The sequence below is a fragment of the Lacerta agilis genome, chromosome 9 (assembly GCF_009819535.1).
Source record: "Lacerta agilis isolate rLacAgi1 chromosome 9, rLacAgi1.pri, whole genome shotgun sequence".
NCBI lineage: Eukaryota > Metazoa > Chordata > Lepidosauria > Squamata > Lacertidae > Lacerta > Lacerta agilis.
In genome coordinates, this window is record NC_046320.1 from 65,130,565 (window position 1) to 65,202,653 (window position 72,089).

Genomic DNA, 72,089 nt, shown 5'->3' on the forward strand with positions numbered 1-72,089 from the left:
AAATATGGCATCGTATTTGTTTAAGAGCCCGCCAATTGATGTTGTGGCCCAAACATTTGTGGACCTCTCTTGTTTGCTCCATGTGGGGGGGGGTTGCTGCTTTTGGGGAGGGCTGGCTCTGCTTACACGGCCGCCCCCCTCCCCAGCTGTGCATGACAAATTGTCCTACTCACCTTCAGGGTTACAGGAGATAACAATGGATCAACATATGGCAAAGTGCACCCTAATGCGAGCAATTTATTTTTCTGTTTGTAGAAAGCTGCAGCCTAGATATGTACCTGATAATTAATTTGTGATGAAAATGAAAGCCTGGCTATTCAAGATGCAGCATACAAATGCCAGCGGCCTGGAATAGTGCTGTGCTGAAATTTTCTTCCCTAGCCACCCTTTTAATTAATGATAAAAGAAACCGCTTTTAAGAATTATCAAAGGTCTGTGTTGCACTTACCTTACTTTCAAGATAGCTAAGGGATTTTGTGAGTGGTTCCCCCCCCCCGTCATTCTGCAGATCAACTCTCTGGTGGCTTGCATTCTGCATGTCTATGCTGCCTGAAAACCACACAATGTCCTCTGTTGGTACAGTGGGGGGGGGAGTGTTTGATCCCCTGCTAAATTTGCCCGTTTGCACTCTGACAAAGAAATGACCAGTCCATAATTTTAATGGTAGGTTTACTGTAGCTGTGAGAGACAGAATAACAACAGGAAAACCCCCCAAAAGGAGGTCAGGTGATTGGCAGCTGTGGCAAGTGGACGGGTGGGCTGGTGTTGGTGCTGGCTGCGGTGAGGTGTGCAATTGGCAGTGGCTGTGGCAAGCGATTGGCAGTGGTGGGCAGGTGGGTGAGCGATTGGCATAAGTGACCCCCCCAAAAGCTAAACAACTTAATTTCTTAATTTTGCGTTTAAAAAATTAGAGGTCGTCTTATACATGGAAAAATACAATAATTTAAAGATGTTGTTGTTGTTCAGTCGTTTAGTCGTGTCCGACTCTCCGTGACCCCATGGACCAGAGCACGCCAGGCACTCCTGTCTTCCACTGCCTCCCGCAGTTTGGTCAGACTCATGTTGGTAACTTCGAGAACACTGTCCAACCATCTCATCCTCTGTCAACACTTCCGGTTTGGTGCCGGTCAATGGCGGACGGGAGTCTGACGGCTCCGTCCTCCGGTAGGCTATAGGGATTACCGTGCCTGCGCCACGGGTCCCTTAAAGCCACGGGAAGAGCGTCCCGTGGACTGCCAGCTTCGTGGGTCCCAGACGTGTCGTCTCCGCTCCTGATCGACCCTCGTAAGGGGGGAAATCAGGCGAGCGAAGCTCCGGCACGGGACTGAAGAAGCGACTGCCTTCGGAGGATCAAAGCAGCGATCCCGCCAGACTCGAGCACCCAGCACTTCCGACATAGAAACTTCCAAAGAAACTCTGTAAGTAAAAGTTTTGGACTGTTTGACAAATTTGGAGAACACTGCTTGCAGAGGAAACTTTAAAAGGAAGCCTGTTCCCTTTGAACTGTTTGCGCGAGCTTGGTAGCGCTAAAAGATCAAAGCCGCGACTAACGGGAAAGTTTTGCGAACTCTGCCAAACTTTTAAAAAGTTGATTAAAAGTTGTTTAAAGGATGTTTAAAGACTTAAAAACAGTTGGTATGGCAAAAGAAGACGCCCCTCACCCTCTGGATTAGGATTCCGGGTCAGTAGCGGGCTGCAATACATTGTTGCCATTTTTTCTTTGTTGGTGTTTCAGTGACTGTTTACCAGTGGAGACATTTTGACTCTTTTGCAACCAGATACAAGCTATTTTATGGACTTGGTGGTAACACTGCAAGCTAGAAACTGTTACTGGCTTGGGCTATTTAAAATAAACCCTTCTTGGCTTTAAGGAATTTACTACCTTGGAAAATCTGAACTCTTTGCCTAAAAGTTGGATTTTGGGACTGGTGTGGGCTCCTGGCTCAGCAGGCTCTTTGTTCTTAGAATTGAGCTGCTGGCCACCTGGTGTTTACTTTTGGGACTGTTGGTCTTCTGCTGTGAATGTCTGAGATTGTTACCACAGCAACTGGAGTGACCTTGAGATTACAATTGCAGAGCCCACAGGAGATGGACACTAGATCTAAAACAGCTGGCTCTAGCTCTGCACAAAAAAGAGGCTCTGTCTCCCTAACTCTTCAGGAACAAATGGAGAAATTGGTTGCTAGTGTGGCAGAAATTGCAGCAGGATTAAAAAGTGTTACTGAAGGGTTGAAGCAAACACAAGATTCAGTTGCATCAGGAAATACAGCAGTGAACTCTGCAATAGAAAAACTCCAAGTTGATATAAAAGCTGATATTAAAAATTCTACGCAGACTCTGGAAAAATCAATTGGGCAAATTGAGGAGAACGTAAGGAAGAACAGAGAAGAAATTAATAGAATTGGGCAGGAGGTGACTACTTTGAAAAAGGATTCTGAGGAAATTAAAGTGGTCAGAGAAAAAATAAAAAAGGTGGAGGAAAAATTGGACAATTTAGATTTGGAGCAGATAGAGAACATTGGAACACGACAGAGAACTGTTGAAGAGTCTCTTGCTTTTCTGCAACTACATCAGAGAGAGGGAAACATCCGTCTAAGGGGTCTTCCAGAACTGGAAGGGGAAGATCTAAAAGCGTATATTGTGGAGCAATTTTCAACATATTGGGAGCTAGAAGAGGTAAACGTCTCAGCGCGCATAGTGAAGGCCTTCAGATTCGGACCAAGAGGTTCCAGAGGAAAGAAAAGCAACAAAACAGTCAGTGACTGTTTGATTGTGTTACACGATCGACACGATAGGGACTTTTTTCTGGACTTGCATTATAGAAACAACCTGGTGGTACAGCAGAATAAAGTAATTTTTTATAAGGACATCCCCAGATTTTTCCTGGATAAAAGAGTTCCCTACAACGATTTGGTGACTGAGCTAAGAAGAAGAAAAATCCCCTTCAGTTGGGAATTTCCAGAAGGTCTTGCATTTACGTTTGAAGGGAAAAAGATAAGAATAAGGTCCTTGGCGGAAAAGCAAAAGTTTTTGGATAAGCATCTGGAACAATTTAAAGGTACCCCACTTGATCCAGCACAACTCTACAGGTTTCCAGAAGCACTTCCACCACCGCCAGGACTACCAGGACCAAGCCAAGATCCAGAGAAAGATAAGAAAGGAGAAGCAACTGGAGGAGAAGAATAAAGAAAGGAAAATGGCGCTCAAGTTAATGACTTGGAATGTCCGGGGATTGAATCAAAGACCAAAGAGACGCAGAGTGTTTTACAGCATAGAAAAGAAGAATTTGGATATAATATGTTTACAGGAAACCCACATAGCCCGACGTCATAGAAGATTATTACAGAACAGAAAACTAGGCCAAGAGTTTGTATCATCGGACAAGGTCAAGAAGAGAGGAGTAGTGATATATGCAAAGGAGAAATATAGCCCAAGACAGCTTTTTAAAGATGAAGAAGGGAGATACATCGCAATTGAAATTAATGTACAAGGCGAAAAATTTTTAATTCTGGGACTTTATGCACCAAATGATGGAAAGTCGATTTTCTACAAAAAAATACATGACTTGCTGCTGGATTATTTGGACTTTAAGGTAGTTTGCCTTGGAGATTTTAATGGTGCAGTTTCCACATTAATGGATAGATCTCAAAGAACTAAGTTAACGAATGATGGGAAACTCCCAAAGACTTTTTTTGAAATGGTGGACAATTTGAATTTGGTGGACTCCTGGAGATTAAAAAACCCTACAGATACAGAGGCAACTTATTTCAGTGAATCTCAGCAGTCATGGTCGAGGATAGATTACATCTGGATCTCGAATGAATTGGCTCCAAAAATACAAAAGGCAGAAATTGGCCCCAAAACGCTTTCAGACCACAATCCGGTACAGTTAAATTTAAAAATGATTTCCAAGGACTCTTTTAGATGGAGAATGGATGACGCTCTGATGAGAGATACCAAGCTAGTAGAAAGAGCGGCGAAAAAGATGAAAGAATATTTTCAAATAAATTGGAGTTCCGAAGTGGAGAAAAGAATTGCCTGGGATGCAAGTAAAGCGGTAATGAGAGGATTCCTCATTAGTGAAAAAGCAAAAAAGAAGAAACAACAAAATGCAGAGATGGAGAGATTGTTGAAATTAATCAAAGAAAAGGAAAAAGAACTAAGAGGACACCCCAGATGTGTTAAAATTCAAAAAGAAATTAAATACCTGCAATCCCAATATGCGAATATAATGAATCAGGATATTGAATGGAAAGTGAAAATGATGAAACAAAGAACATTCGAATCTGCTAATAAGTGTGGAAAACTACTAGCTTGGCAATTAAAGAAAAGACAAAAGGCAAATGTCATCAACAATTTGGTAGTAAATGGAAAAAATGTGGAGAAACCGGAGGAAATCAGATGGTGTTTTCAAAGATTCTATAAGCAACTGTACAAGGAGGAGAAGACAAATGAAGCAGAGATAGACCGATTTCTGGAAAAGAACGGATTGCAAAAAGTCCCAGAGGAAAAACTAGTTACTCTCAACCACCCAATATCGACACAAGAGATAGAAGATGCAATAAATAATATGCAATTAGGGAAGGCCCCAGGACCGGATGGACTAACAGCAAAATATTATAAGTCATTGAAAGATTGGCTATCGCAGCCGTTAAGAGAAATTTGCAATAAAATACTAGAAGGAGATAGGGCACCAGAGACGTGGAAAGAAGCCTTTATCACACTGATTCCAAAACCAGATACTGATAAGACTCAAATGAAAAACTATCGTCCAATATCCCTTTTGAATGTGGATTATAAAATTTTTGCAAATGTTTTGGCTACAAGGTTGAAAAGAGTGCTGAAAGATTATATACATAGAGACCAAGCAGGTTTCTTGCCAGGAAGACAAATTAGCAATAATACGAGAATTATTGTGGACATTTTAGAAAAACTGGAGAGAGATATAAACACAGATGCGGCATTACTATTTGTTGACGCAGAGAAAGCATTTGACAAAGTATCTTGGACATTTATGAAAAAGAATTTGGAAAAGATGGGAGTTGGAGAAATTTTTTTGAATGGCATCAAGGCCATTTATACAGAACAAAGAGCAAAAGTAATAGTAAACAGTGTGATATCGGAGGAGTTTGAAGTTGAGAAGGGAACAAGACAAGGGTGCCCTATCTCCCCTTTACTTTTTATTACGGTCCTGGAAGTCCTCCTAAATATGATACGAAAGGACAAACAGATAAAAGGAATTAGAGTGGGAGAGAAAGAATATAAACTCCGCGCCTTCGCAGACGATCTGATGTTATCCCTGCAGGAACCGGAAAGCAGTGTCCCCAGAGCCTTGGAATTAATTGAACAATTTGGACTTGTAGCTGGTTTCAAATTAAATAAGCAGAAAACCAAAGTTTTAGGTAAAAATTTGAGTGCAGAACAAATTCAAAGAATACAAGAAGGCACTGGTCTCAATTTTGTTAAAACAGTAAAATATCTAGGTATCAATCTCACAACCAAGAATTTGAACCTATACAAGGACAATTACGAAAAACTGTGGATGGAGATAAAGAAAGACATGGAAATATGGACAAGATTAAAACTGTCGTTAATGGGTAGAATAGCTGTGATAAAAATGAATGTCCTACCAAGGATGCTGTTCTTATTCCAAGCCATACCAATTTTGGACAAACTGGACTGCTTCAAGAAATGGCAAAAGGACTTATCAAAGTTTATATGGCAGGGCAAAAAGCCTAGAATCAAGTTTAAGATCCTAACAGACTCTAAAGAAAGAGGAGGCTTTGCCCTGCCGGATCTAAGACTTTACTTTGAAGCAGCGGCCTTTTGCTGGCTAAAGGATTGGTTCAAATTAGAGAATGTTGATGTGTTGGACTTGGAAGGACATGACAATATGTTTGGCTGGCATGCATACCTTTGGTATGACAAGGTTAAGATCCACAGAGCTTTTAAGACTCACATAGTTAGAAAATCCTTGTATCAGGTCTGGATTAGATATAAAGACTTGTTAGAGAGAAAGACTCCTAGATGGATATCTCCAGTGGAGGCCAAGGCCTATAAGAGACCGAATATGTCTGCAAACTGGTTAAGATATATGGACATTCTGCAGCAGGAAGGGGACTCTTTTAAGCTAAAAAGCTATGATCAGGTGAAAAGTCAGGTCCCCGATTGGCTGCACTACTACCAGGTGTATGAAACATTTAAAATGGACAAAAAGGTTGGTTTTCAAGTAGAAAAATCAAAACTGGAAACAGAGCTGATAGAATCGAACTTTAAGAACCTTTCCAAAATGTATAATCTTCTGCTAGAGTGGCATACGAAAGATGAATTGGTTAAATCGTCAATGATAGATTGGGCGAAGGATGTAGGACACAATATTATGATGGATGACTGGGAGAGATTGTGGCAGAAAGGTATCAAATTTACTGCTTGCCATAGTTTAAGAGAAAACATAATGAAAATGGTATATAGATGGTATTTGACACCAGTTAAGATAGCTAAGATGAATACCAAAATGTCAGATGTATGTTGGAAATGCAAACATGCGAAAGGTACCTTTTTTCATATGTGGTGGTTGTGCCCAGCGGTAAACGCTTTCTGGGATAAGATTTACAATGAACTTAAGAAGGTAATGAAAGTTACCTTTTGTAAGAAACCAGAGGCATTTCTTCTGAGCATAACCAATGAAGAGATACCCAGTCAGGATAGAGTGTTTTTTATGTATGCCACAACAGCAGCTAGAATCTTATTGGCAAGAACATGGAAAGGGGAAGAGATACCAACGGTGGAAGAATGGCAGATGAAGATGATGGAATATATGGAACTCGCAGAACTGACCGCCAGAATCCGGGACCAGAGGGAGGAGAAGGTGTCACAGGATTGGAAAAAATTTAAAGACTATTTAGTTAAATCAGTTAAATTGAATATTTGAGCAGATGCAAATAGAAGAACGGCTTTAGTAAGTTTATGTTAGATAATACTGTTAAGATAGAATTTCTGTGTAAATGATTTACTTGTTAGAAATGTTTTAAGATTTGATGTTAAGATAAGATTTATAGCTGATTAGGTAACTGACTAAGTAAAGTTAAGTATATTAAAATTTGGGCAAATGTTAATGGAATATGATACAAAGCTACCTAGAAGATATATATGATTTTGAAGACAGTGGAGGGAATGGGGGAAGTCCCCAAATAGTGAAGATAGAAATAAGGAAAGTACGAAGATAAGAGTTAGTTTAAGGTTTGTATAAGTTTCTTTTTCTTTTTATTGTCATTGTTTGAATGTGTTTATGTATTGTGTTTTTATTGTGTTAATGTTGGTGTTTATGTTATGTTATGTTTTTCTCTTGTTCTAATGGAAAATAATAAAAATCTTATAAAAAAAAAAACCATCTCATCCTCTGTCGTCCCCTTCTCCTCCTTGTGCCCTCCATCTTTCCCGACATCAGGGTCTTTTCTAGGGAGTCTTCTCTTCTCATGAGGTGGCCAAAGTACTGGAGCCTCAGCTTCAGGATCTGTCCTTCCAGTGAGCACTCAGGGCTGATTTCTTAAAGGATGGATAAGTTTGATCTTTTTGCATTCCATGGGACTCTCAAGAGTTTCCTCCAGCACCATAATTCACAAGCATCAATTCTTCGGCGATCAGCCTTCTTTATGGTCCAGCTCTCACTTCCATACATCACTACTGGGAAAACCATAATTTAACTATACGGACCTTTGTCGGCAAGGTGATGTATCTGCTTTTTAAGATGTTGTCTAGGTTTGTCATTGCTTTCTCCCAAGAAGCAGGCGTTTTTTAATTCCGTGACTGCTGCCACCATCTGCAGTGATCATGGAGCCCAAGACAGTAAAATATCTCACTGAATTTAAAGATAGGCCCACAAAAAGTTTCTTGAAGGAGTGCTGTCTGGATGTTACGAGAGCATGGTCACAAGCACATCATACGTTCAAGCCACTGTAAAGCACAAAGCTATAGCTACCTTTCTTTTCAGTGGTTTGTTGGTTACTATATAAATCTGTCTCACATGTATTTTATGTAATGTGGTTGTTATTCATTTCCCATGTGCTTTTATGTACTATTGGTACTAACTATCACATTGCTTTTTCCATTAAACATTCCCACTCTTTCTTATGCTGTCCAACTATTCCATTGAATTTGGGAATTGGGGGGGGCTCTCCTTTGTGCTTGTGCAAAATTTGGAAATGCACATGGAACACTGTAATAATAATAATAATAATAATAATAATAATAATAATAATAATAATTTTATTTATACCCCGCCCATCTGGCTGGGTTTCCCCAGCCACTCCCCTAGCATTGATTTCACAAGAGGGGATTTGGAATTTGGAATCCAGAAGGAGAGGGAAATCATTTATATAGGGAGAATTTTGGAAGCATCTTTATGAGCTACTACTGTAATTCACTGTTGGCTTTGGCTTTCTTCTGTGCCCACAGTAATGGTTGACATTCAAAGACAAGTAATTATCAGCAAAGCACACACAGCCATGTCAACAGTCAGTAACTGTCACAAGCTGCAGGATTCAGCTGTTCCATTCAACTAATCTCACCGCAGAGTTTCTTTCCTCGTTTTCCAGCTGCTTCCCTAAGCCCTGAATGCAACAGAGGCCTGTCATTATGCCAAATCATTATTTGAACAGAGGAATGGAATGTGAACCATTTCTTTGAGGGTTTGCACTTAAAAAAAAAATCTAGCTATTCCACTGACAACCTCAACTTCTTTCACACTGGAGTCCAAAACTGCTCGACAGATGCCCTGTCACAAAGGTTGGCAAATTACTGCCATTTCAAGCTAGATCTTTTGACTACAGAGACCATTCTTCTTACTGTACAGTGAAACAGAAAATTGTTATATAAAGCCACTGATAGGATACATTCACGTCCATACAACCAGGAGTGAAGTGCAGAGATGCACAGGCCTTTGATATTTTCCAAAGACGGATCTGATCTTTTGGAAAAGGGATAGCTCCCTTTGTGGACAACATTTTGGTGGCAGCCCTGTAAGGCAGATTTTTAACCCCTGCCCACCCACCCCCCATCTCCCGCTGCCCTCAAAGGCTGTGTGTTCTGAATATTTAGTATAGCATTGTGCCACGTTCTGCCCTTCAGTCTGTGGAAAGTTTTCTTCACCTGCGGAAGGGGCTTCCAATTTCGTGCACCATTCCCAGGGGCCTTCAGAATTCCTGCAAGGGTGGTGGGTTACTGAGCTGCCCTTATCGTTGCAAGGTGAGGCAAGGTGGTGTGTGCATTTTTTCTTCCCTGCAAACCTTTCTCCAGCTCTCTGCAATCTGGAAAGGCCACAAGGAGGCACTGTCTCGTGATGCCTTCCCTGGGACTTTGAGCTGAAGTGTGAGCACCCAGGAAGGCTGCAGAGTGCAGGACCGCTGGTGAGTTAATGAGAAAAAATGAATGGGGGGGGGGAGGAAGACACTCACAAACACCCCATGGCCACCCCAAAGGTAAACTAAGTACAACAAAACTCCGGCACCCCACCTATAAGAATTTCACTGAAAATTACTTTCCAAGTTGATCGTTTTCAAATGCAATTTCTTTTCTCATTAACTGATGGGGAATTGTAAAATGAATATGGGAGAAAATGTGTGGTGCAGCAATTATTTAGAATACCATGTTTATTACTGTTGTTTTTGTCCATGGAGTTTCATGGAGGATTGGCTTGTGGTTCCTGTTCCCGGTGGATAACATTTAGTCAAAACTCTCCACTAGCTCATAGCTTCTCGGAGCTATTCAAGCCCCTTCGCCACAACAAGGCAGTGATCCATGAAGAAATTTATTACTGTGTCGGAATACGTTGCACGGATCCGCCATAGGATCCACATTTATCTATTTGTTTAATGAGGTTTTCGGGAACTACTTTTGGTATTACTACGCACAAAAGCAAAAGTGAAAGTAAGAATGAATAGTTTGGTTCACCAATGAGATTAATCCGCCTTTATTTTGTAGTTCCGGTCATGTTCAAAGTTATTAATGAGCGTTAAACTTGCTTCCCGCCTTTTTGGAGGGCAGCAACAGTGATTTTATTGGTTGAGGCATTGATCATGATGTCATGTTTGTTCCTAAATAAAAGGCTGAGGCTCCCCGCTTGGGCATCGTTTTTTGCTTTAGTTGGGTTTTAGTTGAAGTCAAGTTTAGTTTAAGGGTATTGGGAGCGGGCTGGATGGGTTGGATGGGTTTTTCCTTTAGTTAGAGTTAGATCGCGGAAGATCATTCGGTTTAGCTTTAGTTAGATTTCTTTTAGGTTTAGCCTAGGGCTAGGCTTGCGGAAGATATTTCGGTTTTAGTATTATTTAGCTAGCCTCGCGGAAGATTGGGCGCGCAGGGACTTTGAGCTTAGGAGAACTTAGCTTAGGGGACGAGCCTACGCGGGTTCTGCCAAAGCCACTAAAGTTATAACCGGTGTCTGTCTTTCTTTGGGGTAAAAGGGGGAGTAAAAGGTTTAAGGTAAATTTTTTAATTTCCTTGAGTTGATCTATCTATTCAGATTCAGGGTATCCTCTATTTCTCGAGGCAATATTTTAGTTAGAAGGCAATTAAGAACTCATGCACCTTCGGAGTCATCACCCGGCTTACTCAGCTTCCTTCGGATTGTGAGACTTGGCCGGCGCCCGTGCTCAGAAGCACGCGGAACGCTGGCCGCTTTCCCCGCTACTGGTACCTTGTGCATGAGCAGTCCAAGTTTGTGCACGAGGAGCTCCAGCACCCAAACCCCGACATTACTGCTTTTAGCTCTCTCTGCTTTGACAATCTCTTTTAAAATATCTTCTTGTCCTGACTGTACTGTGCTGTGCTGTGCTGTTTTAAGACTTTTTCCTATTTCCTATTTAGCATAGCGTTTTCATTATTTCAAGCTGATTTGCTCCGAAAGATGCCTTGCTGGTTTTCAAAGTCAGTGCCTTGGATGATTGGCAACTTTTCTACTGCCCTCTGTGACTGCTCTTTTAAACTTCATTAAGGACAAAGGCCATGGATTCTGAGACTTGGTGTGTGCCTACAGCAGTGTCTGTCTGTCTCTCTGTGTGTGTCTGGTAAATTCTGGTTTATGGCAAAGATTGCTGTATGATTACCGCAATCTCAGTTCACATGCAGACCCTCAATCCCTGGATGCTCCTGTGGTGGCGGGGGAATCATTGTCAGTGTGCTAGAAGAGAAAGTACAGGTCAGGTCACATTTGTGTAAATGGGAATTGATTGCATTGGGCTGGATAAGTGCTGATTAAACACAAAGTACTGGGCAGATCCATGATCACTGCAGATGGTGACAGCAGTCACGAAATTAGAAGACGCCTGCTTCTTGGGAGAAAAGCAATGACAAACCTAGACAGCATCTTAAAAAGCAAAGACATCACCTTGCCAACAAAGGTCCGTATAATTAAAGCTATGGTTTTCCCAGTAGTAATGTATGGAAGTGAGAGCTGGGCCATAAAGAAGGCTGATCGCTGAAGAATTGATGCTTTTGAATTATGGTGCTGGATGAGACTCTTGAGAGTCCCATGGACTGCAAGAAGATCAAACCTATCCATTCTCAAGGAAATCGGCCCTGAGTGCTCACTAGAAGGACAGATCCTGAAGTTGAGGCTCCAGTACTTTGGCCACCTCATGAGAAGAGAAGACTCCCTGGAAAAGGCCCTGATGTTGGGAAAGATGGAGGGCACAAGGAGAAGGGGACGACAGAGGATGAGATGGTTGGACAGTGTTCTCAAAGCTACTAACATGAGTTTGGCCAAACTGCGGGAGGCAGTGAAGGATAGCCATGCCTGGTGTGCTCTGGTCCATGGGGTCATGAAGAGTCGGACACGACTGAATGACTGAACAAAAACAACAACAACAACTGGGCAGAGGAGAGAGAGAGAGAACTTTAAACTTTAAACTCCCCAAATGGCAGCACTGGAAATTCATTGAAGTCTATAGAATGGGAGGATGTGATTGAGACAAGCATTCATAATCAAGTTATGGAGCATTAAGGGATAGTCCTGGTTCCCTTTAAATGAGCCTTTTTAGTTTGGAGGAAAAACAAGAAAGAGACAGCATGGAGGAAATGGGGGGAAATCTGCATGGCATGGAAGAAGTGGATAGAGAAAAGTTTGTCTCCCTCTCCCGCACGACCACCCAGCTTTGGTAGCAGCTCTTTTCCTGGCTGGCCGGAGACTGGCAGCGCCCCTGAAAAGTCTGTGCCTCATGGCCAAGAGCACAGGGAGACACGCAGGAGCCTCAGCCCAGGCCTGAGAAGAGGCAACAGTGTTTCTAGGGTTGCCATGTTTCAAAAAGTACAATTCCTGACACCTGCAAAGTTGTTCAGCTTTTTTTTTTAGGAAGACCCCAACAGGCGCTGTGGGTTAAAACACAGAGCCTAGGGCTTGCTGATCAGAAGGTTGGTGGTTTGAATCCCCGTGACGGGGTGAGCTCCTGTTGCTCGGTCCCTGCTCCTGCCAACCTAGCAGTTTGAAAGCACGTCAAAGTGCAAGTAGATAAATAGGGACCGCTCCGGCGGGAAGGTAAACGGCGTTTCCGTGCGCTGCTCTGGTTCACCAGAAGTGGCTTTGTCATGCTGGCCACATGACCCAGAAGCTGTACACCGGCTCCCTTGGCCATTAACGCGAGATGAGCGCCGCAACCCGAAAGTCAGACACAACTGGACCTAATGGTCAGGGGTCCCTTTACCTTTACCTTACCAAAATTTTTGAGCTTGGGGAAACCTCCCCCCCCCAAAAAAAATAGTGTTTTCTGGCGCTTTTCCCATCACGTTGCCACTTATCCGGGTTTTCATGGCATCCTGCCAATTCAGCATAATCCCCCCACACCGTTTTTGTTTTTTTTTGATATTTTTATTTTATTTATCAAATTTATATACTGCCCTAAACCTGGGGGTTTCAGGGCAGTTCACCCCAAAACCAGGGCATGTCAGGAATTTGAAGGCAACCCTGTTCAGGGAAGTTTTCAAAGTTGGATGTTTTATCATGTTTTTAATATTCTGTTGGGAGCAGCCCAGAGTGGCTGGGGAAACCCAGCCAGATGGGCGGGGTAGAAATAAAATTATTATTATTATTATTATTATTATTATTATTATTATTATTATTCTCTCGTAACTCCAGAACTCCCAAGCAACAGAGTTTGGCCAAACTGCGGGAGGCAGTGAAGGATAGGCATGCCTGGCGTGCTCTGGTCCATGGGGTCACGAAGAGTCGGACACGACTCTTCGACTGAACAACAACAACAACTCCAGAACTCGTGGACATCCAATGAGGCTGAATGATGGAAGAATCAGGACAGGCAAAGAAGGGACTTCTCCACACAGTGCACAGTTAAACTATGCCACTCACTCCCAAAGTGAAAGTCACCAATCTGGGTGGATTTAAATGAGCTTGCCATGATGGTTAAGCTCTGACTCCACAGTTGGAGGCAGAAATGCTTCTGAATATCAGTTGCTGGAAACCAGAGGAAGGGAGAGGGCAGGGCCGTCTCGTCATAGGGGCTGGGTGATGCGGCGCACCAGGGCGCCGGCCCCCAGGGGTGCCCCCATGAGCCCGCCGCCGGCTGCTGGAATCTGATTTTCACCATGGCTGAGCAGGAGCAGCAGCGTCCGAGGCGAAACCCGACGCCTCGTCTGCACTCGACGTGGCTCTCTGGACCATCCGCCGAGCCCACCCCGCCACCGGGAGGAAGCGCCGGAAGTGCCGCCTTGGCTCTTCCCCCCCCTCCCGTGTCTCTCCCCCCCTGCCTTCGCGGGAGCGGCAAGGGTTAACGAGGCTACACGGACGCGCGTCTTGCGCCGGCGAGCGAGTAGGTGGCCGTGAGAGTCCCAGCTCAGGATGCGTTCCAAAGAGGCTCAGGGAAAGCGAAAGAGGTGGTATGTCCGGGTTGCCGGAGGGATTGCTGCACCACGGCGGCCGGTCTCCTTAAGACAGCCCTGGGAGAGGGCTTTTGTGCTCAGGGCTTGCTCTGAGGGTTCCGCACAGGAATCTGGTTGATCACTGTGAGAACAGAATGCTGGACTAGATGGGCCATTGGCCTGATCCAGCAACTTCTTCTTATTTTCTGACGAAAGCCATTTGGTCCTCTCTTTTTTTTCTGGCGCAAACTTGCTCACATCAATAGCTGAGCTTGCCCAGAGCTGGATTCAGCAAAGCTATTTCCCTTCCGGCCATGCAATATTTACTTATGCATAGCATTAATGAATCGCTTCCCGCAACGTATCTCAAAGCGATGTAGAGCACGACGACTTGTATAAACTAGTTAGGTATAAATATAAAAGCAATTTAAAACAACTGCATATGAAACAATTTAAAACAACGACAGCAAAGATATGTAAAGACAAGCAGTTTAAAGCAACGATGCATGCATAAAAGAAATTCAGATCAGGGGCAGAAAGCAACCAGGACGAAGGTTTTAGAAGGCTTGCTAAACTGAGGCAGTATGAATTGTTTTGGACCCTGTCACACCCTCAACAAGGGATGTAATGGGCTCCCTCTTACACCATGTGAGAGCCTCCATATTGCACCCCCCAAGCAACAATCCTCTAAATTAGGGGTCAGCAACCTTTTTCAGCAGGGGGCTGGTCCACCGTCCCTCAGACCATGTGGTCAGCCATACTATTAATTTTTTTGGGGGGGGGAGGGGGTGGAATGAACGAATTCATTTGCCCCACAAATAACCCAGAGATGCATTTTAAGTAAAAGCACACATTCTACTCATGTAAAAACACCAGGCAGGCCCCATAAATAACCCAGAGATGAATTTTAAATAAAAGGACACATTCTACTCATGTAAAAACACGCTGATTCCCGGACCGTCCGCAGGCCGGATTGAGGTGAATGGGCTGCATCCGGCTCCCGGGCCTTAGTTTGCCTACCCCTGCTCTAAAATCTACTCCCCTCTTCTTTACCACCCACTTGCCTGGTGGGAATACCACCAGCAGCCGCCTTGGAAAGCAGCCTCCTTGGGGAAAAGTACATCTCTCAGGCCACTGCAGCACCAGACAGGTAAGTGGTTGGGCTTGGAGTATCATTGAGACAGAAGGACGGTGTTTGGGAGTCGGCAGCAAGACTGAAGGGTCCTCTGGGCAGAGCAAGTGATGGGGAAAATAAATTATATGTGACTTGCTGGAGGCCTTCTAGTGTAACCTTCGAGTGAGAACCAGTGTGGGGTAGTGCTTAGAGTGCTGGGCTAGGATCTAGGAGACCCTGGTTCAAATACCTACTTGGACATGAAGCTCACTGGGTGGCCCTGGGCCAGTCACTGCCTCTCAGCCTAACCTACCTCACAGGGTTGTTGTGTGATTTAATTGAGGAGGGCAAGACACTTGTATGTCACCTTGCACACCTTGGAGTAAAAAGTGGGATCTAAATGCAAAGAAGAAACAAACAACACCCAGATCAGTGCAGGATAGCCCAAGCTACAGCATCTCCCAACAAATGACCGTCCAGCCTTTGTTTGCAGACCTTCAGTGAGGGGGCATTCTCTGGCTCACATTAAAATATGTTCCAGAGAAGAATTTGAGAGTCTTAAGGCTCAAGTTTTAAACTATGTCTCAGAGGGGCAGGTTGCTTTTGCCAGAGGTTTGAATTGTCTGCTTCCAGAGAAGGCTTTAGAAACCTTGTCAATTACTGCATTGGATAAATCCGAGGGTTACAGGTTGCCCTGCCCTGATATATATACTGATGGTGTTGGTGATAAATATAGGAATTCAACAGGTGAAGGTTCCTATAGTGCCGTATGAAAAATCCACACCTGCAGAGACACAAGATTAATCTTGGATCCAGAAAATACACAATCCTCTGTGTTTCTTAAGGCTGCAGCCATAAACACACATTGAAAAGAGTCTCCCTTTCCATGGGATTTACTTCTGAGTAAAATGGTTAGGATGGGACTGTGTGATGTTATGCAGGATTACGCCAAAGCAAATCCCACTAGGTTCCATAGGGCTCATCCCTTATTCACAGTGTATAGAATTGCACCAACCAGCAACCCACCTATCCTACTGAATTTTGTAGGGCCTACTTCTGAGTAAACACAGGCAGGGTTTCATGTCTTTCCTCATAACCAAGGCGGCTGTCTACTCTTTTCAAGTAGGCTCGACGGTCTCTCGCTTTTGGATCAAGAACGCGCGCGTCTCCATTCCGTTCCGATCTGATGTAAGCCAGGCGCGCATTTGGAGAGGCGGCAGCGGACCCGGGCGCTCAGATCAAGATGCCTCAGGCTCCGCCTCTCTTCTCCTTCTCCTTCCCCGACGATCAGGATAATAGGAGGGCGGGGCATGGCTTCTCCTCCTGGCTTCCTTTTTCGGCTGGGGGAGGCTCCGGACTCCACCCAGACCCGCCCCCCTCACAGGATGCTAAAAAATGCCACCGAGAGTGGGCAGAACGCAGAGCGCACAGCCGTCGCGTGGCTCGCTCCGTCGCCGCCGCTTGGTCGCTTGCAGCAGGAGTAGCCGCGGGGAGCGCAGAGAGAGACGCGCCTTCGACTAAACCGCGCTCCTTTGGCCAGGGGCAAGGCGGCCACGAGAGGCTCCGAGGTCCGGACATGGGACACGTGGAACCTGAACCGCCGGAGGGCGGCGGATCTTGGCGGAACTGCGCGTCCGCGAGGGGGAACTTGGAGGAGGACCTCTGCCTACACGGTGTCCCGCTTCCGTGGGGAGCTTTGCCTTAACCCGGTGAGTGGATCTAAAGAAGGGTGGGAAGTTGAGCGGTTCCCCTTTTCCGGGCTGGTGCTGGGAGAACAAACCGTTTGGAGTTGTCGTCGGATTTGGATTGGGAATTCGGGGTTCTGGGTTGGGTGGAGAGAGAAGACCAGGAACCAATTTAGACGCTATTTTCTCACGCCGTTCTTGAGTTTTAAAAACGGAGAGGTTCCGGGGCTGAAGGTTCCCTGTAACGCTTATCTAAACGTTTCCTCTTGTCCCGGCTCCCGCATCATAGAATTGCAGAGTTGGACGGCACCACGGGGGTCATGTTGTCCAACTCCGTGAAATGCAGGAATCTTTTGCCCAGCTTGGGGTGCATGCACCAAACCATTACTGTTGGGTTTGTTTGTTTTTAAAAAAAAATATTCCAGAGACTCTGTGCTGAGAGGTCGGGCATTGAGGATGAGGTTGTTCTATTTCATTTCAAGCATTCACACTTCCCCAAATACCCTACCCCTCTCAAGCGCTCACAAAAAATAAAATAAAATCTCAATGGGGATCGTCAAAACATGATAAAACAACAATGAAATTAGATAAAATAACAGCCTTTCCCCCTCTAACATACTAGATAAGCCCTGGCTTGATTTGACAGCCTTACCTTCTGTTTACTTGGGAGTAGGCCACACCCAGTACTCTAGGAGTTATAAACTTTCAAATCAAGATGGATGAGATTATATTCCCCCTATGTTTTGAGGGCATACATGGAATCCCCTTTTGAAGTACATGGAGGATACAATGGCAGTACAACGGTCAATAAAATTGTGTGCTCAAAAGAACACAGAGGAAATAAACCTGACTCTGTGGAGGGAGGTCTTACAGGAGGCAAGAAGGTGTCAGATCCTGATTGGGGTATTGAACACTTCCAATACAGCCTCCAACAGTGGTTCCCAATTAGCTAAGTACAGCAGACGTCATGTTTTGCAAAACCCAAGCCATGGGCCCCTCTGTTGAAAATTCTGGTAGCTATATGATAGTTTTTGTTATGTGAATGGTGCTGCGGATCCCTAGGGGTCTGCGGACCACCAATTGGGAACTGCTGGGATAGAGGATGAATGAGACCCTTTGCAAGGCTAGGATTCATGAGTTGGTGAAACCTCATAGTTCATCAGGTTTAACCTGTTGTGTTCAATGGGACAAAACTGCTTCCAACAAAAAAGGGCTCCTGCTTAAGTAGCATGAGGACCAGGAGGTGAAGATATTTCCATACTCTGCATGGATGAGCACTTTTCTCCAGCCACCCCATTTTACTTGGATGAAAGTCCCACCGGTGTTTGATGGGACCTGTTTGCATCTTTGGGAACATTTGGCCCTCCAGATTATGAACTACAACTCCCATCATTCCTGCCCATTGGTCATGCTAGGTAGGGCTGATGGGAGTTGCAGTTCAGCAACACCTGGAGGGCCAAAGCCTTCCCACTCCTGTGTTGCAGTGCAAGAGACTTTCTTAGGGAAGGAGGTACTGAATAACCACATTTGCATTGATCGTAGACTGATGATATTCCTGATGCATCTGAAAATCCACTTACCGTATTTTCCAGTGTATAAGACGACTGGGCATATAAAACGACCCCCAACTTTTCCAGTTAAAATATAGAGTTTGAGATATACTCGACCGCAGATTCTCCACCCGGCGTATAAGATGACCCCTGACTTTTGAGAAGATTTTCCTGGATTAAAAAGTAGTCTTATACGCCAGAATATACAGTAACTCTGGCTCCAAATCTCCCTAGCCATTGCCAGTTACCACTGCATAGCTGTCAACTTTTCCCCCTTTTTAAGGGAAATTCCCTTATTCCGAATAGGATTCCTCGCAAGAAAAGGGAAAATTTGACAGCTATGCATATGATTATGGCACCATCATTTTGAGGTTCTTTAAAAAGCAACGTAAGAAAGAAGGTGGGTCTATGCCCCAAGGAGCCTACAAGCTGAATTTCAGGTGTGGAGAAAACAAAGAGGCTGAGGAGGAAGGGAAAGGCAGGGGTGAGAAGAAGTGAGCCTGAAAAACAGAATGAATCAGAATCGATGTACACAGTCAACTCACACCATAAGGGTGTGAAATAGCCTTCCCTTTCAAAGATGCCTCTCTTTCAGTAACAGGACCTGTTTTTCTGGGGACGTTTGCTGTTCAAAAGATCTCACTTGATTTTGTTTTGTACTGAAAACCTGTCCACTGAAGGTGGTTGGAGATCGAGAAAAATCTGTTTTAGGTGAAGCAAAAAAACCTCTGCTGGCTGAACCTCGGTTAGCTGCGTAGTGTGTGAGCTTCTGAGCAAATGTTTTGGGTAAAGAGATGTGGTGTTTGCAAGTTTCTGCCGCAATATTCTAGGGAGAAAACTGGCGTAGGCATGGCTAAGATTGAAGAAGGGGTGTAGCTCAGTGGTAGAGAATCTTCATTCCCGCATTGAATTCTGGCATTTCCAGGCAGGATTGGGAATGTTTCCTTCCTGAAACAATGGTGAGATGCTGCCTGTCAGTACAGGCAATACTGAGCTAGAGAGACCAATGGTCTGGTTGGGTAAAAGGCAACTGGCAGAGCTGTAGCTCATTGGTAGAGCATCTGCCTTTTGTGCAGAAGGTCCCCTGTTCGATTCCTGGTGTCTCCAGGTAGGACTGGGACAGAACCCTGCCTGAAATCCCGGAGAGCCACTGCCAGCCAGTGTAGACAGTATTGAGATAGATGGACTGATGGTCTCACTTGGTGCAATAGAATCATAGAACTGTAGACATGGCGAGGACACTGAGGGTCATCTCGTCCAATGCCTACAATGAAGGTATCTCAACTAGATCATCCATGACAGATGGCCATCCAACCTCTGCTTAGAAACCTCCAGGAAGAAGAGTCACCACTCTCATGGGAGTCCGTTCCACTGTCGCACAGCTCTTACTCTCAGAAAGTTCTTCCTGATGTTTAGTTGGAATCTCCTTTCTTGTAACTTGAAGCCATTGGTTCGAGTTTGACCCTCTGGAGCAGGAGGAAACAATCTTGATCCGTTTCCCTTGTGAAAGCCCTTTAGATAGTTGAAGATGGCTATCATATCTTCTCTGTCTCCTCTTATCCAGGCTAAACATATCCATTCCCCCAACTGTTCCTCATAAGGCTTGTTTTCCAGACCCTTGGTCGCCCTCCTCTGCACACATCCCACCTTGTCAATATCCCACCTTGTCAATAAACTGTGGCGACCAAAGCTGCACACATTAATCAAGGTAAAATAGAGTGGGACTATTACTTTCCTTGGGACACTATACTTCTGTTGATGCAGCCTAGAATAGCATTAGCTTTTTTTGCTGCTGCATCACACTGTTGACTCATGTTATGCTAGTGACCTGCTAAGATCCCGAGATCCTTATCACATGTACTACTGGCAAGCCAGGTGCAACCCCCCCCCCAATCTTATTTCTGCAGCTGGCTTTTTCTAAGCTAAGTGCAAAACCTTACATTTGTCCCTATTAATTTTTTTTGTTAGGTTGGATCCAGTTCTCCAATCTGTTAAGGTCCTCTTGAATCCCAATTCAATGTTCCTGTGTTCCATTCCCTGCTGCTTTCTCCTCTATCCAGAAAACAATTTGTTTAGCATTCCAGCACCCAATGCATTAAGCTAGATCTCTCAACCTCTGGTCTGAAAGATCAGTCATTCATTTTAGACATTTTAGCATTCCAGCACCCAATGCATTAAGCTAGATCTCTCAGCCTGTGGTCTGAAAGATCAGTCATTCATTTTAGACAGTGCTGCTAAGCTAGATGGGCCACTGATTTGACTTGGTGTAGAGGAGCTTCCTATGTAAAATGACAGGCAATCAGATCCCTAAGCCTGTCTTTTAGAAAAGGAGTTTGTGCACATTTCCATTAGGACAGAGTTAATGTTTTCAATGCAAATAAGATATTTCCTTCATTTATAATCGGAGTTGCTCTGCACATGCTTGAGAGATTTAGCTGGGTTTTCATTTGTCTGAGCAGTCTAGCCTGAAAAGTGCATATGTTTTCAGAGAGAGTGTTTCAGAATGGCACTTAGTAAGCCGTGAGCTGGAGAGAGAGAGAGAGAGAGAGAGAGAGAGAGAGAGAGAGAAAGAGAACAATATTTGAGAGCAATGGGTTGGTTTGTATATACGTGTAAATAAACTATATATCAAAAAGACACCACGGTCTCTGCCGTGCCTCATTTTTCTAAAAGGAAACACACACCCTGTGTAAGAGCCTGGAACCCCCGGATCCTCATGCTGAATGTAACAGTATTGTATTATATTCTGTATGGTTCCTTTGTGGAAGAGCTCCCTTTAAGTAGAAAATCCACACAGCAGGAAGCAGGCTGATTTGGCCACTTCCACCTTTCAACTTGGAGTTTGCCATCTTTTGGACCCTTTGTGTTATGTATTGAAGTTCTCACCCTAGGCCACTAGGGGTGTGTGTGTATAGTTTATTCTGCTGCAGTTTTCACTGAGGTCCGCACATGCAAATGAGGGATTGAAAGTGACGTTCAGGGATTGGGTAACTACAGAAAGTTGTTACTGTTGCTTTGTAGCTGAGTTCTATATAAGCAGGCTGCTGAGCCCTTCAGTTCGCTTCTGTTCCAGCCTGAGAATAAACGAGAGCTGCTTGAAAATCACTGTGTCTTCTGCTGTGTCCACCCACTACTTAACACTTTGCATGAGAACTTTTAAGCCTCATTCTTTGAGCTTGCAGTTCCAGACAACATGGCCTCTTCTTTCCTTTCTGCATTTGCTTCTTGTTTTTGTTGTGTTGCACCTCTGTGTTTTGTTACTTTTATACATAAGAGGGGGGGAAATGCTTTCCTTTTTTATCGGAAGGAAATGCAAAGGTTTTTCTGCTTGGGTGACACTGCCGACTTTCTTTTCCTCACCTGACACCTTAAGGGCAGGCAATACATTTTATCGCCGTCAAGGACACCATCGGGGGGGGCAAGTGCCCCCCAAATTTTGTAATAGCAGGCTGGCCCCCCTGAAAATTCTGCAGCATCTGCCCACAACACATCAGCACATCGCACAGCATGTTTGAGTGACATCAGCACGTTGCGCAGCATGTGCACACATCATGCGGCACCGACTCCCCTCCATCGCAGGGGCAAGCTGGTGTGCTTGTTCACCATCTTGGCATGCTTGGATGGGCTCTTTTGGTGCTTTGCCCTCAAATGCCAGCAGTGTGTGCCCAAGCTGGGGAGAGGTTTTCCCCCCTTTCTCATCATGCTAGAACTTGGGGGCATTCAATGAAGTTGAATGCTGGAGTCTTCCATATGGATAAAAGAAAGTCCTTCTTCACACAGCACATAGTTAAGTCCATGGAATTTGCTCCTACCAGAAGTGGGATGGCTTCAAAAGAGAATTGGGCAAACCCATGGAACATAAGGGTTAAACAACAGAGCCTAGGGCTTGCTGATCAGAAGGTCGGCGGTTCGAATTCCCGCGATGGGGTGAGCTCCCATTGTTCGGTCCCTGCTCCTGCCATGCTAGCAGTTCGAAAGCATGTCAAAGTGCAAGTAGATAAATAGATACCGCTCTGGCGGGAAGGTAAACGGTGTTTCCGTGCGCTGCTCTGGTTTCACCAGAAGCGGCTTAGTCATGCTGGCCACATGCATGCTGTACGCCGGCACCTTCGGCCAGTAAAGCGAGATGAGCGCCGCAACCCCTGAGTTGTTCTTGACTGGACCTAATGGTCAGGGGTCCCTTTACCTTTACCTTTATGCATAGAATCAGTGCTTTTTTTCTGGGGGGACACAGGGGGATGCATTCCCCTAAACATTTTGTGAATCTAAGTTTGGCCTCATTGAAGGACAGTATTTCAATATGAGTAGGAAAATGAGAGTACCCCTAAACATAATTTTTTTAAAGAAAAAAAGCCACCACCACTACACAACCAACATATCGCACACACCCTCCACATCCTGAGAAAAGCATTTAATGCCCAAGTGAGCAGGCTGGCAGCAGCAGTCATGGAGAGGCAATGCAATGTTCCCTTGCAGCAGCCACTACAGGCACTCGGAACAAGCACTGGTTCATCCTCCTGCACGGCTGCACTGGCAAGGGAACTAGAGACATTCTGGGATCTGGGCTTATAAGCTGTTCCGGGTGCCCAGCTTGGGGCAGAAGAAGCCCGATATAAATTATCATGATGTGTTTTGGAGGGCTCTCTCTATAGCCAGTGCCATCAGAGTGACATGAGCCTATAAAATAATCAGCAGCTTGTGGAAATGTTGTCGCCCTGGGCTAAGTGCCCCATCTGTATCCCACTCTTCAGTAATCACAGCCTGTTGATGGTACTCACCTTGGCAGCGCCACATAAGAGTGCATTACAGTCTTCTCGCCACACGCTTACAAAGATATGATTCTTTCCAGTAGCACCTTAGAGACCAACTGAGTTTGTTCTTGGTATGAGCTTTCGTGTGCATGCACACTTCTTCAGATACCAAGAACAAACTCAGTTGGTCTCTAAGGTGCTACTGGAAAGAATTTCCTATTTTGTTTCGACTATGGCAGACCAACACGGCTACCCACCTGTAACTAAAGATATGATTGTTAGCTGCTACTATGTCCGATTTGGAGGTCTAGCGCCAAAGCCTATGTTGCCAGATGGAGGGCACATTTTGGTTCGTGTTTATGTTTGGGATGTGTGAATGAAAATGCAAACTTCACCAAATTTCTCTACCTTACCGAGCGCCATGCTTCAGATGCCATTAAATGTGACATTAGTAGAAACTGTGGCAATCTTTCTTTTTGAAGAATGTTAATAACAGGCACGGAGGGAGGGGATTTTAATTGGAAATGCAGCATGCGAAGAAGAGAGGTTTCCCCCTTCCCTCACCCGCTGTGATAGCAACTAAATTCATTTCCTGCACTGCTGCTGGCCTTTGAGTGAGTGGATGAATCTCCTATTTACGCCAAAGGAGGGAAGCTCCTGCCTTTTCCGTTTCTGGCTTTTGGGGGCCCTCTGTTCTCTTCCTTGCTTTGGTGTTTCTGCTAAAAGCTGCTGCTGTGCTGCCCAGCGGTCTCCATCTTCTCCCTTATGTGAATCAAACAGAGGATGCTTAAATGGTCTTTGGCTGACTCCTCCCCATTCTAGATGCAGTTGTTGGATTCTTGGGTAAGGAAAGTGCTGGCTCACGAAGGGCAGGGCTGTTCCTATCATGAAGCAGAGTGAGCCAGCTGCCTCGGGAGGAAAAATCCGAGGGGCGGAGAGCTTAGAGATGTGTACCACAGTCTGCTTTGCACACCCTTAGCCAGCGTTTCCCAAACACCAGTCTCCAGGTGTTTTGGGGCTACGATTCCCGTCGTTCCCGATCACTGGTCCTGGTATCTAGAGATGATGGGAGTTGGAGACCCAAGTTTGAGAAACCTTGCCCTAGGCTAACGTGCTGTCTATTTTCCATTTCACAGTGGGGAAGGGCCTTCTGGCGTTTCCCTCACTGCAAGAAGTGAGGTTATAGGGAACCAGGCAGAGGACCTTCTCAATGGTGGCACCCACCCTGTGGAATTTCCTCCCATCAGATGTCAAGGAGATAAAGAACTGCACAACTTTTAGACGATGTCTGAAGGCAGCCCTGTATAGGGAACTTTTTAATGTGTGATGTTTTATTATGTTTCTGTATATTCTGGAAGCCTCCTAGAGTGCCTGAGGCAACCCATTCAGATGGGCAGGAATAATAATAATAATAATAATAATAATAATAATAATAATAATAATAATAAATATGATATAGCTCAGTAGTAGAGCATCTTCCTTGAATGCAGAAGGTTCTAGGTTCAGCCCCTGGCATCGCCAGGTAGTATAGGTGACATGGGTGGCGCTGTGGTCTAAACCACTGAGCCTTTTGGGCTTGCCGATCAGAAGGTTTGTGGTTCGAATCCCCGCGACGGGGTGGGCTTCCATTGCTCTGTCCCAGCTGCTGCCAACCTAGCTGTTATGTACTGAATTGAATAGGATCCAAAACACAGCAGTCTGGTTGGTCCTAGAACAATAGTTGAAAGCACGCCAGTGCAAGTAGATAACTAGGTACCACTGCAGCGGGAAGGTAAATGGCGTTTCCGTGAACTCTGGCTTCCTTCACGGTGTCTCGTTGGATCAGAAGCGGTTTAATCATGCTGGCCACATGACCCGGAAAGCTGTCTGTGGACAAACGCTGGCTCCCTCAGCCTGAAAGCGATATGAGCACCACAACCCTGTAGTCGCCTTTGACTGGACTTAACCATCCAGGGGTCCTTTACCTTTTACCTACAGGAGATGTTTCTTGTCTGAAACCTTACAGAGACCCTTCCAGCCAGCCAACATAGGCATGGTTTAAGGCAGCTTATCATTCAACGAACTTTCCTCTGTCTATCTTAGCTTTTCCCCTGAGGAGTCTTTATCCCAGGTGTCCCTTGGGCAGTCTGGGGCAGGTTTCGGGACAAAGGTACAGCTGGTGTGGGACACTAAGATTTCCCACATGGCACCTAAATGAGACACCCCACTGAATATGATTCCCACAGACCTTTGGGCAGCCACCATGAGAGAAAAGGATGCTGGTCTAGATTGGCCATTGGCCTGATCCAGCCTCCTCCTCCTCCTCCTCCTTATGTTTTTACTTTCTTAGAATCATAGAATCATAGAGTTGGAAGAGACCACAAGGGCCATCCAGTCCAACCCCCTGCCAAGCAGGAAACACCATCAAAGCATTCCTGACAGATGGATGTCAAGCCTCCGCTTAAAGACCTCCAAAGAAGGAGACTCCACCAGACTCCTTGGTAGCAAATTCCACTGTTGAACAGCTCTTTCTGTCAAAAACATGCAAAAGTGATGCAGGCTATAAATAGACTAATTTGTCCTTGCCCAGTCCAAAGAAGCCCAGATACGCTGGGATTTGTAAATAAATTGAAAACTTTGACTTCCACCCCTCCCTCACCAGAAAAAAAAGTTGTTTGGTGTTTTTCACCTGAAAAGCTGCAGTGATTGTTGTACCCATGCATGCTTCATGGCTTTGAGTTTTATAAGAAACTCTACAAAAATCAAATTTTGATGCACGCATGGCACCTCTTCTTCTTTCAGCACTAGCTATGATCAGCAAAAAAAAAAAAAAAAAAGCAAAGACATCACCCTGCTGACAAAGGTCCATATAGTTAAAGCTATGGTTTTCCCAGTAGTAATGTACGGAAGTGAGAGCTGGACCATAAAGAAGACGGATCGCCGAAGAATTGATGCTTTTGAATTCTGGTGCTGGAGGAGACTTTTGAGAGTCCCATGGACTGCAAGAAGATCAAACCTATCCATTCTCAAGGAAATCGGCCCTGAGTGCTCACTAGAAGGACAGATCCTGAAGCTGAGGCTCCAGTACTTTGGCCACCTTATGAGAAGAGAAGACTCCCTGGAAAAGACCCTGATGTTGGGAAAGATGGAGGGCACAAGGAGAAGGGGACGACAGAGGATGAGATGGTTGGACAGTGTTCTCGAAGCTACTAACATGAGTTTAGCCAAACTGCGAGAGACAGTGAAGGATAGGCGTGCCTGGCGTGCTCTGGTCCATGGGGTCACGAAGAGTTGGACACGACTGAACGACTGAACAACAACAACATGATCAGTCTTATATTTCTGGCTGCTGCACCAATGCCATAATTACATTTTAATTTAGCTGTCAGAGTATTCTGACAACAATTAGTGATAATGCCATTTTTAAAAAGGGCTGTTATCTGAAAACAGCAAAGTGGAAAGCAAATCAACAGATTGGAATATAGTGCTTGGCCTAGTTTCATATCATTAAATCAACATGAAATAAATAGAGATGTGGCTTTTTTATTTGACAAAATTAGATTACCTTGTCTCTCTTAATTTTAATTAAATCTTAACATGGGTTTTATTAATTCCAACCTGTTCCAACGTAGCGCTGATATCTTTCTTAGCCGTAAATTTCCACTTAGAAGCAAAAGTCATGAATGTCGGCCAACTAATATTTTCCACAGTATTAGTTTTTATGAGTCCTTTTGCAAATGACTTTATGAAATATAGAAAGGATGTAATGATACGGACATCCTATAATTTTCTTGTACAGTTGTAATGCTAACCTATAATACCGGCTCTTCTCACAATGCCATGAGAGCATACATCAAGCTCATTCTTAGCTTTCCCCTAGTTTGGGCACACACTTTTCTGTGAGGCTGGTGTTGTTGTTGTTTTTTTTGAAATATCCGCATAAAAAACCTTCCACCAGAGTGGCACCAATAGAGAATGATGGTCCCTATTTAAAAATGCTCATTATGAAGTTATTTCCGTCCCCAGGTATTTTCACGTGAAAATTATGTCCATTTCAATGAAACACCTTCCGTCTGATTTTTATTATTTATGTGCCATTTATTAGATTTAAACCTCACACCTTCCTCCAAATGAACCAAGTACAGCACTGCACCAAAGGATTGCAGGGTAGGGCCATAGACATATCATACATAACAGTCATGGGTTCCCCCAAAGAATTCTGGGAGCTGTAGTGTATTAAGGGTGCTGAGAGTTGTTGGGAGACCCCCAATTCCCACTGCAGAGCCATAGTTCCCAGAGTGGTTTAATCAGTGCTTTTTTCTGGGGGTACTAAAGGGTATGCAGTACAGGCATCATTTTTTAAGAAGCAAAACACTGGTTAAAACTGCTACTTACTGTAGCAACTTCACAGTAAGTAATGGCACCTCTTTTTCTAGAAGAAGCACTTCACTGGGACCTTTGGGAATTGTAGCTCTGTAAGGGGAACCACAGAGCCTAGGGCTTGTTGATCAGAAGGTCGGCGGTTCGAATCCCTGCGACGGTGTGAGTTCCTGTTGCTCGGTCCCAGCTCCTGCCCACCTAGCAGTTCGAAAGCACATCAAAGAGCAAGTACATAAATAGGAACCGCTCCAGCGGGAAGGTAAACGGCATTTCCGTGCACTGCTCTAGTTTCACCAGAAGCAACTTAGTCATGCTGGCCACATGACCTGGAAGCTGTATGCCAGCTCCCTCGGCCAGTAACACGAGATGAGCACCGCAACGCCAGAGTCAGACACGACTGGACCTAATGGTCAGGGGTCCCTTTACCTTTACCTTTAAGGGGAACAGGGGTCTCCTAATAACTCTCAGCACGTTTAACAAATTACAGTTCACAGAATTTTTTGGGGGAGGAATCCATGACTATTTAAAGTAGTATCATAGTGCTTTGAATCTATGGTGTGAATGTGTCTAGGATGCTAATATTGCTATTAATCCAAGTGTCCTTTTCTCTAGGCTTTCGTTAACTGATGGCTGAATATTTGTCCTCCATGGGAACCACTTAGTCAAAATATCCAAAATATCAGCCTCCAATTTCTCAAAAGTTTTCTTCGGCTGCAAAAGGTTCCTCCATTTTCCTCTGCCTCGTTCTCATGGCAATTGAGAATTTTGCTAGGTGTTGGGTTTTGAGCTTACTATGCTATTGCAAGGGTTAAATTATTCTAAAAATGCATGTACTTTTTTCTCTTTACAGTAAACCTTTCCTCCCTTAATTTGCAGCCTCCCTAGCTGCCTGCACCTCTGCAAAAGCCCAGCAGCAACTCCTGGATTTCGATTGCAACATAGGCACCTAGTCAGGCTGCAGAGTTTGGGGCACTTTGCAAAATTATTTGTAGAATCAAGGAAAGGACACTTGCAAGTACCTGTACATCTCAGCTACCTCAAAAGTAATGTTAGTGAGACAGAAACCTGTGTAGCCCACCCATGAGAATATCACCAACATTTTATTTCCCCTTTCACAATTTTTAATGCAATTTATTTCTCATCAATGGAAGGGGAATGCAGTGAGAGAAATGTTCAGCATGCTGCCATCACTAATAGCTAGAAGATGTTTTGTTTTGGGTTGATGGCTGTAGTCTGCTAGCCAGTGGGCAGAAGATGGGAGCTGAGACAGTTGCTTGCTTTCCATTTTGTGAGGCCAGAGAGAAATTGTTTGGGTTGTAGCCAGTGAAAGAGATGTCTGTCTGTGAGGCTGCAAGCATATCCTGTTTGCCTTTTGGAAATTGTGTTAGGTTTAAAAACGCAGCATCAATCTGTCCAGCTGCTTGGCCGTGTACAACCTGTGCGCTTATAAATAAACACATAGAGCAGAAATACTAAATGTTGGATATTTCTTTTGGCTTCAGGAACTTGTTTACAGAAAATAATACAAAAGCTGGCTAGTTTTGACTCAAATCATCTTCAGGCTTGATTTTTCACTGTGAAAGGAATGATGTTGGTGGGCAACTCCTGTGAAAAACTGAATTTTTTTTCTGTTCTGCTTTTGGCGGCCTTGAACTGTTTACAGCGGATCTTTCCCCCACTGCATCCCACTCTGCTGCGGTTTCAGGGACTGTCCCTCTAAACAGCCTTTTGTTCCATTTCCTTTGGGCTGCCCAGTTCAAGGGTTCTGGAAGTCTGTGACCTCACAACACAATGTCAGTTGGAGTTTGCTGTTATGAGATGCTGCCATCACCAATGGCCAAATGAATCCCACTACAGATGCACCAGGCTGGATCAAGCTCCCTTTGCCCCTCCCCTGCCCCTGATTGGAAAGCTGGAAGAGTGATGGTGCCCCCATCCCATCAATCTCACTGGCCACTACAGTCGTACCTCGGAGGTCGAATGGAATCCGTTCCAGAAGTCCGTTCGACTTCCAAAACGTTCAGAAACCGAGGTGCGGCTTCCGATTGGCTGCAGGAAGGTCCTGCAGCCAATCAGAAGCCACAGAAGCTGCGTCGGACATTCGGGTTCCAAAGAATGTTCACAAACTGGAATGCACACTTCTGGGTTTGTGGCGTTCGGAAGGCAGAACGTTCGACTCGCAAGGCGTTCGACTTCCGAGGTACGACCGTACTGAGAAAGACCTGTGTGCCCTGAGGGAAAGCAGAAGCCGCAGCCAGAGACCACAGAGCCATCAGTTGTGCAAGAGAAGTATTGGGGCAACCTCTCTCCAGCAGCGGAGCACGTTTTCATGGCGCCCGGGGCACGCACGGATGCTGGGGGTCAGGGCGCACTGCACGGAGGGGAAACGAAGCTGGAATGATCCCAGCCTCGCAAAGCAGCACAGGACCCTTCACCTTGGGAAGGGCTGTGTGAGAAGTATACCATGCATCCTTCAATCCCAGCCTCACCCTCAAAGGGCTGGGACCAAAGGACACATAACTGTTGCGTCCTTCTCACGCTGTCCTCCCTGAGCCAGCCCGGTGCCGCTTTGCGAGGCTGGGATCTGATCAGGGAAGGTGGTGTGAGCACCGTGCCACCCCAGAAAAATGTGCCTGGGACAATGGCCCTGGCAGCCCCCCTATGCTACATCCCTGCCTTTCTCCCACCTCCAGCCAGGGCTTTTTGAGACCCTTGCATCCCGAGGAAAGGTGGGAGCCACTGAAGAGACCATGGTTTGGCCTGGCAGGACCATTTGTTTGTGTTAGTGTTTTGAAATTGTCAATGGCCTTGGCAGCCAATAAATGCAATGCAATACAGTCAAGGGGCTTAGGGTCATTTTGTATTTGGGCCCGAGTTGTCACAAATTGCTTGTCTGGCGCTGTTTCGTTCCCGCTTTGTGGTCCATGTGTCCTCTACCAACACTTGCCTTGTCTGCAGATGCGCCATCTGCATTCCCCTTGTATCCCATATGTGGTTTTTGGCCCTTGTGAGCCATGTAATTTATAGGCTCTCTGGTATGGATTTGATGAAGGGATACCAGCCAAATGTGCCCAACTTAAATGTCCGAGTGGTTGAGCAGAACAGATGAAGGGAAATTGCCAGGTGACAGATCTGGTAGTGAGTTAGACTCAGACAAGGCAGTGCCGGGACCATATAACACTGTTAACAGGAGCATCCTACTCTCGTATAGGGCCCTGGCAGACACACATGCCCAACTGGCATGTTCTCTCCCTCCTGGTTGATCGTTTGGGAGCTTCAAAAGCTTTCTTCTGCCCGAACATCACAGCGACAAATGCCAAAAAGCTTTAGCACACTCAGGGATCCACAGAGTCTTCTCAGCTTGAGTAACAGACCTCAGCAACTCAGCATTTTGACTAATCTACTTTATTTACATATAACACACGGAGCACTGCAACATGGCTCCCTCTCTCTCTAGCAACAGACAGCAAAGAGAAAAAAAACAAAGGACAATAGTCCCACTTCACGGAACACAGTAACACAAACATCCCGTCTCCATCACTTCCCACTCTGTGGAATGAAAACATACACCGTCATGTGATAGACAACAATCCCATGACTGCAGACACGGGGAATGGATCTCCAACAAACACTGGTCCTACAGAAACTACATTGGCTCTCAGTATGTTTCTGAGCACAATTCAAAGTGTTGGTGCTAACCTTTAAGGCCCTAAACAGCTTTGGCTCTCTAGACCTGAAGGAGAATTGCCACCCCTATCGTCCAGCCAAGACACTGAGATCCAGCTCCGAGGGCCTTCTGGTGCGGTTCCCTCTCTGTGAGAAGTGAGGTTACAGGGACCAGGCAGAGGGCCTTCTTGGTAGTCCTGCCCACCCTGTGGAACACCCTCCCATCAGATGTGAAGGAGATGAGAACATTTAGAAGACATCTGAAGTGAACCCTGTATAGGGAAGTTTTTAATGTTTGATGTCTTACTGTTTTAATGTGTTTGGAAGCCACACAGAGTGGATGGGGCAGCCCAGTCAGATAGGTGGCATATAAATTATTAGTCAATGTGCTTTCTGTTCTCGCTAAATGGAAAACGTAAGGTGGGAAACAGATTCAAAGCTCTGGCACATTTTTTTTCCACTGACTTTCAGCGACCAAGAAGACACGAGGGCCCAGCCAGGGCGGCAAACGGTTTGGTCTGTTGTGGTTTAAGTGCTCATTTGTTCTTCTGCGTGGTCCCAGGCCCTTAGAAAGCCATTATGCATTCAGTGGGCAGGACATCCTAGACCTTTTTTAACCTGGCTTGCAGCCTCCAGAGCTCAGCAGATATTTAAAGATCAAAGGGCAACCAGAAGATAAAGCCATCTGGAATCAAGACAGGTGGAGCAGCAGATGGGAATGAATGAAAATAAAAATTGTATTTAAAAAATCCTTTCAGAGCTCCTGTTCTTTTGTGCAATGGCTTGCCGCTAAGAACATAACAGCTCTGATTGCAGTGGCGTGCGGTGAAACTTTTCATGGGAAAACAGGGCCAGAGGCACTATCTAGAGAGCCAGTGTGGTGTAGTGGTTAAGAGCGGTGGACTTGTAATCTGGTGAACCGGGTTCGATTCCCTGCTTTTCCGCTTGTAGCTGCTGGGTGACCTTGGGCTAGTCACGCTTCTCTGAAATCTCTCAGCCCCACTCACCTCAGAGTGTTTGTTGTGGGGGAGGAAGGGAAAAGGAGATTGTTAGCTGCTTTGAGACTCCTTCGGGTAGTGATAAAGCAGGATATCAAATCCAAACCCTTCTTCTTCTTGTGAGGGCGATGTCATGCGCGTGAGCATCTCATCTCCCTCCCTAAGCCAGGAATAAGATTTTCAGGCTTTGGGAAGGAGGTGTCAGGGCTCTGATAGGATGTTGGGACCCTCCTGCCTCCTTCCCTGATCTGGGTGTGCTTTGGGAAGGTGGTGGGAGAGCTCTTGGACTCATGAGACCATTGCAATTCCCTCCCTAAGGCCAGGAAGCTTCTGCCTGGCTTAGGGAGGGAGGCAAGATGCTCACATGTGCACTGTAAGCACCTGGCTATTGGCCACTTGTGACCAAGTGAAGATGCCCAGGCCCCAGGATGGCACCTGATATCCCCACCATCTGGAGGTGCAAGCCTGGGGATCCTTGGATCATGACTGTTTCCATGCACTAGCAACAAATCCTGTGGAATTCCGGCCATGATATTTTATCTGCACAATCAGAATGAATTTCAGGAACCAAAAAGTCATATTGAAAAATACGACTTTTGAGCTGTTTGGCCCCAAAATGGCAGCTAGACATTCCGTTTCGGCACCGGGGACTCTGGTTTGAGAAGCAATTGGGCACCTAGCTTATATATCTGAGTTTCTAACATTGGTGACCTGTATCAGTGAGGTAGCAGGTTCACAATATAAGACAGCACATTGACTTGTATCCAGAATAGTGCTAAGTTTATTTGTGTGTTTATGTGCAAGAATTTACCCTTTTGCAATGGAGCTTTCTGCTCCTCTCATCCCCTCACACATTAATTCTGTGTCCAGGGCAGCTGTCTATGAGCTCTATCTGGTACGCAGACTGAGACCCTACCTGCCCACAGACTTTCTGGCCGAAGTGGTGCATGTTCTGGTTATCTTCCGCTTGGAGTACTGCAATGTGTTCCACATGGGGCTACCTGAGAAGGTGACCTGGAAACTGCAGCTAATCCAGAATGCAGCAGCTAGACTGGTGACTGAGAGTGACCACCGAGACCATAAAACACCAGTCCTGAAAGAACCTACATTGGTTCCCAGTACATTTCTGAGCACAATTCAAAGTGTCGGTGCTGACCTTTAAAGCCCTAAACGGCCTTAGCCCAGTATACCTGAAGGAGCATCTCCACCCCCATCGTTCAGCCCAGACACTGAGGTCCAGCTCCGAGGGCCTTCTGGCAGTTGCCTCACTGCAAGAAGTGAAGCTACAGGGAACCAGGCAGAGGGCCTTCTCCGTAGTGGCACCCGCCCTGTGGAACGCCCTCCCATCAGATGTCAAGGAAATAAACAACTATCTTACTTTTAGAAGACATCTGAAGGCAGCCCTGCCTAGGGAAGTTTTTAATGTTGTTATTATTATTATTATTATTATTATTATTATTATTATTATTATTATTATTATTATTATCATTATTATTATTATGTTGGGAGGCACCCAGAGTGGCTGGGTAATAATAATAATAATAATAATAATAATAATAGTAATAATTTATACCCCGCCCTTCCCCGCCAAACCGGGCTCAGGGCGGCTAACACCAATAAAATCACAACAAAAACATAAAACAGTTCATTAAAATACAGATTAAAATACAATTTAAAACTAAATCTAAACTTCAAGTAGCCCACCAATCACCCCAAAAGAACGAAACATCAGGGTTAAACTGAAACCAACCCAAAGGCTAGGTGGAACAGCTCCGTCTTGCAGGCCCTGCGGAAAGATGCCAAATCCTGCAGGGCCCTGGTCTCTTGTGCCAGACTGTTCCACCAAGTCGGGGCCAGTACTGAGAAGGCCCTGGCCCTAGTTGAAGCCAACCTAGCATCCTTGTGGCTCGGGACCTCCAACAAATTATTATTTGAGGACCTTAAGGTCCTACCTGGGACATACCAGGAGAGGCAGTCCCTTAGGTATAAACATACAAACAAACAAATATTATTTATTATCCCTTAAATCTGTTCTGGGGGGTTCTCCCAACTCTGTGAAACAGACTTGGGGAAGGTGAGAGGGAAGAGGGGAGGCAGTTCCATTGCACAAGCCTAAATCCTTGCTCTAATGGGACATCCTTGTGCTAATGGATACTGCCCGTAGCATACAGTACTTCAGTTGCCTCTTATTTATTTTAATTAGTCAGCCAGCCATTCCCAAACTGAATATTTCTGGGTTACCCATTCAATGAAAGGAACTGCACTGCTTTAAAAATTTTTAATAATAATAATATATTCCCTTTAAAAGAAATTAGAACCAATTACCTGTTGGTTCTCTGTCAGGTTACTGACACTACTTGGATGCCTTTAAAAAAATATATCAAAGTGAATTATCTGTTGGCTGCTTCAGCCCTGTTAATTAGCTCAACTTGCATGGAGACTAACTACAAATAACATTGACAAATGTTTTCAATGATAAGCAAAGAAGGAACAGTGGCCTTGAATTTCGCTGTAAAATGAGTTGAATCACTACTGAAACGTGGGAAGATTTGATGCATGAACGTAACCATTTTTAATTAGAAAAATAAGCACAAAGCCCATCACTGATTGTCTTCTTGAAGCCCTTAGAGCTCTTCCACCCCAACCCCGAAGCAAGCTTCAGTTCTCTCTGTTGGGGGTGTATGTCTGTGTTATAATTAATAGACGTCATATAAAGCTGGTCGGGGGAGAATGGCAGTGCAAAAAGGGAAGGGAGAAAGCTCTGCTGCCTAAGGTAGGTTTCTTAAAAATGAATGTTTAACTTTAAAGTTGTCTGCCTTGCTATATCCTCTGCAGCAGAAAACAATATTTTATGGTTTATCTTGTGGTTTAAGGTAGACTCATGGACTGCAAGAAGATCAAACCTATCCATTCTGAAGGAAATCAGCCCTGAGTGCTCACTGGAAGGACAGATCCCGAAGCTGAGGCTCCAATACTCTGGCCACCTCATGAGTGTGGGATGTAAAACGCAGGAGCAGTCAAACACAACATTGCTAGAGTGGACATAGAAAGGGAACTCTAGGCCAGCCAGTCAGAACTCGCTGTTTCCCCTGGGCTGGGAGGGATTTCCTCTGTGTAACTGGAGATGGGTATGGTCTCACCTGGGCAGGTTAACACAAAAGCACAGGGGCAAGACTCTATCTTTCTCTCTTTTGGACCACACTCTCAAGGAAGGAGCACCACTGAGATGCTCTCTTGGCTTCCAGCCAAGAGTCCACAAAGGAACTGTTTTCCCTTATGGAACAGTCTCCTGAGTAAATGCAACTTTTACTAAGTTTAAGTCTGCCGTCTGGGATCCAATTGTGAACAGATGATTTCTCGTGAGTAAACCCTTTTTATACTTTTATAGAAGACTGTGTAGTGTCTTATTTTGAGAGGGATTAATGGGCAAAATACCAGGACTTTTATTACAGAGGTTTTAACAAACTTGAGCAAGCTATCTGCTGCATGTGTGTTTAAAAGGGGAATGAGAACTCTGCTAATTTCTGCAACTTGTAAACACAAGTTGGAATAGGATATCTTAAACAATATATCCTCTCCTGCATCCCAAAACATTCCCACAATGAGAAGAGAAGACTCCCTGGAAAAGACCCTGATGTTGGGAAAGAGTGAGGGCACAAGGAGAAGGGGACGACAGAGGAAGAGATGGTTGGACAGTGTTCTCGAAGCAACCAACATGAGTTTGACCAAACTGCGGGAGGCAGTGGAAGACAGGAGTGCCTGGCGTGCTCTGGTCCATGGGGTCACGAAGAGTCGGACATGACTAAATGACTAAACAACAACAACAATGAGGTAGACTCAGTCAGCTAACTCCTGGTGTAGTTTAGCAAGGCTCATGGTGCTGTATCAATCAGGAGTGTCCTGCATCTTATTTGTAGAATCCAGAAAAATAAATAATCTGTGAATTGCCAGTGATTGCTACCAAGCCGGATAGCTTTAAAAGAAGGCTAAACAAATTCGTGAGGAGTCTGGCTATGCTCCACAATGGGAAACAGTAAATGCTTCCGAACGCCAATTGCTTGAAACCACAGGTGGGGAGAGGGTTCTTGTGCTCCTATCGTGTTTGTGGTTTCCCCCTGCTTGCACCCCTATCCTAAAAAAGAGAGAAACATATCCCTGAAGTGTGCTCAACTCCTGTGGAGAAGCCGGTGAGCATTTTAGCTCAGTTCTCATAAAAATAGGGGGCGGGGGCAGGAGGGAAATAAGCAGTTTGCCACTAATATATACACTAATATATACAAGCTATAGAATTTTGCAGTTCTCAGCGTGGAATCTGCTGATGGGTGGCTGTTGCCATGAAACACAAATTGGTGACTCTGCTTGGACCTCAGAGCATCCTGTGTGCCGGTCTGTCTCTTCCTCTGAACATCAGAGAAGAAATCGGGTTTCCTAGCTGAGCTGCTTCTTGCCCCTTCCAGCCTTTCCAAAGCTCTTACAGTTTTTGATGGTTTGATGCCACATTTCTATCAACCCCTGAAAATAAGACAAGCTTCTGTTGTGTATATATATAAAAACCCAAGTGAAATCCACCAGCAGCTTTGGTTAGGTTGAGTTGTCTTGGGGAAAATACAGGACAGAGGTTGATGCCAGCCCTCTTCTTCAGGTGTTCAAAATAATAGTAATCTTATTATTATTAATTTTTTATTCATACCCTGCCCTCCCTGGCTGGAGCCGGGCTCAGGGCGGCTAACATCAAAAAACTATCACAGTATACAAAGAACATAAAAACATAAAAACAGGCAATCAGTTAATTAAAATACATCTTAAAATTTGTTGTTGTTCAGTCGTGTCCGACTCTTCGTGACCCCATGGACCAGAGCACGCCAGGCACGCCTATCTTTCACTGCCTCCCGCAGTTTGGCCAAACTCATGCTAGTCGCTTTGAGAACACTGTCCAACCATCTCATCCTCTGTTGTTCCCTTCTCCTTGTGCCCTCCATCTTTCCCAACATCAGGGTCTTTTCTAGGGAGTCTTCTCTTCTCATGAGGTGGCCAAAGTACTGGAGCCTCAACTTCAGGATCTGTCCTTCTAGTGAGCACTCAGGGCTGATTTCTTTGAGAATGGATAGGTTTGATCTTCTTGCAGTCCATGGGACTCTCAAGAGTCTCCTCCAGCAGCATCATTCAAAAGCATCGATTCTTCGGCGATCAGGTTTCTTTATGGTCCAGCTCTCACTTCCATACATCACTACTGGGAAAACCATAGCTTTAACTATGCGGACCTTTGTCGGCAAGGTGATGTCTCTGCTTTTTAAGTTGCTGTCTAGGTTTGTCATTGCTTTTCTCCCAAGAAGCAGGCATCTTTTAATTTTGTGACTGCTGTCACCATCTGCAGTGATCATGGAGCCCAAGAAAGTAAAATCTCTCACTGCCTCCATTTCTTCCCCTTCCATTCACCATCAGGTGATGGGACCAGTGGCCAGTATTCGCATAATCTTATAATTAGTTCAGAGCAAATTAAAATCTGGGCAGGTGGCAGTCCATGGGTAAAATTGAGAGTGGTTAATATTCTCTAGGGCTAGCTGTTACCACTGGTCTTATAAAGGACCTGTGAGCAGGCTAATAGGCCTCTGTAATGCTTGTTCTTATACAGAAAGAAAGGAATCAGACTGAACCCCGACCAAAGGCCTGGTGGAACAGCTCCATCTTGCATGCCCTGCGGAAAGATGTCAAATACCGCAGGGCCCTGGTCTCTTGTGAGAGAGCGTTACACCAGGCCGGGGCCACAGCCGAAAAGGCCCTGGCTCTGGTCGAGGCCAATCTAATCTCTCTGGGGCCTGGGATCTCCAGGGTGTTATTTTCTGCAGACGTAAATGTTCTCCGTAGGGCATACCAGGAGAGGCGGTCCCATAGGTATGAGGGTCCTAGGCCATATAGGGCTTTAAAGGTTAAGACCAGCACCTTAAATCTGATCCTGTACTCCACTAGGAGCCAGTGTAGCTGGTAAAGCACTGGATGAATGTGATCCCATGGCAAGGACCCCGTGAGGAGTCTCGCCACGGCATTCTGCACCCGCTGGAGTTTCTGGGTCAGTTTCAAGGGCAGCCCCACGTAGAGTGAGTTACAATAATCAAGCCTGGAGGTGACCGTTGCATGGATCACAGTGGCGAGGTCAGAGCGAGAGAGGTAAGGGACCAACTGCTTAGCTCGGTGGAGATGAAAAAATGCCGCCTTTGTTGTAGCTGTAACCTGCGCCTCCATAGAAAGGGAGGTGTTGAAGATTACACTCAAACTCTTGACAGGAGGTGCTGGCACTAATAGTGCCCCTGCAAGGGAGGCCAGTTGGCCCCCAACCCCATATCACCCTGACTCAGCCAAAGGACCTCTGTCTTTGAAGGAGACAAAACAGGGTGCTAGGGGTCCGGGGTCATGAGGAATCGAGGAATTGTTACTATTTTGTGTCCTAGCAGGGTCTTCAGCACCCTAGATATACCCAATCAGCATGAAAGGGGAGTTTTTAAGCCACTGAGAATAAGTCTTCTCACCGTTTGACCCAATCAGAGTGAAAGGAGATTAGTCAACCACCGAGGATAGGCTCCTAGGGTCATTCTGGAGAAGGCGTCCAGGAAGAATGCTGAGGAAGAGCTGTTCTGTACGCTCAAAAGCTAACCATTTGGGAACAATGTAAAAACAAGCTGATTCTGTTTCAAGTACTGTTACATTCAATAGGACCTTGAAGAAAACACAATTTACTGTAAGTGACTCCAAAATAAGACATTGGAGCACTCTGAATCATCTGCCTCTGTAAATGCACAGAAAACAGTGGACGTAGCTGAAAAGGGAACACAGGGAGCTCTGCATTGATTGTTGCAAGGTATACCTAATTATTATTACTACTGTATAATTATAATATTATTGTATTAGAAGGCTGTGAGAGTGTGGCTGTGACTTATCATGAAGGGACCCTGCACTTCTGAATTTGCCACTACACTACTGGCTCCAAGTCAAGAGTGTGAAGAGGGCAGTGAAGCACACAGGAAATGGAACTGAGGAAACAGAACAAAAAAAAAAAAAAGGAGAAATACACTGATTTTGTATTTCTTACTTCGGGCCATGTACATATCAGAGAAACTTTCAGCCAAATAGAGGAAGGACAGGAAACAACTACCACAGAACTACAGAGCCAATGCACTCACCACCCCACCAAACATCATGCCAATCAGCTTGGTTGCTAAGCAGCACCTCCACACACCTGCTTGCTTAGTTGGCTTATTGATAACCAGATTACCTCTTAAGTTACAAACTGAATGATCTCTGCTGTTGCAGTTCCTATACAAGTGATTTCCTCCTTGTTGCTGCTTTGCCTCCTGGGAGAAGAAGGCTGTAGCCTTCAAAATTCTGGGAATGACTCCAAATAACGACTTTCCACAGGACTAGAATATGTGGATTAATTAAGAAAACTGAAGACCCGTGGAAGGAGCAACAATTTTGAGGTATTTGAGTATCTAGTGAATTTGTGCCTGCCTCTTGAGCTTGGGAGATAGATGGTTTGACTCCATTTGTGTTCATCGCACATATACCTCTAATTTTTGTGCTGCTGGGGAAGACTAGCCACTAACACACACGACGTAACCGGCTGCACATAAATAATGCTCTTCAATATATTTCTCACGATATCAAATATTTATCTCCTACATAATCAGCATGTAAATAACAATAACAAACTTAGTTGGTCAGTGTGGTGTAGTGGTTAAGAGCGGTGGACTCATAATCTGGTGAACCGGGTTCGTGTCTCCGCTCCTCCACATGCAGCTGCTGGGTGACCTTGGGCTAGTCACACTTCTATGAAGTCTCACAGCCTCACTCACCTCACAGAGTGTTTGTTGTGGGGAAGGAATGGAAAGGAGATTGTTAGCCGCTTTGAGACTCCTTAAGCTGAGTGAAAGGCGGGATATCAAGTCCAAACTCCTCTTCTTCTTCTTCTTCTTCTTCTTCTTCTTCTTCTTCTTCTTCTGGAAGGATTTTTTTTATTTTATTTTTACTATGGCAGACCAACATGGCTACCTACCTGTAACTAGAAGTACCGTATATACGCGAGTATAAGTCGACCCAAATATAAGCCGAGGCACCTAATTTCCCTACAAAAATGTGGGAAAGCTTATTGACTCAAGTATAAGCCGGTTCACCTTTGCCACTGTGGTAGAGGAGGAACGAGCAGCCCAAAGCAGCCCTTTGGGCTGCTCCTTCCTCTTCTTCCTTTGCTGCTGTGGAGCTCACCCCGTTGCAGGGTTTCGAACCGCCATTCTTCTGATCAGCAAGCCCTAGGGCTCTGTGGTTTAACCCACAGCGCAATGTTCCCTTGTGTTATACAGAGAAGGCTGGGATCCTGTCCTGTTTAAGCAGGAGCCAGGGAAAGTGAGCACCTGTGGGGTTTTAATACTTCCTTAACTGATAGGCTTTCTGCCTTCTGGGGTCTAAAGTTTGCATTTATGTGAGCAGTTCAGGAATGGAACAAGCTGCCTGGGGAGAGTAAAGAACCACCGTTCTTGTACACTTCTTAAGGAATGGTTGACTTGAGTATAAGCCGAGGGCAGCTTTTAAAGCACAAAAAGTGTGCTGAAAAACTAGGCTTATACTCAAGTATATAGGTATGTTGTTTTTTCTCTGCTGTGCTGAGAACCCTCGAACTTCTTCCTTGCCTGAAGAACGATGGAGAGGCATGTTGACTTCAAAGCACTTAACAATGGTAGAGTCTCCTCCAGCTGCTGCAGTGATTCTTGGAAACACTTGAAAAGCCATGGGGTTTCTTGCTGCTCTCTGAGCATCTGAGACTTAATGCAATAGTTCTCATCTCTCTCCTCTGGGAGGAGAACTGGTCAGCTGCCTACCCTGCATCTTGAGGTCAGCATAACATCAGAATGCCTCCCCCCTTCCCAAATGTATGGGTGGTGGATCAGGAGAACAAATTGTGGCTTTCAACCAAGCCCTTGATCATTGGCTTCAAGAAAGGCTTGCTGATCCTTGAGCTCGGTGATGAACTGTAGAGAAATCAAGTGGTGTGCCTGCTTGTGAATAGCACCTGTTTCAGTTGTATATTTATGAACGCATGTGATAAGCATCGCTCGCAGTGGTAGATGCTGCACAAACACTCCTCATTGTTATTTCTCATTGGAGATGCGGAATCATTCTGGAATTAGCCCCTTATTGCTGAATGAATTCTGAATTTTATCTAATGTGGAGAAGGTTGTCAGGTGTCAGTGCACTGGGGGAGGTGGACCTTTGAGGCATCAGGGCTGGTCTGATGTAACAAAATAGAGGAATTTATCTGAAAATGATGTGTGATTTCATGTCCTTTTTCGTTGATTCATCACATATTCAAGTGATGGCTTGACCTTGAAGTTGCTGACTGATAAGCAACCCTCTATGAATAATCCCTGCATGGTTTGTGGACTTCTGGTAGAACACAGCAGGGGAGGAAACTGGTGGGATATGAAGGAATGAAGAATATTGTGGGTGGGTGTCTTAGGCAAAGTGTTTTTCCTTTATGTAACCATAGGGGTGCAACCCTGGGGTGAATTGGGGGTGAGAAATGTATGGGGGGGATACTGGCTTCTTACTGGCACTGCCAAAATGTAACAAAACATGGAAAAACATAACTTCCTTGGGATAGAAAAGACCCTGCTGCTTCCTTCATTGCAAATTTTGCCATCCCCAAAAGAGACTGAGAAGTATCGTGCAAAGTTCAAGCTAAGTGCAACAGCGATCTTTTTACACTTCAGTTTCTTTTATTCATACGATTTTTATGACTCTCTCCCTCTCATTCTGTTTCCTTGGTGTGCTATTTATAGCTCGCATTTCCTACTTCACAGAAATGATATGGATGTCCAATTTGTTTCTCTTACTCTTGACAACTTCCTTTTCATCAAAGAGGAAAGGAAAGTGTTCTGAGAACCAATTAAGAGCCCTGCAATCTCCAATAGTCCTAACAATTCTGGGAAACCGGTTAAGAATAACAAAAAAAGAGAGATATTGTGTTGTAGCAAGCTGATACATGGACCCTACTTTTCTTTTTCTGTAAATTCATTTCCCTCTGCACTTGTACTAAGGCAGTTGGTAAGGTCATTGGAAGAAATGATAGACTGCAGGACCTTTGCCATGAGAAAACAACTCAGTTCACACTTCTCATAGAAATATCTGTGACGCCCATTTGTACTATACATTAAAAATATCCTGGGAATTGTAGGATTTATTAACAGTGTTCATATTATGTTATTAATATAATTTATTAATGGTGCCTAGAATTGTTAAGAGGTCTTTATTCCCCTCACAGAGCTGCAAATCCTAGAATGGTTTAACCATCAGAGAATCAGAGAATTGTAGAGATTGGCTCCAGCAAGTTTTTATATCTGTCCCAAACTGTATATAGAGATTTTTGAATTATATGATTTAAGAAAACCCCATGTACTTTCATGTTATTGTAGCCTAGATATGCGTGCCACCCATATCTGTTGTTCTATCCTTCTGTGTCCAGTTTATCTGTGTTTTTCAGAGTCCTCCATTCTTTTAGCCAATACAGACATGAGGCCTCATAATAAAGCTTTATATCTGGCAAGGTTGCCAGATCGAGTCTTGGAGATATTTGAAGATGGCTATCATATCTCCTCTTAGTCTCCTCTTTTCCAGGCCAAACATACTCAGCTCCTTCAACTGTTCCTCATAAGGCTTGGTTTCCAGACCCTTGATCATCTTGGTCACCCTCCTCTGCACACATTCCAGCTTGTCAATATCCTTCTTAAATTGTGGTGCCCAGAACATATTTTGTTTTCCTAGTTTTTATTTATTAATTTAAAAACACCCCCCTCCACTCACATATGCAATTTCCTAGTGGGGGGAAAAACCAGCAGAAACAATTTGAAGGAAGATTTAACCTCTCCCCTCATACACTGTTTCTTTGAGTGGCAAATGAAATACTTCTTAAAGCAGTGCTTTAAAATTGTATTATTAAAGCCAATTATCATGGCTGGAAGGCTCCAAGAGTCATGATAGCACGGTTACTGCATCTGCCTTAGTATGCAAGCACCCCAGCAATCTACAAAGTGCTTCAGCAAAGGGACATGACTTTAGGGGCAGCTGTTAACCTTGGCATTGTGGACGGCTTCAGGATTGCGCTGAAAGTTTTCCCACAGGCATCTGGTTGGCCATTGTGAGAAGAGGATGTCGGACTAGATGGGCCACGATGGGCCTGATCCAGCAAGCTCTTCTTATGCTTAACATGCAGCATCTTCAAGTGTTTAGTCCAAATCAGGCACTTGCCAAGCACATGGTTCTTTGATGTGGTGGCAGTTCTTTTGCACAACACAGCATCTTTTCTCTTTTGCTTGCTACTGACCTCGTGCTCCAGCAACTTCTGCACAGAGTCTAATGAGATGCAAAGGAGCTTGGCACGTAAACCAGCTGTGCCCTGCTTGCAGACCCTCGCCGTGGTCTGATAGGTAACGCTCACAGAGTAATGCTCACAGGGCTTGGTCACTGGCCAGCACTTGCAGTCTTCTGTCCCCTCTTCTGGAGACAAAAATAATAAATCTTCAAACACCAGAAGAACTAATCCAGCATTGCATTTTCACAGTGGCCAACTGGATACCTGTGTGAAGCCTGCAAGCAGGGCATGAGTGCCATAGCAGTCACCCCATTTGTGATTCCTAGCAGCTGGCATTAAGAGGTGGCATACATGGAACACAAATGCAGGTACTTAGTTCTTTCCCCCGTCTTATCCTCACAACAACCCTGTGAAGTGGGTAAAGAGCAATCCACCCCCTGTGGATTGGATCAGGCAGAAGTGTTCCTCTATCCAACTGAGGGTGAAGGTGGCCTTTTGCCAGCCACTGTGCAGGTGGGCAGGATGCCATCAGTGGAATTTGTGCTGTTGATATCCATCAGAAGTCTCCTAAATGGGGCTTTCTATAGGTGGGAGGAGCTGAGCTGGTCCAGGGTTCATTGGAGCCTAGGCTGGTCTCACTGCTGTCATGCAACAGCATCAGGCCAAATTGCTGCACCAGCTCCAGGCTGGAGTAGCGATATTCTGCCTCCAGCCTTCCTACTTGGCCATGAGTGGCAGGACCATGGATGCAGTAGTAGCCCTGGCACTACAAACAAATTGCTCAGGGCTTTGTAAATGAATGCAAAAAATCTTAAATCTGGCTCAATAGCAGATGGGCAGTCAGTGCAGATGTTTCAACCATGTTGGCATAAGTTATTGGCTATCTGCCCCATCTATCACATTCTGTACCAGCTGGAACTTCTAATCACCCGAGGCCTTCATTATGTGCCAACTGTGGATTACGAATAGTTACGAGTGTCCTGGATATTAACTTTTTCTACCGTGAGGAAACACTGTTCTTCCCAGTAACTTCCCTGCCTTTGATAAGTAAAAATATCACCTTGCCGACAAAGGTCCGTTTAGTTAAAGCTATGGTTTTCCCAGTAGTAATGTACGGAACTGAGAGCTGGACCATAAAGAAGGCTGATCGCCGAAGAATTGATGCTTTTGAATTATGGTGCTGGAGGAGACTCTTGAGAGTCCCATGGACTGCAAGAAGATCAAACCTATCCATTCTCAAAGAAATCAGCCCTGAGTGCTCACTAGAAGGACAGATCCTGAAGTTGAGGCTCCAGTACTTTGGCCACCTCATGAGAAGAGAAGACGCCCTGGAAAAGATCCTGATGTTGGGAAACACAAGGAGAAGGGGACGACAGAGGATGAGATGGTTGGACAGTGTTCTCGAAGCGACTGGCGTGAGTTTGGCCAAACTGCGAGAGGCAGTGAAGGATAGGCGTGCCTGGCGTGCTCTGGTCCATGGGGTCACGAAGAGTCGGACACGACTGAACGATAATAACCATGAGGAAACACTGTTCTTCCCAGTAACTTCCCTGCCTTTGATAAGTAAAAACACAACAGGCAGAACTGTCAGAAGTGTGTCTGCTTGTGGGGCAAAAGGCTTGAGTAGCTCTCCTTGATACGAGAAGGCTTCAAAATTTCTGGTTGCTGCAACCACCATGGTGATTCTGCCAACCTGCTTTGGCGAGTGTGATGAGCGATGAGGCTCCCTTGCTACGTTGGATTTGCAGAGGCGAGGTGGGGAATTGTCCTGTTAGTTGCACCACGGTCCTCACCCCCTTCCATAGTTCTGAGCTGGGAGTTGTTTGGTTGCTCAGATGTGGGACAGCAAGCAGTCACCAGAGCCTGGAAGCTGTCCAAACCTCACCACCCTTTCCCATAAGGGTGGCCAGCTGGGTTCTTGAGCTACTTAATGTCTTCAATATCTACCATGTTTCTCCTAAAATAAGACACCGTCTTATATATATTTTTGCTCAAAAAAACACAGTATGGCTTATTTTCAGGGGATGTCTTATTTTAACCGTGTCGCATCGGTACGCTGCATAGCCACGCCTCCCCAGGCTGTTTTAATGGGAGGTGCCGCGTCACTATTTTCGGGGTATGGCTTATTTTTGGGGAACGGCTTATATTTCGCAAATGCATAGAAATCCTGCTATGGCTTATTTTATGGCTATGTCTTATTTTAGGAGAAACAGGGTAGTTCACAGCATTGTCTTCATAGAGTGCTGTATTTACAGCCCCTGTGACCAAAATGTTTTCATGTGTGTCATGGGAACAGTTTTCAAAGTCAGCACGGAGCTGCCGAATACCAAATTGGAGCTGGCCCCAAGGGATTTCCTTGTGAGAGTAGGTTTCAAATGACATCTTCTGATATTTCCTGTTCTTTGGATAGGCTAGTGTGTTGGCAACTGAGGAATTTTCACACTATGCTCCTTGATGTTGTAAAATGCAAAGCCCGTCTAAGACAGCTTCTTCATATACCGCAGGGGGGCGGTATATAAATCTAAAAAAATCTAATTATTAATAATAATAGAAATCTAGACACAAGGCACCTAGTATGCCTTGCCTTGTGGTTGCTCAAACCTTGTGAATCACAATTGCTGGCTTAGCCTAGAAATCCCAGCCAAAAATGGGAGATCACTGAGTGTAGGAGTACGGACCCTTATTTCCATCCATTCAAACAAATGTGGAGGCTATGCAGTTCTGCAAGGAAAAAGACATGAGAGCTTCAGTGCCTAAAACTTCATGTTACATTCCCAGGCATTAAGTACAAGAGAGAGATACTGTTTAGTCGCAACCCGCTATACTTTCGTGATTGTAAACACCATTTGATATGCAGGAACACTTCTTCAGGATATAAATGGCCTGCAAAACAGGAAACCTGATTTACATTCGCTTAGCGAAACGGGTCTTTATTTAATGTGATTCAAATTACCTTAATTCAAATCGGCCAAACCCTGAGCCCTTGCACGTAGCTGGTGTGGAACCGTGTTCATTTACGTCCACACAAAGCAGTGGTGCAACTTTCCTTTTCCCTCTTCTCCTCTGCTCTTGGCAGCGAATGATGAAATTCAACAGACGTCCTCATCAAAAATGCACATCCCAATATGCATTTTTATCCACATCAACAAGGTTATAGATATTTATGGCATGGTTCCATTTTCCATCTCCTTCGCAACATGTGCTTTTGCGCTCTGCAACCCTGCCAGTTATGAGTCTTGTTTTCAGCCAATATTTATTTATTTAACCTATTAACTCCAGCAAGCATGGTCAATGGTTAGGGATGGTGAGAGTTGCTGTCCAATAACATTTAGCAGTATTCATTTCTGTGCAGGAAACTCCCAATTTACGTGGGGGTTACATTCCAAGGCACCATGCATTTAAGCGAAATCATGTATAGTTTTTTTTAAAGTATTTTTTATTAGAGATTTTCTTGTATTTTTTCCATGTAACATTTTTACACATCAGTTTTGTTTGTTGAGACATTAGGAAGAAAAGGGGGAGAGAGGTGCGTGGGATAGGGAGATGGGTGGGGTGGGGTGACAATGTTTCTATTTTACTTAATATATGCAGGGCTTGGTGTCAGCGTTGTTTGTGCAGGTTCTCTGTTGTGCTTGTGCTCCTTTGGCGGTGAGAGAGGTTGGGGTTGGCGTAGGGTGTGATTTTTCATTTGTGGTTGGCTGTGGTGGTCTTTGGTTTCCTGTGTGAGTGGGGTGGGTGGGTGTTTTGGATCAGGTTAGCCATATTGATTTGTATGCTGTCGGTAGATTTTTGTCATTGTCTTGTTGGGCTGTGTGTGTGATGAAGGGGAGCCATACCGGGGTGAAGGCGTCTTCTTCTATTTGTCCCCATGTCAGTTTCAGCTTACTAGTTAGTGTTTCTAGTAGGGCTGTTTCCCATACTTCTTGGTACCATTGATCCATGCTTACTCCTGACAGGTCTCTCCAGTGTCTGGTTATGGTGTTTCTGGCTGCTGAGAGTAGGTGGGTTATGAGTTATTTGTGGTGTAAGTGGGCATTGTTGTCTTGGAAGATGTTTAGTAAGACCAATTTTGGGGTGATTTCTAGCACTTGCTTGGTTACTTCTCGTATGGTTGTTGTCCAGAATCGTTGGATTTTGGGGCACTCCCACCACATGCGGAGGTATGTACCTGTGGAGGTGCTTCCTCTCCAGCATTTTGGTGAGGTTCCTGGGCGTATTAGCGCTAATTTTCTTGGGAAATCATGTATAGTTGAAAAAAACCATTGATGACACCTGCAAGCACCCCATTCTGCCCCTGCCCCAACCCTGTTCTACCCTTTTTTGTGATGTTTTGGGGGGTCATTTCTGGCTTCAGAGCGATGCATGTGTGAACAATCTCACATGTATCAGATGCGCCTAAAACGGTCGCTGCCTGTACTTATCTAGCAGCACCTTGAAGAACCTGGGCTACTGATGTTCTCCTGAGCTAATTAATTTATTTTAATAATGCTACATAGTTTTATGGTCCAGGCGCTCTCTCTGCTTTACTATTTTTTAAATCTTGCCACATAGTGAGGAAATGACATTCTCAGGAAAAACAGCAATTTGGCTCTGAAGAGAATTGTGCTTCTTCTTTCTTTCCTTTCCCTTTCTAACCTCTGCTTACGTTACAAAAATGGTTCCACTATGTGCTTTTGACACCATATAATCAAACAGCACAGAAGCACACCAAGACATCGTCTTCAGATTATACCAATACCATCCTTTTTGTATTTCTCCCTCTTTTCTTTTCAACTCCCTTTTTGACCTCTGTTGACGAAAGCGAGAATGCATATTTATCTCTCAGATTCTCCTTTTCAGGGTAGCAAACACACACAGCACAATAATTTCACTTTGGAACAAAGCATTTAGCAACTAGAGATGGACAAATCGACCGACTTCTCCATTTTTCATATTTTCGAACTTAAATTTCATTCACCACATCAGTTGGTTTCTTTGCTTTTTTTTTTTAATCGCTCATGAAAATGCTTATTATTATGATCTTTCTTTATTAAATTTGTATACCCCCCTTCATCCGAAGATCTCAGGCTGCTTCACAGCACAAAAATATAAGATAAACACACAAAATACATAATAAACACAAGAAAGCAATACCCCCCTCCCACAACACATTTAAAAAGGGCATCAGATGTCAATCAGCCAAAGGCCTATTTGAAGATGAACGTATTTGCCTGGCATCTAAAGGTGCATAATGAAGGCACCAGACGAGTCTCTCTGGGGAGAGCATTCCACAAATGTGGAGCCACTGCAGAAAAGGCACAGTCTCATGTTGCCACCCTCTGGACCTCTTGTGGAGGAGGAACATGAAGGGCCTCTGAAGATCATTGCAGGATCTGGGTTGATTCATATGGGGAGAAGCAGTTCTTGAAGTAGAATCATAGAATCATAGAGTTGGAAGAGACCACAAGGGCCATCCAGTCCAACCCCCTGCGAAGCAGGAAACACTATCAAAGCATTCGTAGAATCATAGAATCGGAAGAGACCACAAGGGCCATCCAGTCCAACCCCCTGCCAAGCAGGAAACACCATCAAAGCATTCATAGAATCATAGAGTTGGCAGAGACCACAAGGGCCATCCAGTCCAACCCCCTGCCAAGCAGGAAACACCATCAAAGCATTCCTGACAGATGGCTGTCAAGCCTCCGCTTAAAGACCTCCAAAGAAGGAGACTCCACCACAATCCTTGGCAGCAAATTCCACTGTCGAACAGCTCTTACTGTCTGGAAGTTCTTCCTAATGTTTAGGTGGAATCTTCTTTCTTGCAGTTTGAATCCATTGCCCCGTGTCCACTTCTCTGGAGCAGCAGAAAACTCCGCTTCTCTGGAGCAGCAGAAAACATTCCTGACAGATGGCTGTCAAGCCTCCGCTTAAAGACCTCCAAAGAAGGTATTACAGTCCTGAGCCATTTAGGGATTTATAGATTAAAACCAGCACTTGGAATTGGTCTCAGAAACTGGCAGTCACTGCCAAGTCAGGCCAAGATCAGTGTAATATCCTCAAACTGTCTTGCCTCACTGAGAAACCTGGCCCCTGAATTCTGCACTGGCAGAAGTTTCCAAACCGTCTTCAGAGGCAGCCCTACAAATAACATGTTGTAATCTTAGAGACCAACCGAGTTTGTTCTTGGTATGAGCTTTTGTGTGCATGCACACTTCTTCAGATAGCTCATACCAAGAACAAACTCAGTTGGTCTCTAAGGTGCTACTGGAAAGAATTTTCTATTTTGTTTCGACTATGGCAGACCAACACGGCTACCCACCTGTAACTGGAACTATGTTGTAATCTAACCTAGAGGTTACCAGAGCATAGACGGCAAAAGTCCCTGTTCAGATAGGAACAAACCTGGGCCACTAGTCAAAACTGATGGAAGGCACTCGGTGTCACTGAGGCCACCAGAAACTCAAGGATCCAGGAGTACCCCCCAAGTGCTTGCTCCTTCATGGGGAATATAACCCCATTAAGAGCCAGCAATCTCTCGGCCATCTGATCTAGGGAACCGCCCACTAACAGTGCATCAGTCTTTATCTGTATTGATCTGCAGTTTGTTGGCTCTGTTCCAGTCCATTACTGAGGCAAAACATCGGTCCAGCACACCCACTGCCTCACCTGCAGGTGTAAAGGAGAAGTAGATTTGTGTAGCATCAGCATGTTGCTGACAACACACTCCAAAACTCTGCAGTTTCTGCTCAGCAGTTTCATGTAGATACAAAATCAAACCCTGAGGGGGCCAAAGAGCACTTCCCAAGCATCCACCTCTGGAAACAACCGCCTAAGTAGGACCAGAACCACGTCAAAGCAGTGCCTGCCACCCACCCCTAACTTGGGAAGCCACTCTAGAAAGATACCATAGTCAATGATATCAAAAGCTGCTGAGAGGTTGAGGAGAATTAATTCCTCTCCTGACAGAAGTCTTCCTACAGGGCGCCCAAAGCAGTTTCTGTGACGAAACTGGGCCTAAACCCTGATTGAAATGGATCTAGAAAATCAGTTTCCTCCAACAGCACCTGGATCTGGTCAGAGAACCTTTCCCAAGATAGTCTGTTCAGGTGTTCCATTGCTGGAATGTTCATCCCTGTTCTCTGTATGTGAGTCCATTCACATGAGAATGGAAACACCGCCATGAGAGAGAAAATAAACTTTTTGCTGGGGCGGGCGGGCAGTATTATGGATTATTGTGGAGAGAATTGGCAGATGGGCAAACTCACATAGTCACACAAATTATCTAGCCTCAGCCTTTGCTTAATTTGTACAGCAAGGTTTCAGCAGGCAGTTTTCCATTTTTAGACTGTTTCAAGATGCTGAATGGGTTCATTAATCACTGTAAGCACAGCAGTGAATCGCTAAACTAATCACACTAACGGCTCCCCACATACACACAAACATATCCATGATTTTTTGAATTTGCATATTGGGCAAATTCATCATGGATGTCTGCCTGATATTACACTGATTGTGCAGACGAGCCCTTGCATCTGTTTAATTTCTTAATTAACTAGATACTTCAATGATGATTAGCTGATGGCCACTGACTCGGGTGGCTTGAAAAAAAGGATTAGGCATTCAGTCTATTGCAGTGGGGTTTGTTTGTATATGTCACAGGTGGGTGGAGGGAATTGTTGGGTCAGATTAGCCATATTGATTCATATACTCGGGGAGGGGGGTAGATCATTGTCTTGTTGTGCTGTATACAGTATATGATAAAGGAGAGCCATACCAGCGTGAAGGAGTCCTCCTTTGCTTGTCCCTGTGCTAGTTTAATAATAATAATAATAATAATAATAATAATAATAATAATAATAATAATAATAAATTTATACCCCACCCTCCCCAGCCAAGACCAGGCTCAGGACAGCTAACACCAGGTATAAAAAACAATGGATTAAAATACAACCAGTTACAGGTGGGTCGCCGTGTTGGTCTGCCATAGTCGAAACAAAATAGAAAATTCTTTCCAGTAGCACCTTAGAGACCAGCTGAGTTTGTTCTTGGTATGAGCTTTCGTGTGCATGCACACTTTGGTATCTGAAGAAGTGTGCATGCACACGAAAGCTCATACCAAGAACAAACCCGGTTGGTCTCTAAGGTGCTACTGGAAAGAATTTTCTATTTTGTTTAAAATACAACATTATAGTGCAGCCTCATTTCAGTAGAAACTCAAAAAAAAAAAAAAACTGTTTGGGGAAGAAAGCGTCAAATCTTCACCAAGGCCAACTATCCAGACTGGTCCTACGTGGGCCAGAAAAATAGCCAGGGAAGTCACCAAATAAGATTTCCATCACAGAAGGAAAAAGGAACTTTGAAAAACTCCTCCTAACCACCCCTTTGCTTTGTCCCTCCGTTGTTAGGAGGAGTTTTTCAAAGTTAGTCAATGGCCTGTTGTTGCTGGGTTGTCGAAGAAGGCTTGGTGGTGGATCAGCCATAGTATTGGAGTGTCCCATAGTTTGTCTTGCATTTCCCATGTTATACTATATGTACTTTTTTCTTGTTTGTTTGTTTGTTTTGTAACACAAGTAAATCTTTAATAAAAACCAATTTTGAAAAAGAGGATCAGACAAATTCAAAGAGGATACCACTACCCAGTGGTGGAGCTTCGTGCTCCGGCACTGGGGGGCAGACAGCAGGCGTGGTGGGGCTGGTGTGTGTCTCGGGCCGTGGTGTGCCACCCGCAGGGGCGTGGCGCGCATCCTGGGGGCGTGGCATGCTGCCTGCAGGGGCATGGAGCCCAGCACGGGGGGGGGGGGCAGCCGTGATGGCACCCTACTGGGATTATGCTGCCGGGGGCGGTGCACTCCCCCCACACTCCTCTTCCTCCGTCAGTGCTACTATCAATGAAATGGAGGCTATGCTACACCTCCAAGAACCCCCATGGGCTTCCGTGTAGTGGTTAAGAGCGGTAGACTCATTATCTGGGGAACCAGGTTCGTGTCTCCGCTCCTCCACATGCAGCTGCTGGGTCACCTTGGGCCAGTCACACTTCTCTGAAGTCTCTCAGCCCCACTCACCTCACAGAGTGTTTGTTGTGGGGGAGGAAGGGAAAGGAGAATGTGAGCCGCTTTGAGACTCCTTCGGGTAGTGAAAAGCGGGATATCAAATCCAAACTCTTCTTCTTCTTCTTCTTCATCTGGTTGCCTGCTGTGAGAACAGTAAGCTGGACTAGATCATCATCATCATCATTTTTAATTTGTACACCGTCTTTCTATCTTACAATACTCAAGGCGGTTTACAAGCTGAAGAAACAAAAAATGTATATCTTATAACAATCTACAGTGGTGCCCCGCTAGACGAAAATAATTCATCCTGCGAAAATTTTCGTCTAGCGGGTTTTTCATCTAGCAAAGCGGCAATGCAAGCCGCGTTTTCGCTAGACCAAAAAAAAAAAAGATGAAAAATTTTCGTCTTGCGAGGCAGCCCCATAGACTTTTTCGTCTTGCAGGGCTGCCTTCCGCTAGACGAATGCCTTCGTCTAGCGAGTTTTTCGTCTAGCGAGGCATTCGTCTAGTGGGGCACCACTGTAATGCAATACAGAAACGTGATAATAAAATGAAACTTTAAAATAAGCAAACCTACATCAAAAAAGTAACATTCAACAATCGTTAGAATAGTATAAAGTAATAATATCAACATATAAAAGCTAAACAGAAATCCACTCAACAGTTACAATAAATAATTAATAAATTATAATCAATAAAACAATAGCAAGCCACAGTACATAAAATAATACAATACAAATTGAGAAGCAGAGACTGGAGGGTGGGGCAAGGCAGGTGGAAGGAGGCCTTGCCTGACGAAGTCTCTCCCCTCACAGTTCTTCCTCCAGGACCAACTCCCTTACTCCAGGACCAGTTCCCTTAGATGGGCTATTGGCCTCACCCAGCAGGGTTCGTCTTATCTTCTGGTGTTCTGATATTTTATAGGGTATACCAGACAGATTTTAGAGTTCCAAGATGTGTTCCCTTTCCCCACTGACTCCATTTTTCAATTGTTTGATTTCTGCAGTCAAGCGCACTTTTAACATGGACAAGAACCTGGACTCCAGTCCTTCAGTCAGCGGACCTCCCGTGAGAAATTGCAGTGGACATATAAGCAGCTGCAACATGGAGACCAACATTTCCTATGTGGGTTTCTACCTCCATCAGCCGCTCGTGGCTGCAGTCTTCATCATCTCCTACCTTCTCATCTTCCTCCTGTGCATGATTGGCAATGGAGTGGTGTGTTTTATCGTGCTGAGGAGCAAACATATGCGCACTGTCACCAACCTCTTCATCCTGAACCTTGCTGTCAGTGACCTGCTGGTGGGGATATTTTGCATGCCCACTACCTTAGTGGATAACATCATATCAGGTAAATCTTGTCTCTAGCTTGTATCCAATGAAGTCATGGAAGGGGAACCACCCCTGATCATTGGCTATGCTGGCGAGGGCTGATGGGGGTTGGGAGTCCAGCAATATCTGTGGGGCCATAGATTCCCATCCATGGACAACATCATGCTCAGATCCATCCCTGACCATTAGCCATTCTGGCCAGGGATGATGGGAGTTGGAGTCCAGCAACATCTGGAGGTCCATAACTTTCCCACCATGAACAATGTCATACTCATAGCAGACCACGACCAGCATTCCAAACCCTAGGTCAGGATGAGGATTGTGTTGCCCTCCAGTTTTTTCTGGATTCCCATTCCCATCATCATTGACCACTGGACATGCCAGCTAGGGCTGATAGGAATTGGAGTCCAACAACATCTGGAGGGCCACAGATTCCCCATCCCTGAACTACGTTTTACCTAAAACACTCTTGAAAACAGTGGCACAAGCTAGTAATGACTTAATGCATAGTAAATCCATTGAAAATAATGGACCTGACACAGGCTGCATTTAGACAGCACTTTATTTCATTTTCCTGACATTTCCTTACCTGATAATCTCCATGTTTTATGTGCTCTTTCACACAGCATAAAAGGCACCTCTGGAAAACGAGTGGAAATTTAGCATTCATTTTTGTATTATTTACTTCCATGAAAAAACCCATTTGCAGCCCCATTAACCTGGAAAATCATGTGAGTTCTGCAGTGTAATTTCACACGATGAATTTTTTTTTTCCATTAGTATTCCAGCATAGAGTTCTTTCCCACCATTTAAAATCTAATGCAACATGATGGTATACCAATCAAAAAGCCATGTTTGTGTAATCCAGCAGGTCTTTCAGTGTAAAAAGAATGTTAGAATCCAGGATAGCCAGGATAGAAGCACTAGGACTTCAACTAGGAGAACTAATGCAATAATCCACAAGTTGTGTTCATTAATTTCTGTGGCTCATAGTAAAATTTTGTTGAATACCAACCATTGATTTTAGTGGGAACTGAACGAACCTCCCACTCTCAACTTCATACTCCGACAAGGACTGTGTATGTTTAAACATACCTGAGAAGACCCAGTTTAGCCCCAATGTGTCCTTTCTTTTTGATAAGCAGTTTCAATATCTGATAACCATTTTCTTTTTAAACTCCAGGATGGCCCTTTGGGAATATTGCCTGCAAGATGAACGGAATGGTCCAGGGAATATCTGTCTCGGCTTCTGTCTTCACTTTAGTGGCAATTGCAGTTGATAGGTATGTCTCTGTAACAGCCTGGAAATCGATACGGAACACATAAAATGTCCAAGGTTGCTGTCTTTGTAAACCTCTTCAATTCTTGTGCGATAATGCCATTGTGCAGTAGCGTCAGGAAGAAATCTGGTGGGACAAGACAGCACAATTATGCAGTGGTGAGCTTGTTGCTCTGTGAATGAGCTTTTCAGAACGTATGGGTGTTTGTGGCCTTCTTTCGACTGATGCGAGAGACTTCCTCCGCAAACCTATTGTGATTCAAGCTTTACGGAAAAAGAGGCAGAGAGAGAGAGGAGCTGGGGATTCCAGGCCTTTCAGAGTAAACACACAGTATAGCAAGACACAGAGTTTATCACTAAGGAGCCTTAGCATCATGATAAAGCTCATGAAGTCTTAGGCTCGATCTACCACATTTCTGCATCGGAACATAGGAAGTTGCCTTATTTTGAATCAGACATTGTTCCATGCTGATTGGCATTGGCTCCTCGGGGTTTCAGGCAGAGGACATTTCCAGGCCTACCAGGAGATGCTGGGGGTTAAACTGGGACCTTCTATATGCGAGCCTGGTGCCCAATCACAGCTCTTCCTCTGATCGCATACCAGCTTGGAAAGACATGTATCCAAGAGCAAGGCTGGAAGGAGGGGTGAGAAGGAAATTTGATAAATAAATTAAATAAACCAGCCATGGTAGCTTGTCCAATCAGAGCAGAAAGTTCTGGGCTAGATGGACCAATGGTCTGAGTCTATGTCTCATCTCTGATGTAGTGCTAAACCCAGGCTAGCCAATGTGATGTCCTTCAGAAGTTGTGAGACTTCAACTCCCACATAGTTTCTGGCAATTGGCCATGTTGGCTGAGATGGGTGGATGCTGTAGTCCAACAACCTCTGAAGAGCACCATATTTGCTATCCATGTGCAAAACCATAGTTTAGGGCTATGTTAAGAAGTGTGGTTTCTTCACACCCTTCTCTTCCTCTGGTTTTTATATTTGTTGAAAGCAGAGCCCATTCCAATTTCCCTCACCCCAACCTGACTGAATAATTTTCAGTACTGGCCACAATAACCTTTATTATTAATATTTTCCTGGTTCCGTTAACTCCTTTTTGCTGCCAGAATAAGGGAAGGACTCTAATTCATTGCTAAAACATCTGTTTTGCATACAGAAGGTCCTAGATTCAATTTCTGGTAGGGCTGAGAATGCCCCCGATCTGTCTGAAATCCCAGAGAGACACTGTCAGTCAGTGTAGACAGTACCAAACTAGGTGCATCAATATATGGCAACTTCCTATTTTCCACCAAGGAGACACGTTCAGAATATGAGACATGCAGAATGGGAACCTTGTCTGTTTATGAACTTAGAGGTGTTTTTATCTCTTCCTCGCAGGTTCCGCTCCATTGTTTACCCTTTCAAGCAGAAGCTCACCATCTGGACAGCGGTTGTCATCATAGTTGTCATCTGGGTCCTGGCCATTGCCATCATGTGCCCGTCTGCCGTGATGTTGAAGGTGGAAGAATCCCGGCATTTCCAAGTGATGCTCGGTTACGGCAACAGAACCAGCCCCATATACTGGTGCCGGGAGGACTGGCCGAACCAGGACATGAGGAAGATCTATACAACCGTGCTCTTTGCCAACATCTACCTGGCCCCTCTGTCCCTCATTGTCATCATGTATGCCCGGATTGGGATCACACTCTTCAGCACTTCGTTGCCTGCCTCTGGGAAGCAGGGGCAGGAGCGCCACTCTGTCTGCAGGAAGAAGCTGAAGGTCATCAAGATGCTCATCGTCGTGGCGTTGCTTTTCATCCTCTCCTGGCTGCCCTTGTGGACCTTGGCGATGCTCTCCGACTACGCTGACTTGAACGAGGAACAGCTGCAGGTCATCAACATCTACGTCTACCCATTCGCTCACTGGCTGGCCTTCTTCAACAGTAGCGTCAACCCCATCATCTATGGCTTTTTCAACGAGAACTTCCGGCGAGGCTTCCAGGCAGTTTTCCGCCTTCAGCTCTGCTCTGGGGATGGGATGCCCAGGGAGACCTACTCCCAGCGGGGACAGAGCAATGCCATTTTGCCAGCGGCTGTTCCGCAGGAGCCGGAGCACAGCCTTGCATCGGCGATGATGGGGAAGTCAACTCAGAAAGGGAACTGGATGGACAAGACGCAAGTTTTGATGATGGAGAACCTCGAACAGGTTTCCAACAACAATGGTGTTAAGCAGGACCTGCTATAAACTACCTCAGCCGTTTGGTTTTGCCAAAAGAGCCATGATATTCAAGCCCTATCTGGCAAAAACAATTGCAGCTGTTTTAGGACTTTCTTGCTTGTACAGTGTATATACGTTTTTGTAATTACATCTGATGGTTAGGGGGTCAGGGGAGAAGTGGTTTCCTATGCCAGTACAAACCAGGAATGTTTATATCATAAGCTAGAAGTGATATTTGGACCATCTCACTGGAGTAGTCTCAAAGTCTTGATTCCAAGGAAGCTCTGGGTCCTAGCAGGATGCAGCCTTTTGCAAAACCTATCGGTGTAAGTTTGACCAGCTTTTATCTAAGACATACTGTCATTTAAAAGGCCCAACACCCTTCAGACTGGTAAATATTTCCAGTAGAAAAGAAAATCCTGGGTCACTCAAAACAAGAGAAAACTCCTGGATATGCCCTAACGCTCCATGGCCTTAACATAAACATTTACCTCTTTTATTAATTATTTTAGAATATAGTTTAAGGTCACTTACATGGAAGGTATCACCACCCTGAGAATTCACTTGCTGAAGTGTCCCTTAGCTCAGGGATGTCCCTTAGTCCACGGCCCTCTGAATATTGTCAAGACTACAAATCCCAGCATTCCTGACCATTGTGCTGGCTGGGACTGGTGGGAGTTGAACAACATCTGGAGGGTCACAGGTTCCCCAGTCTTGCCTTAGCTGGATTTTAGAATAGGCACTGGGATCATGCTCCTGACAAAGATGGAAGCAAGAACACTTTTTACTGAATGACATTAAAGCGCTCTCTCTCTCTCTCTCTCTCTCTCTCTCTCTCTCTCTCTCTCACACACACACACACACACACACACACACACACTTGCACATGGATGCTTGTATTCATATTTGAGTTGCTATCCTGAATGTTCAGGCTGGGTAGCACCACTGGCATAGTGTGGGTTGCCAGTGCCCAGGGCCATGCGGAAGGCTGGGTGGGTGGGAGGGAAACAGATGGAGTACGCATGCTCATTCAACTGCCCAGTGGCATCCATGTCACCCAGGAGATTGCAGCTGTAGAGATAAGAAAAGAGGAGTCGTTACGTTGTCTGGAGTAGACACTTCCTGGTTTGCATGGAGAAGCTGTTTTCAATGGAGCTCAGCGATGGAAGCACACAACTGTATTGAGGCAGTACCAGGTGTTGAAATTTTGCACCCAGGGCAAGCGCACCTGTGGGGTCTCCCCCACACACACACTGTGCCACTGGTTAGCACCTGTTATTAGGAACAAATGGGTCATTAAAATTAAGCAATCTGGCATTTGTTTAACTGTGGCTACCAGCTTACCTCTGTGTAGCTATCACAGTAACTCATTGCAGTACATCAAATATGCCGGTTTCAGAACAAAGGGGGGGGGAATAAAACCCACCTTGACATTTGAGAAGATCCAACACAGTTCTAGGTATTTAGGCTCCCTCTCTTCCATATGAGTGATCTAAACCTCCAGAAAGGAAGATTGATAGATCAATGTATTACCCAAACATCTCTGTTCTAAGCTCATTATGGTCTGATTGAGAAGGCACTAACAGTGCAATCCTGCATGTGTCTACTCACAAATAACCCCCCCCCCCCACTAAGTTCTCTGGTAAGTGGCCATACAGTAGGGATATGGAATGTGGTGCCCTCCAAATGCGGCTGGACTCCAACTCCTATCAGTCCCAGCCAGCATGGGCAATGGTCAGGGATGCTGGGAGTTTGGGTGCAACAACTTTCAGAGGGCCAAAGCTTCAGTATCCCTGGGTATAGGTGTGAAGCCTCAGACCATGTTAAGAACAGCATGTACAGGAAAAAGGCAGTTCCCCTGGGTGTGTGGTATCTCAGTTGCTTAAGGCAGCCTTTCCTACCCTGGTGTCAGCTGTTTTATTCTTCACCTCCCTGAATCAGCATAGCTTATGGTCAGGAAGGATGGAAAGGCACCAGACTGGGGAAAGCTGGCTTAAGTCTTTGAAACAAGTGCCAGTACATTTTACTACTTCTTTAAATTGGGTACCACAAGTTTCTACGCTTCGGAATTGCAGTGCTCACCTCCGTGGTGCCCCATATCTTGAGCATCCTTTATAGGTATTTGAAGCAGCATTTCAATAAATACTGAAAGCATCCTGTGCCTCTGATGTTTACCTTGCACGCATGCAATTAATATCTACCTATCCCATTTTGTAAAGGTGATGTATTCCAAACTACAGGTGGTGCACGTTCTCCCTATTCCTTTCTGAGATTTGGGAAATGTTTCCCCTGAGCTGTGGCTGGAAAAGAACAGAACAGTTTTAAATGTTAAGGGTTTATAAAATCACAAAATTTGAAAATAATAATGAATATGCTGCTTTCAGTTAAGTATATTTGAAGGATTTTAATTTGCACACACACACACACACACACACACGCCTCGGTTGTATTATGGTTTCTCAGAGTCCCCTGGCAATGCATCTGTAGAAGCCTCAGTTGTGACTACAGCTACTTTCTTTGTGAACTTACATGGGAGTATGCCCCATTTAACACAACATGTGCTCTTCAAGTAATTGTTGTATGGAGGTATCACTCAACTCAACAAAGTGAAAGGGTTTTTGATCCAGTGAGAGGCATTCACTCATGGAAGAGGAAGAGGGCATTTTTTGCCAATCCCCCCCTTTCCCAACAGCCTTTGTTCTGGACCATTGGGAACCCTGTGCTGGCATCTGTCTGTCTTGGGAGACAAAGGAGGAGTGTGTATTTGGGGGTGAGGTCAAGCTGTTGGAAGTTTACAGTGCCTGCTGTGGCTGCAGAGACTGATGCCGGAGAGACATGTTTTGTTGCAGCTGGGGCAGATGAAGGTGTCCAGTTGTGCTGCTGCAGATGCAGATGCACCAAGGCGTTTCTTCTCTGTTCGCTCCTCCCAGTGGTCATTCCTCCTCTGGTAACTGCTATGGATACACAACTCATCTGCCTGTGTCCAGGTGCTGCGATCAACTGCAAGGGTTTTCCACATGGCAGCGTTGACGTTGCCAGCCTTCATGTCACATGTGCAGAAATCTTTGTAACAGAGAGTTGGTCTGCCAACTGGCCTGGTGCCGGACACTGGCTTGATCATTGAGAACCCTACAAAACAAATTTCCTGGAACTTCTGGGGGCTCTCAGAAGCAGGAGAAATTGGCCAAAAAAAAAAAAAAAAAAACCTTTTCCATGAAGAAAGCCCTAACACTGGATGAAAAGCCCTTGCTTTGCTGCAAGGACATCAATAGGTTATTGCCTAGTGTTACATATTTCTGAGTTAACATGCATAACAAGGACCACCAATATGGCACCCTCTGGAAGTTCCCATCATCCCTGGCCTTTGACCACCCTGGTTGAGTGTTAGATTCTGACATCACCTAGAGGGCACCATGTTACCAATCTCTGGTGTATGTCAGAAAAGAAACTCCATTCAAAAATTAGCAAAGGGGAGAGAAGAATCATAGAGTTGGAAGAGACCACAAGGGCCATCCAGTCCAACCCCCTGCCAAGCAGGAAACACCATCAAAGCATTCCTGACAGATGGCTGTCAAGCCTCCGCTTAAAGACCTCCAAAGAAGGAGACTCCACCACACTCCTTGGTAGCAAATTCCACTGAAATTGGGGTAATTCTTGTTTGGCTTTTTATTGCTTTCCTTCATTCTACAAATTATCTCCCTGGTAAGTTGGCATTTTGCAGGTATCCTTCTTAGGTGCCCAAATTTCCCTCAAGCCCCCCAACACTTGATGCCACATCTGTGATATTTTGTTTGGAGCTGCCTTCAGCATGCAGCTCTCCAGGGTCTTCCCCCTCTCCTGTTTCCACAGATCCTTCAACATGAAATTCTGTGGATTTAAGCTTCTACATCCAAAGCATATACTCTGCCACAGGGATGCAGAACCTTTGATGTTCCACATGCAGGAGGGCTTCTTATGCGAGGCCGCTCCTCTCTCACACATGCACACTCAACCACTGGGCACATTAACACTTCTTGGGCCAAACTACGTAGTCATAATGGGGCACTTGTGCTTGTAGAATGTGGGCATGCTCTAACCCCAATCCTGGTGAAGTTATTCGTTACTAAGTCCCATGGATCTCAACGGAACAACTTAATTATGACATCAGGGAACAACAGTGGGAGAGGGTTGGTGCCTTCACGCTCTGTCTGTGGACTTTACGGCCACTAATGAAGCATGGACCTGTGGTCTGTTCAAACAGGGTTCTTATGTTCATATCCCTGCCAAAGAATTTTCAGTGCTGCAGCAAAACTACAGTCCTCACACTGCTTTGTGGAAATCAGAACTTTTTCCAAACTGGTTCCAATATGATTTAAAAAGGGGAGGGGCAGAGACATTCTCTCTAATTGGTCTTCTGTTCAGTCTTACAATTCTTCACCATTAACCACCAACTGCTCTTGAAAATCATGCTTTGAATATTGGCTCCAGACCACCCTGCCTATCTCTGGGGGTCTTTAATTGAACACGCCTCCATTGCCAGTAGCCCTAGAGACAGACTTGCCTAATAAAAGCTGGTGTCGTTTTTGGCCAGTCACCAGCCAAATAGGCAATTTGCGATTTGGGTGGCTCCTTCTTGGGTAACTTTGCATTCTCTTTCCTTCAGGCTTGGCTTTCTTTGAACCAGCATATGGTAAAGATTTTCAAGACTTCCCTTTTCTTTGTATTGATTCTCCCCTCTCGAGAATCCCTTTGTTACTTTTGCGCTGTGCTGTCTCGCTTCCGAGTAAATCCGTTCCTCCATTTAAGGACTTTATTTTTTTTAAAAAAAAGAATTGAGGATCTGAGAAATAAAAAGAAAAGAAAAAAACTTTTGTGCCACTTTTGTTTGAATGTACAAAGACGTTACCTTCCACCCACACAAGCATTAGCTTTCACAGCATGATTGACAGCGTCTGGTCATAGTTTCCATTTAAAATGTGGTACACAGTGCTGGCAATGCCATTTCTAAAAGGGGTATTCATACAGCTTTAAAGGTTACAGAAAAGCAGTGCCACAATAATCGATGGATCAGAGCATCTTCCTGACATGGACAGTTTAAAGTAAGTGAAGTAAGTGAAAAGATAGACCTTTATTGAAATACAAATGTGCATAGGGACAGCCTCAAAAATAAGGAGGCTGCAAATAAACATATAGGCTCGAATGAAAATTGAATCATCCAAATGATACAGTTTTATAAAATTATTGTTTTCTCCAGCATTCCCGATTATTTTTTCCCCTTTTGAAATTAAGTTTCCAGATTCATTTTAACATGGTAGCTTCTTTTAGGCAGAATAATATTTGTTACGCATACAGGAGGGAGTACAATGGTACCTCGGTTTTCGAATGTCATCTGTTCCGGAAGACCGTTTGACTTCCGAAACATTCAGAAAACGGAGGCGCAAAGGGCAGCCTGCAAATTTAACTGAGAAAATTGAGAAACACTCGGCGGAAGCCACTTAACTTCCGAGGTGCGCTCAAAAACGGAAGCATTTACTTCCGCGTTTTTGTCGTTTAAAAACCAAAACGTTCAACTTCGAGACATTCAAAAACCGAGGTACCATTGTACTTGTGTGCCAAGGCCCCATGTTAATTAACAGCAGAAGTTTTCTTGTCAGCCTTCCAACAGCATTTGTCTTCTACAGATTAATGGCCAAAAACAAAAAACAATCCCAGGCAGAGAATGAGGAAAACAAATATTCTGGACACTCTCCACCCTTTCTATTCTCTTAAGCTTTCAAGCTTAACAGGTTACAAATGATTTTTGAGAGAACATACATGCACTTAGCAAACACCTGGGGGAAAAGATTTTCCAGCTTTTATAAGGTCACGGTGATCTTAAACCTTGGTCCTTTTCTAGCAGGAAGCGAAACTTTTTCAACTTGCTTACACTCTTAACATGTTTACAGATTTCTCAAATCCTTTAAACCAATTTAACCAGTTGAAATTAGAAGACGCCTGCTTCTTGGGAGAAAAGCAATGACAAACCTAGACAGCATCTTAAAAAGCAAAGACATCACCTTGCCGACAAAGGTCCGTATAGTTAAAGCTATGGTTTTCCCAGTAGTAATGTACGGAAGTGAGAGCTGGACCATAAAGAAGGCTGATCGCCGAAGAATTGATGCTTTTGAATTATGGTGCTGGAGGAGACTCTTGAGAGTCCCATGGACTGCAAAAAGATCAAACCTATCCATTCTCAAAGAAATCAGCCCTGAGTGCTCACTAGAAGGACAGATCCTGACGTTGAGGCTACAGTACTTTGGCCACCTCATGAGAAGAAAAGACTCCCTAGAAAAGACCCTGATGTTGGGAAAGATGGAGGGCACAAGGAGAAGGGGACGACAGAGGATGAGATGGTTGGACAGTGTTCTCGAAGCTACTAACATGTGTTTGGCCAAACTGCGAGAGGCAGTGAAGGATAGGCGTGCCTGGCGTGCTCTGGTCCATGGGGTCACGAAGAGTCGGACACGACTGAACGACTGAACAACAACAACAAAACCAGTTGAAACATTTTAAAAAAACAACAACGATAGTTCAGTTGGTGTGTGGAGTGTGGTGCTGATAATGCCAAGGTTTCGGGTTTGATCAATGTAAGGAATAGGTGCGTATTCCTGCATTGCAAGGGGTTAGGCTAGATGATCCTTAGGATCCCTTCCAATTTGATGATTCTATGCTTCTGTATGCAACTTGGGATGGAATCAAATATATAAACAACTTTGCTGGGTGTGTGCCAGATTGATCAGGTCTAGAACGCGCAACCTGAAGTCTCCTCCCCACACCTTTAAAAACAGACAAACTAGAGCCAAAAAAAATGCATTGCATAATTTGAGATAATTAATGGTAAATAATATTCCGATCTTGCTCGGATCTCTGGCTTGGGGAATGGTTTTGAGTGTTAGGGATTGAAACACAGGGAGAAAAGTTAAGAAGGAGACTGAGAGGGAAATTCAGACAGTGGGGGTGGGGCATAGATATGGGATAAAACAGCAATAACTGGGCAGATTTCATACTCTTCTCATTGCTGCTTCAATTTCTCTAGAGAATTTTCTTTACTGGTCATGGCAGACAATTTTTGATGGGGAAATTTGACCGGGATCAAACTATGAACCCTGATTTTTCCATAAAGTCACAACACAAAACACGACAACAAAACAAACAACACGCAAACAGCAGATTAACAAAACGCGACATCATAAATAGAGCTACTGTTTCAGGGTGTGAAGGAAGGGGTGTCAAAAGCAGATAAACTCACAGGTAAATGGCACAGGACAGCTGCTGTTCCTTAAGGGGTGTAGTCAGTGCTTTTTTTCTTTTTTCTTTTTTTTAAATTAGGGGTACTCTCATTTTGACTCAAGAAAATCACCATTTTATAGTTCAAATCGGGGGAAATAAATACAGTAAATACAATGAAATTGACCAATCACCGTGCTAGATTCCAACTCCTACTTCACACATTAAACGCTCACTTCTGTCTGAGACTCAGGAAACACCATGACAGGAAATGAGGCCACCATCGGGGGTAGCAACAGAAGTGATGATTTACTGTGCTAGAGAAGAAACTATTCTTTTTAAAAATAGTTTCTTCTCCCGTTAGATTCACAAAATGTACACCTGTGTTACCCCCCCCCCCCAAGAAAAAAGCACTGCCTGTAACTGATGAGCTCAGTACACCTTTATTCTTTGAAATGGCCTGCCTTAATTCTTTTTTGTATAGCAAAGGGGTCCCCAAACTAAGGGCCGAAGGCCAGATGTGACCCAATCGCCTTCCCAATGCGGCCTGTGGACGGTCTGGGAATCAGCGTGTTTTTACATGAGTAGAATGTGTCCTTTTATTTAAAATGCATCTCTGGGTTATTTGTGGGGCATAGGAATTTGTTCATTTCCCCCAAAAAAATATAGTCCCGCCCCCTACAAGGTCTGAGGGACAGTGGACAGGCCCCCTGCTGAAAACGTTTGCTGACTCCTGAGATGGCAGAACAACCTATGAATTAATGTGTGATTAAATGCCTGCTTCTTTAGAGGAATCAGCCTAGCAGGGGGGCACTCTGTTGGGTTTTCTGTCTGTTCCATCTCAAGTACTATTGCTTTCCAATAACGTGAACTTTCACATATCTTTGCACTTTAAAATAAGCCTGAAGACCGGTTTTCTTCCACAAAGGCTGAATTAATACTATCAAAGAAATATGTTTTTTTTTTCTCATCCCCCACCCTAACTGAACAGGTAAGTAATGCTCAGAAGGATGCGTACAAAGAAATGAATTTTGCAAAGTTCCATTTTGGGCAGGCGAACATTGCTTTGCATCCAGAGGCAAGAAACCACACCTTTAACTCATTGCAGATTTGAGGCATTTCAACACATGAGATTTAAAACATTTCTTGGGCCTAAATCACTTCACAGTGGGCACTATAAAATGCTACAGTGCCCTGAATGCTCTCTCAGATTAGATATGCATTCTGATTCATTCTTTACTCTATCTTAATTGGAGATTGTACATTTGCATTATAGTACCGGAGAGGATGAAAGATGGTTTAGGACTCATGCGTGGAAAAAAAAATGCCGTTGGTGCAAATCCTGATGGCTCCTTTTTATTTTTTAATTCTGTGGGTGTGATGGGTATTGCTGAACTCTTGTGGCATTCACATATTTTTGCATTTAGGCTTGAATATTCAAATTGAAAATATAACGCTGCCTATGGGGACACAGACTGAGCATTTGAGGAAAAGGCAAATCAACTTTAAGATGGATTATGACTTTAGAAAAAGAAAAGAACGAAAGCCATTTTGCATAATACGAAGTTCATGATTACCATAAGATTGCATTTTGGGGGCATTAATGTACAGTATGATACATTAGGCTGATAAACAACACTGCTTCGAAATTGGCAAATATCCCCAAGTAAAGCTAATGCTTTCTGTAACTCTTTTTCTGTACTTCAAGCACTCGCTCTGGAATGTGTTGTAAGAATTTAAGGTCTTTTATTTATATATATATATAATATGTTATTAATTTACCAAACAAATAAGGCCACATGTCTGAAAACAGCACAGAAAGACAGGCCTCACTCCATTTTGACTCCTAGCTGGCCAAGTGTTTTCATCTGCAGGGAGGATGAAAGCTGGAACGTGTCCAGAGGAGGGCAACCAAAATGGTCAAAGGCCTGGAAACAATGCCTTATGAGGAACGGCTTAGGGAGCTGGGTATGTTTAGCCTGGAGAAGAGAAGGTTAAGGGGTGATATGATAGCCATGTTCAAATATATAAAAGGATGTCATATAGAGGAGGGTGAAAGGTTGTTTTCTGCTGCTCCAGAGAAGCGGACATGGGGCAATGGATTCAAACTACAAGAAAGAAGATTCCACCTAAACATTAGGAAGAACTTCCTGACAGTGAGAGCTGTTCGGCAGTGGAATTTGCTAGCAAGGAGTGTGGTGGAGTCTCCTTCTTTGGAGGTCTTTAAGCGGAGTCTTGACAGCCATCTGTCAGGAATGCTTTGATGGTGTTTCCTGCTTGGCAGGGGGTTGGACTGGATGGCCCTTGTGGTCTCTTCCAACTCTATGATTCTATGATTCTATGAGGAGGTGAGAAGCCTCTGCCTGAGGATGGGCCATTTCCCTCACAAAGGATAGCCATTAGCCCTACCGGCCAGGGAGGAAACCTTTTGTTTTGCAGAAATGTGTGTCTGGGAGGGTCAAGGAGAGATGGCACAGGTGTGGAAAATTCCCACGTTACCTCCTCTGACCCTCCCCAATTTGTGATGTAGCTCTGATGTATCTGGGGGGGGGGTCTTGAGTTACACCTCTTCTGTGATTGGATGCTGTTTCTGGGGGTGGGCTAGACTCCAGGAGGGATTTTGAAATGTCTTTATAAGAGCATGCTTGCTTTGTTCTAGGTCTTTCCCCCTGAAAAACACCGTTGTTGCAACAGCTTCAATAAAGATCAAGCTTACTAGCTGCTTTGCTTCTCAATCTTCTCTGGTTAGCCTCTGTTTTTTACTCCTACCAATGGAGAACCTGCAAAGGACTCTACAAGGGCTCTTGTGTACCCCATAAGGGAATAAGGGCAGATTTTTTCTTATTACAAATGTATGTTGACATAAGATACTGAACATTTTTATAAGGCTTTCGGTGTGTTCAGAGCATTTCACCAATGGTGCTGTTGTAACTATTAGCAAGGTAAGAACAGGAGAAGAAGAACCTTATGGACCAGGCCAGTGGCCCATCAAGTCCAGCATCCTGTTCTCACAATGACCAGCCAGATGTCAGGCTTGAGGAATCTCTCCCTCCCCTCCCGAGGGTTTCAAGGAGACAGGAGAAAACAAGAAGGCTTTTAAGTATGATTTATTCAGTCACTGTGGTAACAAAGAATTCCAGTCTTTACTCCATGATGGAGTTGCTCACTCTGGCTCCTCCTCCCTTCCCCTTCCCCAGCCTCAGCCCCTACAGAAGCCTCCTGTTGCCAAAAACAACTTGCATACCCTCAATGACCGTCATGCCCTAAGGGGTGGAGGATCTTCTACACTGTCTATTGAAGTGTTTCCTGGCTGCTCTTCCCGCTCCTTTGATTCTCGCAATTCAATGTAGCTTGGCAGCTCACCCATCCCTACCTTGTTATCTTCTTCATTGTTTGGCTGCAGTTCAAAACTGTCTCTCTCCCCCCTGTCAGCTATAGGAGAAGAGGGTGGGGAGATCCTCTTCATTCCAAGGCCTGACACCAGGTGCCTGTGGGAAAGCCACAAGCAGGACCTGAGCGCAACAGTGTTCTCCCCCTCCTGTGGTTTCCAGCAGCTGGTATCACATGTCAGCATCAATGGGCATCTGTTGAGACCCATACTTCCAAATGGCATCTGCCGAGAACCATAGTCTTGCCAAATGCAAGGTGGTTCTTTCAGAATGAGATTCAGAAGTAATACAAAACACAAGTGAGAGAGAAGATTAAAGATTTTATTCTAAACAGTAAGCAATATATACATACAGGGCCGTCTTAACCATTGAGCCTACTGGTGCAAGGTGCCAGGGGACAATGGCCTGGAGGGCACCTCTGCCCTCCAGCCCCGCCGGCAGCGCCTGCCAGCAGCGCCCTCCGACTGCCCGGCAGAGCACAGGAGTGCGAATTCGCCGGCCGCGCCAGGGCGCCTCATTAAGACGGCCCTGTATACATACCGAGCAAGCACCTCAATCTGCCACTTGGAAGCCCCCAAGAAGTGGCAAAGTGACTCCCCAGGTAGCCTCAGGTTGCATGCTCCCGCGGCCGTCATTCCGTGCACAAGCTTCTCTCTCACCATGCCCCCAAACCATCTGATTCACAGCTAGTTAGCCTGTTTGGCTTCCTCGACTACGTGCAGATTATTCATTAGCCGCCCTCTCCCACTGCCTCACTTTCTCCAAACAATGTCCAACATCAAAGAAGGTACTCATCACTATCTCTTCCCTCCAACAGATTAGGACAGGCATCCCCAACCTTCGGCCCTCCAGATGTTTTGGGCTACAATTCCCATCACCCCTGACCTGTTAGCTAGGGATCATGGGAGTTGTAGGCAAAAACATCTGGAGGGCCTCAGGTTGGGGATGCCTGGATTAGGACATTAAAGGCTGTTCTCGCCATCAAAGAGCTGAATAAAAGACAGGGGAAAGGATGGAACAGGGGGCAGGAAGGATAACCATGTCATATCACTAACTCCTCGAAATAAAAATATATTCTGGATAGATTGCCCACACACTCATACTGACAACCCCCAGAGTCCCTGGCTCCCCCCCCACTCTCCTTTGCTACTCCTGCCCTCTCCCGGTGAGTGAGAAGAGACAGTAAGAAAGAGCCTTTACTCGATTCAACCCCTTCCTCTGGGAAGTCATTGTCAAGGACTGGGGTGCAGGCAGCAATCTAGAGTTAGTCAGGAGGTATGAAGACCAGAAACATGCTGATTCTCAGGTAGGCCTTGTTGCTTAAGCAACGATTTGCTGTGGTAGGAAGCCCTTTGATATTATTATTATTATTATTATTATTATTATTATTACCTCGCCCATATGGCTGGGTCCCCACAGCCACTCTGGGTGGCTTCGAACAAATATTAAATACATTAAAATGTCTTCAGGTATTTTCTGAATGTCAAGTAGTTGCTTATCTCTTTGACCTCTGACGGGAGGGCATTCCACAGGACGGGCGCCACTACCGAGAAGGCCTTCTGCCTGGTTCCCTGTAGCTTTGCTTCTTGTAGTGAGGGAACCGCCAGAAGGCCCTCGGCACTGGATCTCAGTGTCTGGGCTGAACGGTGGGGGTGGAGATGCTCCTTCAGGTATACAGGACCTGATACTTTGATACTTTTATGCTCCTCCCTGTTGTGGAGCAGCAAAAGGCCAGCCCGAGTGGAAGTCTAGACATTTCTTCACTGAGTAGCCGCAGTGACATGAGTTGCCATGTGGGGCAGTGGTTGGCACTGTGACATCGCCAAGTGGTTGCAACTGTGAAGAGCAAGTTCACATCTCATTACCATCCTCTGCACCAGGAGAAACAAGCAAAATGCCTCATTTCTCCCATGGAGCATCAAACTGCTCTCATTATGCCACATGTTAATTTGGCTTAGCCCTAGTTAAGTTGGAAAGATCAAAATGCACTGAAATATCATTTCTTCAAAAGCTTCTGCTAGGCCTGAAAGATATAAGTTGCAGCTCAAGTGTTGGTCCTTTATGCTTCTGACTTGCATCCAGATGTTTGCTGCAGAATGGAGTTCTGTTCTCTAAGATAACAACAATAGCAGCGTTCCCATCCACTTTCCCCACAATCTAAAATGGCATCAGCAGAAGAGCTGCAGCACGTGACAGTCGGGCAAAGCAAGCTGCAGATAAATGGGGAACTTTCAAGAGATGGAAGTGCTGCTGGGAAGCTCTGAGCTCCCTTGAGGCCCAGGGAAGATAATGTGCAAATCTCAGACGGTGCCGGGATATGCTTAGCTTTCAAGCGAGAAGTAATGAGCATGAGAGTCCTTATAAGTCAGCTGAGCCTGAAGGCACCAAGCAGTTGGAGAAAGTGGAGAGAGGGATCATCCCCTGCCTTGGCAAGTGCTACAACTCCATGGTTGTCTGAGGAAATTGACAAAGCCTTTGGAAGAAAGAAAATAGATAATTTCTTCCCAGGAAGCAAAATGAGGCATGAAGACTGAGTGATATGCTCCTGTTTTTGTTGCATGTGGCCTTAGATATCATTGTTTCCTGAGGAGTAATACTGTTGCCTCTTTGCTAATATTGATAATTCTAATCATCTGCAAGAACGCCCAGTGTTATCTATTCACTGATCTATCTTTTGCCAATTCCTCCCCTGCTGTACAGGTGAAACTCGAAAAATTAGTATCTGAAGAAGTGTGCATGCACACGAAAGCTCATACCAAGAACAAACTCAGTTGGTCTCTAAGGTGCTACTGGAAAGAATTTTCTATTTTGTTTCGAAAAATTAGAATATCGTGGAAAAGTCCATTTATGTAAGCAATTGTTTTCATTAGCTACTGGAGTTTAATATATGAGATAGACTCATGACATGCAAAGCGAGATGTGTCAAGCCTTTATTTGTTATAATTGTGATGATTATGGTGCACAGCTGATGAGAACCCCAAATTCACAATTTCAACTTTGGGGTTTTCATCAGCTGTACGCCATAATCATCACAATTATAACAAGCAAAGGCTTGACATATCTCGCTTTGCGTGTCATGAATCTATCTCATATATTAGTTTCACCTTTTAAGTTGAATTACTGAAAGAAATGAACCTTTCCATGATATTCTAATTTTTCGAGTTTCACCTGTACAGTACTTGTGATTGCTTGCATGGCACTGCAACTCATTTATAGCTGGGGCTGCAGGGACTCCAGAAATTTGCTCTCATCCCTCCCCAACCGCCCTGCTTCTTTGCAGGCTTCAGCCATGAACAATAAAATGAAAATATACATCGTAATGTTTCTGTAAGCAAAGCCCTAGTTCTGGTCTTATTTTCAGGGTATGTCAATCCTCTATCCTCTTCCTTTTTAAATACATAAACTGGCTCTCTTGGTGTCCATTGCACAAACCTGTGGCTCTCTTTGTAAAAAGAGTCCAGGACTCAGAATTACCAGCTGTTCAGTTGAACAGCTGGTAATTCTGAGTCCTGGACTCTTTTTTTTACAAAGAGAGCTACAGCTTGGTGCAATGGACAGCAAAGCAAGTGAAGCCCCAAACTCTTCCTAGTTCTCCTCTTCCACAAAGTTCGCACATACTGTGTTTGCCTGTTACAAACACCCCTTTCTTGGCAAAGGTTTGCAGCTTGATTTATCTCTCCTGTTCTTCTGTTTGCTCAGAAAGTAATAAGTTTACACTTGGTGGAGAGATTAAGCCATCTGGGTGAATTTGTGAAAAGCACGACTCTGCCATATGGTGAAGGAAAGGTACTGTGTCTTCATTCTTTACCCTCCACCCATGGTTCAATATGCACAGCTATGGGGAAGTAAATATCTCTAGCTTGAAAATGTCATCAGAGCTTAGTTTGAGATGATATTGTTGAGGGTTACCGAGCTGACTAAAGATGTGGCAAAGAAGAATGGAGGCTGCACCAGTTCATGAGTATATGGATCAAACCAGCAGATCGTTGACCCTCCAAGTGCCCCTGTTCTCCAGGGAGTGGTGGGTGACCCTTGCTCCGAAAAGCGTGGTCAAAATTAAAGGGTTCAGGAACTCAGACCAGACCAAATTCCATAAAATCATACACAGGCTTTACTAAAAACAAAACTCTACAAGAGAGGAAAAACTCCAAATAATTACACAGATTAAAATAGCTCAGAAGGTAAGAAAACATCAAATGCTAACTTATCCAGCTAATCAACATAAATGCTTACACTTCAATCTCAGTAGTCTGAGAAGGAACTAGATGCTGT

The 72,089-nt window shown here is 44.8% G+C and overlaps 1 protein-coding gene across 1 annotated transcript; it reads left to right on the forward strand.

Annotated features, from left to right (window-relative positions):
• Positions 1-16,491: 16,491 nt before the first annotated feature.
• Positions 16,492-57,464, forward strand: NPFFR2 (neuropeptide FF receptor 2). Its single transcript, XM_033160946.1, has 4 exons — positions 16,492-16,683; positions 53,375-53,719; positions 54,884-54,983; positions 56,364-57,464. The coding sequence occupies exons 2-4, from the start codon at positions 53,392-53,394 to the stop codon at positions 57,208-57,210; spliced, it is 1,275 nt and encodes a 424-aa protein (XP_033016837.1). The 5' UTR covers positions 16,492-16,683; positions 53,375-53,391; the 3' UTR covers positions 57,211-57,464.
• Positions 57,465-72,089: the final 14,625 nt, after the last annotated feature.

Coding starts and splice junctions, on each gene's coding strand:
- NPFFR2 (XM_033160946.1), top strand. CDS start 53,392: ATGGACAAGAACCTGGACTCCAGTCCTTCAGTCAGCGGACCTCCCGTG. Junction 53,720..54,883: donor AGTGGATAACATCATATCAG/GTAAATCTTGTC, acceptor TTTAAACTCCAG/GATGGCCCTTTGGGAATATT. Junction 54,984..56,363: donor GTGGCAATTGCAGTTGATAG/GTATGTCTCTGT, acceptor TCTTCCTCGCAG/GTTCCGCTCCATTGTTTACC.